Source organism: Narcine bancroftii, chromosome 7 (assembly GCF_036971445.1).
Source record: "Narcine bancroftii isolate sNarBan1 chromosome 7, sNarBan1.hap1, whole genome shotgun sequence".
NCBI classification, from domain to species: Eukaryota; Metazoa; Chordata; class Chondrichthyes; order Torpediniformes; family Narcinidae; genus Narcine; species Narcine bancroftii.
This window is the reverse complement of record NC_091475.1, coordinates 23,689,573-23,761,661: the sequence shown is the minus strand read 5'-3', so window position 1 is coordinate 23,761,661 and position 72,089 is coordinate 23,689,573. Positions and strand designations below refer to the sequence as shown.

The 72,089-nt window shown below is 44.8% G+C and overlaps 2 protein-coding genes across 2 annotated transcripts in view; both read left to right on the top strand.

Annotated features, from left to right (window-relative positions):
* LOC138738591 (stomatin-like) overlaps positions 1–24,073 on the top strand; it is a 24,207-nt gene extending 134 nt beyond the window's left edge. The window contains exons 1-7 of the mRNA XM_069889114.1: positions 1–67; positions 1,408–1,496; positions 12,593–12,665; positions 13,673–13,755; positions 15,214–15,417; positions 17,819–17,953; positions 20,831–24,073. The exon at positions 1–67 is cut by the window's left edge and continues 134 nt beyond it. Coding sequence (XP_069745215.1) covers positions 1–67; positions 1,408–1,496; positions 12,593–12,665; positions 13,673–13,755; positions 15,214–15,417; positions 17,819–17,953; positions 20,831–21,010 — 831 coding nt within the window. The 3' untranslated portion in view covers positions 21,011–24,073. The remainder of the gene's footprint in view (positions 68–1,407; positions 1,497–12,592; positions 12,666–13,672; positions 13,756–15,213; positions 15,418–17,818; positions 17,954–20,830) is intronic.
* Positions 24,074–35,903: 11,830 nt separating this feature from the next.
* lipia (lipase, member Ia) lies at positions 35,904–65,755 on the top strand. Its single transcript, XM_069889105.1, has 10 exons — positions 35,904–36,042; positions 39,478–39,842; positions 43,082–43,190; positions 44,857–44,958; positions 47,520–47,609; positions 51,821–51,976; positions 53,408–53,500; positions 53,730–53,841; positions 60,298–60,471; positions 64,967–65,755. Exons 1-10 carry the CDS (start codon positions 35,994–35,996, stop codon positions 65,055–65,057), a joined length of 1,341 nt encoding a protein of 446 aa, XP_069745206.1. The 5' UTR covers positions 35,904–35,993; the 3' UTR covers positions 65,058–65,755.
* The last annotated feature ends 6,334 nt before the right edge of the window (positions 65,756–72,089 follow it).

The following is a 72,089-nucleotide window of genomic DNA, read 5'->3' as shown; positions in this document are numbered from 1 at the left end:
TGGTCCACAGGGCCACTGAATACGTGTGGCTCACAGAAGACTGCAAGAGGAGGACAGAAGCCTGAAGGTATTGGGTGGTGAAAGTGTGGACATGAATGTCTGCACCCCTCCTCCTTGATATAGATGTCTGGTCGGTGTTGGTGATACCGATAGATGTTGGTACCCAGATGCCAGGGAGCTGGGAATCCTCATGCAGGATAGCTTAAAGATAAACTTGCAGGTTGAGTCGGTGGTGAAGAAGGCAAATGCAATGCTGGCATTCATTTCAGGAGGAATGGAATATAAGAGCAGCGATGTGATTTTGAGGCTTTATAAGACACTAGTGAGACTTCACTTGGAGTATTGTGAACAGTTTTGGGCTTCTCATTTAAGAAAGAATGTGATGTTGTTGGAGAGGGTTCAGAGGAGGTACACAAGGATGATTCTGGGAATGAAAGGGTTATCATATGAGGAGCATTTGACAGCCCTTGGCTGTACTCATTGGAATTGAGAAGAATGAGGTGGGGCGGGGGGGGGGGAAAATCTCATTGAAACATTTTGACAAGCATGGACAGAGAAGATATAGAAAAGTTGTTTCCCCATGGTGGAAGAGTATAGGACAAGAGGGCACAACTTCAGGATTGAAGGGTGTTCTCATAGAACAGAGATGTGGAAGAATTTCTTCAGCCAAAGGATGGTGAATCTGAGGAAATTTTTGCCACAGGTGGTTGTGGAGGCCAGGTCATTAGATGTATTTAAGACAGAGATTGATAGATTCTTGATTAGCCAGAGCATCAAAGGCTATGGGGAGAAGGCTGGGCAGTGGGACTGAGTGGAAAAATGGATCAGCTCATGATTGAATGGCGGGGCAGACTCGATGGGCTGAATAGCCTAGTTCTGCTCCTATGTCTTATGGACTTATGACATTGGTGTCTGCACCCCTCTTCTTGATGCCAGGTCAAATCATATAGATGGTAAACCATACATATGGTTGGTAAAAGCAACCAATCTCAACTTTTATTTGCTTGTGGCCCACTTAGGACTCTGCTCAAGGGTTATGGGCCCCCTTCCCTGTGAAGCAGGCAAGTTAGTTGGTTTCTTCCGTACTTCTCTCCTACCAACTATATAAAATATTTTAAGAATTTTAGTCTATGTCTCTCCCCTTAAATGAGCTGCAGCCCCCAGGGGGTGGTTTGGACCACGTTGAGAATGGCTGAGCTAAATGACAGAAGCATGGACATGGATGTCTTCCCCCCATACCCCCTTGATATTGATGTCAGCTTGATATTGGTGTCTGCACTCCTCCCCTTTTATATTGATGTAAGATTGATACATATAGATGAATCTGTGGGTTAAATGGGCATGGATGTCTGCCCCCCTCCGCTTTACTGCTCATGTTGTCTTCTCAATGTCATGCCTCTCTTGTAGGGTATGGATTGTTGGCATGCCTGCTCATCATCTGCTCCATCATCTTCATCCTTGCAACCTTCCCCATCTCAATCTGGTTCTGCATTAAGGTAATGGATTCTTTGTGCATCTTTGAGGGGTTGTTAAAGATTCATAGTTATTGAGCTGCATGGTTGCCATATGGATGGCACAGTTGGTGTATTGGTTGCGCAATGCTGTTACAGCCCCAGCAATTGGATCCTGTGGAGTCTGTAAGGGGTTTGTGTGTTCTCCCCGTGTCTGCATGGGTTTTCCCCGGGGGCTCCAGTTTCCTCCCACCATTTTAAATGTAGCGGGTGTGTAGGTTAATTGGTGTAATTGGGCAATACGGATTTGTGGGCTGAAAGGGTTGCTACTGTGCTGGATGTCTAAATTTAAATTTTTTTCAGAACTTGGACCTTGTGTCTGACTCGTCCATGACGACCAAGTTTCCAAGCTTAGCTGGTCTCGTTTGCCTGTGTATGGTCCACATCCCTCTGAACCTTTCATATCACAGGCCTGTCTTTAAAACATTTTGATTGTAGCTGCCTCCACCAACACCTCCTTCAGCTTGTTCCACACACGCACTAGCCCCCAGTGTGAAAGGTTGCCCCTCAGGTCCTCTTTAAATCTTTCTCCTCTCATCTTAAACCTATGTTCTTTAGTTTTAGTCTCCTCTACACAAGGAGAAAAGACTGTGGGAATTTAGAAATGCCTCTGAGTATTTTATAAGCCTTCATAAGGTTCCCCTCAGCCTCCTGCGCTCCAGGGAGAAAAGTCCAAGGCTAACCACACTCTGCTGAGAACTTAAGTCCTCCACTCCTAGAAGCATCCTTGTGATCCCTTGTCACTGCCCACTCTATCTCCAGCTTTGCTGACATCCTCACAAGTATAAAACATAGGTGAGGCCAAATGTGGGGTATAGTGTGCAGTTTCAGTTACCTAATTACAGGAAAGATATAAATAAGATAGAAAATTCACGAGGATGTTGCTGGGACTTCAGGAACTGAGTTACAGGGAAAGGTTAAAAAGATTAGGACTTTATTCCCTGGAGTGTAGAAGAATGAGGGCAGATTTGATAGTGGTATTTAAAATTATGAGGGGTATAGACAGAGTAAATGCAAGAAGGCTTTTATCCACTGAGGGTAGGTGAGAAACAAACCAGAGGACATGGTTACTAGACGACAGGCTTTTATTACCAGAAGACTGGACACAGGCTCCTGTTGCAGGCCTGATTCCAGGATTCGTACTGAGGGAGGGACTTGAACGTAATCTCTCTTATTGGGAAATTCCAGGTGGAGGAGTTACAGAGAGGAGGCAGGCCAGCTGTATACAGATATATAGTACCAATGGTATCAAGACATTCACCCCCTCTTTTAAAAGAAGGTCCAGGGGGTGAGTGGGTTCAATGTCCTTTACAAGTTCAGTCAGTCTGGTGGTATTCTGTGTCTCTGATGCTGGCTGTGGCGCAGCTGCCGGTTCCTAGTCGATTTGGAGCATGTCAGCAGTTGGCATACCCGGTGACTGAAGAGGGGCAGGTGGGTCGTGGGGTCAGGGCAGGGTGCTGGGGGTCGGCTATGGTGGTTGGAGCAGCTGGTGCATGGGTCCTGGTAGGGTGCCCAGGGTATGTAGTGGTTAATATTGTTGTTAAGTCTTACTGGGTCGGTGTTGGTCTCAGAATCTCCTGCACATGCCAGGACCCAGAAAGAGATGGTGTCTTTGAGCCCATCGAGGTAGGCCACGTATTGGGGGTTGGCATGAAGGAGGTGGATCTTCTCGACCAGTAGTCGGTCTTATCATAGTGTTGTCCCTGATGCAGACTTCCTGGGGAAGGAAAACATTTGTTCATGTGGCATGGTGTTGGTGGTTGTACACAGGAGGGATCTAATCACATGGAGATTCTCAGGAAGGACCTCCTGCCAATAGGAGATGGGTAGGCCTCATGATTTCAAGGCTAGGAGGACTGTCTCCAAAACGGTGGCATTCTCCTGTTCCACTTGGCCGTTCCTCCAGTGGTTCTACTGGTGGCAATGCCCCGCGCCAAAAGGTACTGACGCAACTCACTCGTTGCTCATGAACAAGGACCCCTTATCACTGTAGATGTAGCTCGGGTACCCGAATAGGGTCAAAATGTTGCACACTGCCTTTATGACTGTAGCCATAGTCATGTCCAGGCAAGGGATGGCAAAAGGGAATTGTGAGTACTCATTAATGATATTGAGGAAGTACAGGTTTTGGTTGGAGGAGGGCAGGAGGCCCTTGAAATCCAAACTTAGGCATTCAAAGGGGCGGGCGGCCTTGATCAGGTGTGACTTGCACTCAGCACAGACCCGGCAGTTTCTTGTCAGTGTCCTGACCGTCAGTGGAATAGGGAAGATTTCTGGCTTTGTCGAAGTGAAAAAGCCTGGTGGCCTCGGGGTGACAGAGGTTGTCATGGAATGCTTGGAGTCAGTCAGACTGCAAACTGGCGCAAGTTCTCTGAGACAAGACATTTGAAGGCTCGTTAAGCTTCCCAGACCGGTACAAGATGGCATGGTTATAGGTGGAGAGTTCTGTTCTCCACCTCAGAATCTTATTATTTTTGATTTTATCCCACTGTTTATTGTTAAACATAAAAGCAACTGCATGTTGGTCAGTCAACAGGGTAAATCGTTTACCGGCCAGGTAGAAACTCCAGTGTTGCATCGCCTCAATGATTGCCAGGGCCTCCTTCTCGATAGAGGAGTGCCAGACTTCAGGGCCATGGAGGGTGTGGGAGAAAAACACCACAGGTCCGCCTGCTTGGTTAAGGGTGGTGGCTAGGGCAAAGATGAAGGCATCACTCTCCACCTGGAATGGGATGGATCGTCCACAGCATGCATTGTGGCCTTGGTGATGTCTCCTTTGATGCTGGTGAAACCCCCCCACAAGCTTCCACCCACAGGGGAGAGGAGGTGGCTTTCTCCAGGGGCCAGGCCTTGTCCACATAAATGGGGACTCTCTGGGCGTAGTATAAGAAGAAACCCAGACATCTCTTCTGGCTGTTTGGCTGTGAGGGAGCTCCATCAGGGGGTCCATGTTCCACAATCCAACTGAGGATGGCCAGGCTCGATGTGCGGAACACACATTTGTTTTTATTATAAGTGATGTTGAGTGCCTTGGCTGTTTGGAGGAATTTTTCTAAGTTTGCTTCGTGGTCCTGCAGGCCATGGCCGCATTTGGTAACATTGTCCAAGTCGGAGAATGTGGTCTTGAATCCATGCTTGTCTACCATCTTGTCCATTTCTCTCTGACAGACAGAGACACTGTTGATAACTCTGAAGGGGACCCATAGAAAGTGGTAGAGGTGGCCATCCGCTTTGAATGCGGTGTACTGGCGGTCCTCCAGGCAGATGGGAAGTTGGTGGTATGCCGATTTTAAATCTATAATGGAGATAATCCAGTATTGGGCGATCTGGTTCACCATGTCAGCAATATGGGGAAGGGGGTTTGGCTGTAGTCGATCACCATGCAGAGCTTTTCCCCGTTTTTGACCACCATGACCTGGGGTCTCCAGGGGCTAGTGCTTGGTTCAATGACCACCTTGGCCAGAAGCCACTGCACCTCTGACCTAATGAATGCTGTGACCCCAGTGCTGTATATTCCTCTTGGTAGTGACCAGATTATAGTTGGGGGTGAGATTGGCGAACAGGGGCAGGGAGGTATCTGGAGGATGGACAGCTCAGGTCAGACATGATGGGCGGATTGTGGTTTGCCATTTGGTCACGTGCGGCGGGGGAGGGTGGGCAGTTTAAAAACTGGTGGTTGTAGACCGTGAGAGGGGGATGGGGCCCCTCAAACTCCATGGTGATGCACTTGAGGTGGTACTGGAAGTCCAACGCCAGTATCACAGGCATTACTAACAGTTTAGAGTTTTCATAGGTTGAGCTGTGTACGGTCAGCGTCACCATGCAGTAGCCACAAATCTCTGCTGACTGGGACCTGGAGGCCATGGAGATCTTGCAACTTGCTGGGCTCATTGCGAGAGAATGGTCCCACGCGGTATCGGGATGTACAAATCTCTCTCAGTTAGTTGATGTCCATTTACCTTGACCTCCATCATTGAACAGGTGAGCTGCTGAGTGTTGTCCAGTATTGGGTGATCTGAGTACAATTGATGCCAGTACCTGGTCATTGTCGGAGTTGCTGTCAGATTTGGACTGAAAAGATGGATCCTGTGGCCTGGGCTGGTAAGATGGTGGCCTTCATGGTGCGCACAGGGTTATGTTGCTTGGGGGCAGAAGTGGCACCAGAAGTGACACTGACCAAGATAGCGGCCCCCTTGGCATGCACATGGTGTTGTCACTTGGAGGCGTAAGTGATGCTGGCCAAGATGGCGACTGCCCCCACTGCCTGAACATGGCACTGCTTTGAAGAGGAGAAGGTCTGGACTTACAGACCTTGGCTTAGTGTCCTTCTTACCACATCCTGAGCACACCACTTCCTTGGCTGGGCAGTGGTTCTGAGGGTGCTTCTGTTGACTATAGAAGTAGCACTTTGGGTTCTCGGCGGCGGTAGAGGTGAAATCTGGATGCCCCTGCATGGAGGTGGCCTGGAGCCTTGCATCCCAAGATGGCGGCACCCACGTTCCCCACGAGGCAGTCATGTCGAAGGAGAACAAGTCCACGTTCCGGAGAGCAACATCCAATATTTTGGATACCTTGAAGGCCTTTTCCAAGGTCAGGTTATCTAGTTCCCAGCCACTGCCAGATATAGTCTGGTTGGATGCCTGCTGCACAGGCATACTGAACGAGCTCATCTGTACAGACCTCAGCAGTAACGTCCCGCAACGATAGGCTCGCCTGGGTTCATGCAGGACCAGAAAGTATTCGTCGAGGGGCTCACCGGGATGTTGCTTGAGAGTGGCCAAGTAATGTCTGGCATAGACCCCGTTCATCCTGAGCCTGTACTGGGTTTGGAGCTTGGTCTGCCCATATGTTTTGCAGCCGCTAATGATCGAGTAGGCATGGTGACCAACCTGTGATTGTAGAAGGAGTAGCTTTTTGTCATCAGATCCCGTGACTTGAGCAGAGGTGTGCAGAAAGTTGTTACAGAGCTCTAATCAGTCTGGGGCTTCAGGCGATTGCGGGTCACAAGCTCCATCTTACCGGTCCAAATCTAACAGCAACTTTGTAAAAACTTTATGGTAATAAAATTGATACGATATCAATAATACCAAAAGACTGGAGTTACTAGATGACAGGCATTTATGACCATAAGACTGGGCACAGACTCCTGTTGCTGGTCCGATTCCAGGATTTGTAATGAGGGAGGGACTTCGATGTAATTGCCTTTTTTGGGGGAATTCCAGGGGAAGGCGTTACAGAGAGGAGATGGGCTAGCCATACACAGAGATACAGTATCAATGACCTAACAGCATCACAATGTTATTACCACAATGGGTTAAGAGTGTGTAGAGCTCGTCGAAAGAACCAAAGACTTGTTGATCCAAACCAAGGCTTTTATTAGCAAAAGACCGGAGCTCTTCACAGGTGGCCGACCAGTCCGGAATGATCCGACCTGGCTAGGGACACAGCCCTTTAAGGCCCAGGTAATGGGTGTGGCTTAGCTCTCAGCCAATCGCTATAAGCACAGTCTAGATACAGTAACTATATACACTACCATATACACTATGTACATTGGTGATAGATATGTACTATCACATTCACCCCTTCTTGGAGAACTGACCCTGGGAAAAACAAAACGAGGGAGAGAATGAAAGGAAGGGGTAGGTCAAGGACTGTAGCGGTCAGGGGGTCTGACCATCCGGTGTGACCGCCGTGGTGCCGGGATCGGGGTCGCTGGAGTGGTGTCGCCAGCGGGCTTGTCGGGTGCGACTGCTCCGTCGCTCAATTCCCCAGTCGTGTTGTCGGCAGGGTGGCCCGGGTGCGGTTGGACCTTCTGCTGCGGCACGGGGCCTGGAGAATAAAGAGTTGGGGAAGGTTGGGTTGGGGGGTTTGCTGGTTCTCCCGCGTCCTGAGCTAGGTCCCGCACCGAAACAGTGTCCTCCCGCCCGTCTGGGAACCCAACGTAGGCGTAATGTGGGTTCGCGTGGAGTAGAGTCACCCGGTCGACCAAGGGGTCGTTCTTTGAGTGCCGGACGTGGCGTCGCAAAAGGACGGGGCCAGGGACGGTGAGCCATGCCGGTACAGTGGTTCCTGATTCGGATTTCCTCGGGAAAAGGAACATCCTTTCGTGGGGGGTGGCATTTGTTGCAGTACATAGGAGGGAGCGGATGGAGTGTAAGGCACTACTGAGAACCTCCTGCCAGTGAGAGGTGGGGAGACCTTTAGACCGGAGAGCCAGTGTAACCGCTCTCCATATAGTGGCATTCTCCCTCTCGATCTGGCCATTACCGCGTGGGTTATAGCTCGTGGTCCTGCTTGAAGCAATACCACACTCCAGAAGGTACTGTCGCAGCTCTGCACTCATGAATGAGGAACCCCTATCACTGGGGATGGAATTGGGGTACCCGAAGATGGTGAAAATAGTGTGAAGGGCCTGTATCACTGAGGTGGCAGTGGTGTCTGGGCAGGCCACAGCGAATGGGAAGCGGGAGTACTCGTCGATGGCTGTAAGGATGTAGGTATTACGGTTGGTCGACGGTAGGGGGCCCTTAAAGTCTACGCTAAGACGCTCGAAGGGGCGGGTGGCTTTGATAACGTGGGAGTTATCCGGACGGAAGAAGTGGGGCTTGCATTCAGCGCACACCGCACAGGCTCGGGTCATGGAGCGGATCTCCTCGACTGTGTAGGGTAAGTTGCGCGCCTTGACAAAGTGAGCAAACCTAGTGACCCCTGGATGACAGAGCGCCTCATGGAGTTTCCGTAGTCTGTCCATCTGTATGCTGGCGCACGTCCCCCTGGAGAGCGCGTCAGGCGGGTCGTTGAGTTTACCAGGCCGGTACAGGATGTCGTAGTTAAAGGTGGAGAGTTCGATTCTCCATCTGGCGATTTTGTCGTTTTTTATCTTACCACGCTGGGTGTTGCTGAACATGAAGGAGACTGCACGTTGATCAGTCAACAGTGTAAAGCGCCTCCCAGCGAGGTAATGTCTCCAACGACGCACTGCTTCAACTATGGCCTGCGCTTCCTTCTCGATCGAGGAGTGTCTACTCTCAGGACCCTGGAGGGTTCTGGAGAAGAAGGCTACAGGCCGACCGGCCTGGTTCAAGGTGGCTGCCAGGGCGAAGTCGGATGCATCGCTCTCGACTTGAAACGGGACAGACTCATCGATCGCGTGCAGCGTCGCAGCAGCAATGTCAGATTTGATTCGATCGAAAGCCGCTGTGGCTTCGGTCGAGAGGGGAAAGGAGGTGGTCTTGATAAGAGGACGCGCCTTGTCGGCATAGTGTGGAACCCATTGGGCGTAATACGAGAAAAGGCCCAGGCAACGTTTGAGAGCTTTCTGGGTATGTGGGGGGGGTAAGTCCATTAGGGGACGCATGCGGTCAGGATCTGGCATGACTATCCCGTTCTCCACCACACAACCTAGAATGGCGAGTCGAGTGGTCCGGAAGACACACTTGTCCAAATTGTAAGTCAGGTTCAGCCGACGGGCAGTTTGGAGAAATTTGTCTAGGTTAGCGTCGTGGTCCTGCATGTCGTGGCCGCAGATGGTGATATTGTCCAGATACGGGAAGGTAGCGGTTAGCCCGTTCTGGTCCACCATCCTGTCCATTTCCCGCTGGAAGACCGCGACACCATTAGTGACCCCGAATGGTACCCTGAGAAATTGATATAGCCGCCCATTCGCCTCAAATGCCGTGAATGGTCGGTCCTCACAGCGGATCGGGAGCTGGTGGTAGGCCGAACGTAGGTCAATAGTGGAGAAAATGCGGTATTGGGCGATCTGGTTCACCACATCCGTGATGCGTGGCAGGGGGTACGCATCCAGGAGTGTGAAGCGGTTAATGGTCTGGCTATAGTCGACCACCATCCGTAGTTTTTCCCCATTCTTGACAACCACCACCTGGGCTCTCCAGGGGCTTGAACTGGGTTCGATGATGCCCTCATCCAGCAATCTACGCACCTCACTCCTAATGAATTGCCTGTTTTCGTAACTATATTGCCGACTTTTGGTGGCCACAGGCTTCCAGCCAGGGGTGAGGTTTGCGAAGAGTGCCGGCGGGGCAATCCGGAGTGTGGAAAGGCCGCAGGACTGGCCCCGGGGCACAGGGGCGGGTTGCTCGGGTGCTTCGGGGGTGGGGCGATGGCAGACCGAGAGGGGGGCATGGGGTCCCCCAAAGTGTAGGGACACCGTTCGGAACTGACACTGAAAGTCTAATCCCAGCAACACTGGGGCGCACAATTGGGGAAGGACGAATAATTTGAAGTGGGTGACCGTTACGCCCTGTACTTCCAGCGTGGCAATGCAATACCCCTTTATCCCAGTCGAGTGCGACCTCGTCGCTAATGAGATCCTCTGGGTAGTGGGAATAATGTCAAGTCCCCAACGGAGGGCCAGATCTGGCTGAATAAAGCATCATTTGTGATCTCGGCAGCAGTTTTGTCCACACAGTTACAGTCCTTGCCCAATGCCTTCAATACTTGTAAATATGCTCTACTGGACTCACCGGGCTGTTGCTTCCTCGACGCAAGCACGAGCCGGGCATGAACTCTGTTCACCGGTTGGTTATACATTTCTTTCAGTACCTTTATGGCTGCGGTGTAAGTGGTCTCATCCTGGATGTTCTCGTAGACTCTCAAGGACACCATAGACAGCAATGCTGTTAGACGCAGGTTATCCTCCTCCACCTCAATGAGCCTTAGGAAGTTTTCAAAGTTCAGCAGCCAGAAGTTAAAGGCTTTGAAGGCTGTAGCTGACCGTGGGTCGATATCAAGTTTTTCTGGCCTAATTAGACGCTCCATCCCTTTCAAAAAAATTTTTCTTTTGCTAATAAAATTGTAGAGCTCGTCGAAAGAACCAAAGACTTGTTGATCCAAACCAAGGCTTTTATTAGCAAAAGACCGGAGCTCTTCACAGGTGGCCGACCAGTCCGGAATGATCCGACCTGGCTAGGGACACAGCCCTTTAAGGCCCAGGTAATGGGTGTGGCTTAGCTCTCAGCCAATCGCTATAAGCACAGTCTAGATACAGTAACTATATACACTACTATATACACTATGTACATTGGTGATAGATATGTACTATCACAGAGTGAAAGGGGAAAAGTTTAGGGGGAACTTCTTTACACAGAGAGTGATGGGAGAGTGGAACAAACTGCCAAATGAAGTGGTGAATGAGGGCTCATTTTTAACATTTAAGAAGAATTTGGGCAGGTATATGAATGGGAGAGGTGTGGAAGGCTAAGGACTGGGGGAAGGAAAGTGGGACTAGGCAGAATAATAGTTCGGCAAAGACTAGAAGGGCTGAAGTGGCCTGTTTTCTGTGCTGTCATGTTCTATGGTTCTACTAACCTTTCCGCTGACACTCTCATCTAAATCATTGATGTGGATGACAAACAGCATGAACCCAGCACTGATCCCTGTTGCACACTCCTGCTAACAGACCTCTCTTTGGACAACAACCCTCCACCATCATCCTCTGTCTGCTACCACCAAGCTGATCTTGAAACCAATTAGCCAGCTTACCCTGGATCATGTGATCTGACTTTTCCGATCAGCCTACCAGACAAGACCTTGTCAAAGTCCATGGAGACAACACCTCCCATCCCACTCTCATCAGGTCTTTTCACCAAAACACCACCAAGTTTGTGAGACATGTGCTGATTACTCCAATCCAGCCTTTGCCTTTCCAAACCTCCCCTTCACTGATGCTGTCTACACTCCATAAAACATAGGAACAGAAATAGGCTATTCAGTCTCGGAACAATCCCCCTCCTCTTGAACAGACCACATCTCCCCCAGAAGACCCCAATGATGCAAGACCCTGAACCCCTGCCACCTGCAGCAGCTCCTCAGCCACCTGCTCAACCAGTCTACTTTTCTTTCCCTACCCTCACCAGCACTTGGCACCAGGAGTCATTCAGAGATCACTGCCTTCAAAGTCCTTCAGCCCAACTTCCAATATTTTATTAACTTAGATGTTAACAGGCACTTCCGGCCCTCGAACCCATGCTGCCCAAGTACACCCATGTGACCAATAACTCACTAACCCCGTACGACTTTGGAGGTTTGGAGGAAACCTGTGGAGGTGGGGACAATCACAATGTTTAAAGACAAGCGCATGCATGTGAAAGGTTGAGAGGGATGGGTCCAAGCGCAGGCAAATGGGACCAGCTGAGCTTGGAAATTTGGTCGTCATGGATGAGTTGGACCCAAGGTCTTAGTTCAATCTTTTTAAAATTTAAATTTAGATATAAAGCACAGTAACAGGCCTTTTTGGTCCACAAGCCTGTCCTCTCCAATTAAACTCAATTCACCTACAACCCCCCAGTACATTTTGAACAGTGAGAGGAAATCGGAGCCCCAGAGGAAACCCAGACAGACATGGGGAGAATGTACAAACTCCTTACAATTAGCCTCAGATTAGAACCCGGGTCATTGGCACTGTAATAACATTCTGCTAACTGCTACATGCCGCCCACAAAAGGTCATTCCACTAATGCCAGCGGATACTGACCTCCTGTCGAACAGTTAGTTGCCCTATGCATGGTCCAGCTTTGTTGTAATGGGTTATAACCTGCTGCCCCCACCCGAGGATTTCTACTCCAACAGTTTACCACATAGGTAAGGCTCCTCAACTCTTCCTCTGCTACATCAATGACTGCATCCGGTGCTGCCTCCCGCAACTGTGATGAGCTCGTCAACTCTATCCACTTCGCTGTTAACCTTCAATCTGACCAAATTCTTTTTAAAATACCTGAAAACAGGCCCAGCCCCAAAACATTGGTCACCCTTGACCTCCTGTGGATGCTGCATGACCTGCCGAGCTTCTCCAGCACGTTTGTGTTTTGCGTTCCACCCCAATGTCTGCAGACTTTCTCATTTAAGTTTACCTCTCAACATCTACATAAGTTACAGTAGGATTATTCTGTCCTGCGCAGCACCTGAAAACCACAGAGCTGGTCTCTGATTGGTGGGTTATGGCGGTAGCCACTAAAACTGTTCAGAAGAAATAAGTCAGTCCCCTTGCAGAATGTTCACCTTGGCAGGAGAGGCTGTCAGCCAGTGGTGAGGTCTTGGTGATGACTGACCATTTCTTGTAGGTTGTCCGGGTCTATGAAAGAGCTGTGTTGTTCCGGTTTGGACGCCTCGTTTGTGGTAGAGCCAAAGGACCAGGTAGGCTTGGTTTCCAAATCATATGGCTCGGTAATGGGTGATCTAATCCATGCAGCACACAAACTTGCCACATGTACCCATCTCTCTCTCTCATCCTCTCCAAACACTAAATGGCCAATCTTCATGAACATGTAGATGTATCCAAGATTTGGAGGTGAAATTGATCCAAGCACAACCCTGGCCATTAAATACATTTACATTCTCTTTGATCAACTTTTATTTACAAGCTAAAAGCAATATTGCAGTTGTTGCGGGGAGGAGTGGGAAAAGTTATAAATGTGGAGATCCCCTGTTTGCCACAACTACCCCCAACTGCAGAGAACTCTGTTTATTATTTTTAAATTTAAATTTAAACATCCCCTCTGGCCCATGAACCAATTAACCAACTAACTTTGGAGGGTGGGAGGAAACCGGAGCACCCAGATGAAACCCACGCAGACACAGGGAGAATGTAGAGGCTGCTTACAGACAGCGGAGGATTCGAACCTGGATTGCTGGCACTGCAATAGCATTGCACTAATTGCTAAACTAATCATGTTGCCCAAAATCATAAAAATGAATGCTCAAGGCCTTTTTCCCAGGAACAAGAGGGCGGAGGTTTGAGGTGAGAGGGGAGAGATGAAGAAGATCTGAGGGGCAACTTTGCACTCAGAGGGTGGTCTGCGCCTTGAATCTGTGGCCAGATGAAACCACAGAAATGGATATGATTACAAGGTTCAACAGACATGAGGACAGATTGATATTCAGGAAGGGCTTAGTCAGATATGAGCCAAATGCAGGCTGAGGGGACTAGCCCAGAATGCTGACATGATTAGCATGGGTGAGTTGGGCTGAAGGGTCTGTTCCATGTGGTGTGACTCTATAATTCCACAGCATGCATGGTCTGGGTTGAATCTGTGTCTCTGCCACTGAGAGGAAGTGTCTCTATAAACTGCACCAGTGTGCCACACATAAATCAACATTACTGCTTGTTCAAAAGGCTCATGATATTTTTTGCCCACCTCTAGGTATTTTCTTGTTTATGCCTTGCACGGATTTCTTTCATCTTGTTGATTTGAGGACCATATCATTCTCTGTACCCCCTCAAGCGGTAAGTGGGGCGTCTGCCTCTTGTGTTGGTGGAACTGAGTGATGGAGGGTAGGGTGCAGCTCACAATCAAGGGCTTTGTTAATTGTTTGAGGAAATGCAACAATGCCAATGGTATTTAAAAAAAAAATTTAAATGAAAAAATTTAGACATATGACATAGTTACAGGCCCTTCTGGCCCAGAAACCCATGGTCCCCCAATTAACCTACAAATCCCACATGTTTTGAAGGGTGGCAGAAAACCAGAGTGTCAGGAGGAAACCCACTCAGATACAGGAAGAACATACAAACTCCTTATAGACAACGCAGGGTTCAAACCATTGCTGGTTTTGTTCCTGTAATATCCAACCTTCATGATAATATAGATGTATCCGGGATTTGGAGGTTAAAAAGGATACAAGCAAAACCCTGGAGAAAGGTTAATGGGCATTAAGTTCATTTACATCCTTTGAACACCTTTTATTTACAATCTAAAAATGATATGTTGAGGGGAGGTGTGGGAAAACATTTGATTGACAGCCAATCATTGTCCTCCCTGAAAAACTGGAAGATGACGAGATGGATCTACCTATTTAGTGGGGACCCCACCAGTTTGAGTTGAAAATCAATGACTCCTGTGTTTTAAAGTTGGACTGACTGAGCTCGATGGAGGATTCTCTCCTCCACCAGCCCAAGCTTTGATTCCATTTCCCTTCATGAACTCCTGTTCCCCATGGAGTGTGGACCTCCTGTTGATCAGCAGTGTTGGATGTTTGAGGCACTGCTCTGCTGTAGGTTCCAGAATTCTCAATTCCTCACAAGAACTGATCTTGCACAAGTTCTGCATTTGTTGATGGGACCTTCTTTTGTTCCTTTAAGACAGCGACAGGAAGTCCCTTCTTGAACCGGTAGTTGCTTGAGATTCTTTGAACTCCTAAAGAAACCTAGGCTTTAGAAGTGAAGGGAGCTGATGTGGATCAAACTAGATTATGAGTTTCCATTTGCCTTCAGAAAAAGAAGCATTTCTCATATCTGTGTAGGTCGGTTTAGAACAGGGCAATCAAACATTCTCCAGGGAAACCAAAGTGACAATCACAATTCAGAGAGAGGCTCACAAGGATAATTCAAGGAATGAAAGGGTTATCTTATGAGGAATGTTTGACAGCACTCAATTAGTTGCCACAGGCGGTTGTGGAGGCCGGGCCGTGGGGCTGAGTGGGGAAATGGATCAGCTCATGTTTAAGTGGCAGGTCAGACTGGATGGGCTCTTATGTCTTATGGTCTTAGAAAGTCTTTGACTGATGTTATGTGTGCATTATTCTCTGACATGGTCTCCTTGGATTGTCCTTCTCCCAGTGTGTTTCTCTCATATTTGCCACCCATTAATAGGCATCCTGTTGAGTGTGATTTGATATCTGTGACACTAGACACCATTATCAGCAATTGATCAACCTATTGACCAGTTAATGAGCTTTATTTCAGGTCTTGTCGAAGGACTCTGTGGCAGTTATGGTGGATGCCGTAGTCTATTATCGAATCTTTGACCCGGTGAAGTCAGTCATTAGGGTGAATAATGTGTTGAATGTTACCCACCTGCTGGCTCAGACCACGCTGCGCAACGTCCTGGGCAGAAGGAACCTGTCTGACATTATATCTGAGCGGGAGGACATGGCACAAGAGATGGAGGTATGTGACAAGGGGTTCCCTTCTTCTCACTTGAGCTCAGGTAAATCCACACTTGGGCTGCGTTCCTCCTCAACATGCATCATACCATTTCAAAGATAATGCCCACCCAGCTCCCAGATGTAACACACCTCTGCTGCACTCCTCCAGTATGTCTCTCTGGTATTGGCCCTCAGTAAAAAGCTCGGGGTTACATAAAGTACAGAACATTCCAGCACACAAAAAGGTCCTTCATGTCTGGCTCCCTATGCCCCATCCGCAGATCCTTGCCTCAGCTGCCTGCCCACTGGGGCTCCCGACACCCTGAATGAATTGAATAGAATATTTATTTATATAGCATATTTTAAACACAATGGAATGTTACTCCGAACTGCTGTGCACCAATTAATAAATGAATACACAAACACAAAATCAACCAACACAAAAGACTAGACACTGGACAAGAGAGTAATCTCAGAATAGTAATGGGTTGGAGAAACACGTGGGTGGCGATAAGCTGGCATGGCCGGCTCAGCCCCATGCCCTACAAGCCCAAACTCTCTGGGCGGGCATTGCAGTTCCCTAGACAACTATGAGAAAAGTGAGGCCAAAACTTTTATCTGAAGTCAAGGGAATCAATACAAATTCGAGGCTTATCACCTTTTTTTTAAAAAGCTGTGCAGTTATAATGAGCAGCAGTAAAAAATATGAGATAACACTCTTTTAGACTGGTGAATCATTAGGGTAAAACACAAGACACTTTAGACTAAACATAATTTAGACTTTAGACTCAAAAAATTACATAAATTACCTAAATTACAAGCTAAACTCAATGTATTATACATAAAACACTCAGTTGCAATTATATAAAATAAAAACAAAAAATCTGTGCCACACCCCGACTAAACACTTCGGCTAGAAACCAACACTAGCACCATAGGGTTGAAAGACTGAAGCAGTCCTCGGTAGCTTAAGTAAGGGGTCTCCCTGTTCATGTTGTCTGGTGCCTGGGGTTTTAATATAGGCACCTCTGTGCCCCACAGGCCCCCACATTGCGGCCCCTCAGGAGCGCCCCACCAGCGTGGAAAAGTCCTGGCCCCACAAACAATCCACATTTCAGCGCCATAACCTCGGTGAGCACGTCTGCTAACTTTACCCAGCGACAAACCCTGTGCTCTGCCTTGGTCACTGCAGCTACATGCCTGTCGTCCTGACCCCAGGCTGGGCTACTCTGGCCTCCACATTGGTCGCTTAGGCCAGGGCCCTCCAAGCCTCCACACCAACATTCCAGGAACCCACCTCAGCCGCAGGACCTCTGGAATGGATGCTCCTTAGATGGAGCCATAGTTGCCACCAGGAAATTTTTCAGCAGTAGATCCCTCAAACATTCCGTGGTGCTCGTCTGCTGGTTCAAGTGCCTCAAACATTGGCACGACTACATACTTAGGTAATATGTACTGTAGTCCAGGGAGCTGCATTGAACTGCAGTCATGTCACCACCATCTTGACTCTGAAGTGTAGACTCTCGCCCTGGCCGCCCACCCACTGGAGCTCCTGACACCCCAACTGCAGGTCCTGGCTTGGGCCGCCTGTCCACTGGAGCTCCTGATGCCTAACTGTAGATCCTCACCCCGACCGCCCACCCATTTGAGCTCCTGCCGCACTGACCACAGACTTAAAACTAGGTCCCAGTCATCCGAGTTCCCAAAACCTTGAATGATGCAGGTACTTACCACGGTCAAAAGTGCGACCCATGTAATAGTTGACCTCCTACTTTTTTGGCTCAAAAATCTGTCCAAAGAATTTGATGATTACACAAGTATATACAGTTCTATTGTTCCTGCTTCCTGGCAGCTTGTCCAGACTCCCACCACTCTAGGTAAAAAATTTCCTCACATATCTCCCTCAAACCTTTTCTCCAATCCCCCCCCCCCCCCAATTTAAAGATGTTATAATTTTGCCCCAGAGAGGAGTTTTCTGCCCTGTTGCACAGATGTCCTGTGGTCTTTTCTGTTTCTTCCCTGGGAAACAGGTGTTGGCTACAAAGAGAAAAGTCCCAGCTCGCCAGAACTGTAACAGCATCACACAAACCACTATGCCATCCATGCCACCCTTCCAAAATGCTTCATATAAACTTCCCCAACCTCATCTTAAATCCTTGCCTTTCAGTATGTGACATTTTTACGATGGGGAAAGAATTCTGACCATGCCTGTCATAATTTTATAAACTACCTCAGCCTCCAATGCTCCAGAGAAAACAGTACTTACCACTATCCTTGTGGTAAATCTTCATCTGATCCACATTAGTCATTTTTGTTTTATCCTCGGTGTAAGGTGTACTGTTGCGTTTCTCACTGGGACACTTTACCATTGCTGTATCCCCATCAAGGGCCTTCCCAATCTGAATGTCTTGTCTTCACCTCAGAAAACCCTGCTTGAGGCCTCAAAGGAATGGGGGATAAAGGTTGAGCGAGTCGAATTCAAGGATGTGGTACTGCCAGTGGGTCTGCAGAGGATGATGGCCGCGGAGGCAGAGGCTGTGAGAGAAGCCAAGGCGAAGGTAAGGGATCACGAGGTGCTCGGTGACCAGCCCGGAGGTTTGCAGGTGCCGGCTAGATTTCCCAGTGCTCTCTCTGGCCACAGACTCCAGCTGCATGTAACATTGGAATTTCAATACAAGGCAGACTCTGTCACATCCCTCTCATACCCCATCATTAATGCTGTGATTGAAAACTGCTCAGGAATACCAATCAAGTCTCATCAGTCAAAGCTAATCCTTTTCCTGTCTGTGGTCTTCTGTTCATACAAGGATTTTGTGGTAAGGATTTCCATATTCCTCCCATTCATGCACCTGTCTACATTTTTCTTAAATATTAAATTAGAGCCCGCATTCGCCACTTCACCTGGCAGTTTGTTCCATACTCCCACCACTCTTTGTGTGAAGAGTTTTCCCCCTCATGCTCCCCCTAAATATTTCCCCTTTTACTCTTAACCTATGTCCTCACTTAGCCTCAGTGACAAAAGCCGACTCTGTCTTTACCCCTCGTAATTATTACCTTAAATAACCTCAGTTATTGGTCTTCCAAATACCGATCATAGAGTTTTCCTGTTCAATATGTCCAGGTTTATATACCCAAACAAATCTAATCCTTGGAAGAAAATGCCCCAACCTATTCCATGTGCAATGTTATATCTCTAGTAACAATCTTCTCAGTTTTCATTACGCCCTGTGGTGTCATCACTTCTTTCCAGTAATGTGACCAAGGTGCTCAGGGGTGCTACATAGAACATAGAACACAATAGCACAGTACAGACCATTCGACCCTCAATGTTGAGCCGACCTATATATTTCTTAAAATTAAAAACGTACTAATCCCTCCCTACCTCATAACCCTCTATTTTTCTTCTATCCATGTACCTGCCTAAGAGTCTCTTAAATACCTTTAATGTTTCAGCCTCCATCACCAAGGCATTCCAGGCACCCACAACTCTCTGTGTCAAAAACTTACCTCTGATGTCTTCCCTAAACACTCCCTCCCTTCACTTTGCACAGATGCCCTCTGGTGTTTGCTATTCCTGTTCTGGGAAAAAGGCTCTGGCAGTCCACCCTAACTATGCCTCTCATAATCTCGTAGACCTCTATTAAGTTACCTCTCATCCTTCTCTGCTCCAAAAATAAAAGTCCCAGATCTGCTAACCTTGCCTCATAAGACATCTTCAATCCAGGTAACATCCTAGAAAATCTCTGCATCCTCTCCATAGCTTCCACATCCTTCCTAATAATGAGGTGACCAGAAATGAACACAATACACTAAGTGTGGTCTCACCCTAGATATGTAGAGTTGCAACATGACCTCCTGACTCTTGAACTCAATCCCCCTTATTAATGAATCCCAGCATCCCACAGGCCTTAACTATTCTATCAAATCAATAGGTGGATACAGGTAGGAGGGTAAAAGAGAAAGAAGCTGAGAAGTGTTGGGGGGAGAGGGCAGAGGGGCTAAGAAGGGTAGCTCAAATTTATTGTCATGAACAAGTCACAAAATTTGTTGTTTAGCAGCAGCGTCACAGGGCAAACATTTACAGTATATCAACCACCTTACAAAATTATTTTTTTAAAATAATAAAGTCAAAGAAGGACAATGTCTGCAGTCATTGTTTTTTCAAGAAGCTGATGACAGAGGGGAAGGATGATCTCTGATAGGAGAATGAAGGGAAGGGGTGGAGAGCTGGAGGAAGGGAGACAGAGGGGTTAGGAAAGAGAGAGACCTGGAGGTTGGGTAACAGAAACTGGAGAAGTCGACATATTTATGCCATTTGGTTGGAGAGTGCACAGATGGAATATAAGGTGTCGTTCCTCCAGTTTTCAGATGGCACTTCCTCCTGATTGGCTGTGGATATTGATGTCACGATTGAGATTGCCTGAAGTCACTAAGATTGACACTAAAATTGGCGGTGATGTGGAGACAGTGAGGAAGGATTTCAAAGCTTGCAGAGGGATCTGGACCAACTGGAAAAATTGGCTGCAAAATGGCAGATGGAATTTAATGCAGACAAGTGTGAGGTGTTGCATTTTGGAAGAACAAACCGAGAAAGGATATACACAGAAAATGATAGGGTACTGAGGAGTGTAGTAGAACAGAGGGATCTGGGAATACAGATACATAATTCCCTGAAAGTGGCATCGCAGGTGGATAGGGTTATAAAGAAAGCTTTTGGCATATTGGCCTTCATAAATCAAAGTATTGAGTGTAGGATTTGGTATGTTACGTTAAAGTTGTATAAGACCAATGAGGCCATATTTGAAGTATTATGTGCAGTTTTGGTCACCCAACTACAGGAAAGATAGCAATAAGATGGAAAGAGTACAGAGAAGATTTACTAGGATGTTGCCTGGACTTCAGGAACTGGGTTACAGGCAAAGGTTAAACAGGTTAGGACTTTTTTCTCTGGAGCATAGAAAAATGAGGGGAAATTTGACAGAGGTATTTAAAATTATGAGAGGGATAGACAGGATAAATGTAGATTATCTCTTTCCACTGAAATATGGGTTAAGGGTAAAAGTGAAAAAGTTTAAGGGGATCTAAGGGGGAACCTCTTCACACAGAGAGTGGTGAGAGTGTGGAACAAGCTGCCAGCTGAAGTGGTGAATTCAAGTTCAATTTTAACATATAAGAAGAATTTGGGCAGGTACATGGATAGGAGGTGTATGGAGAGCTAAGGACTGGTGCAGGTCAGTGGGACTAGGGAGAATAATAGTTCAGCACAGACTAGAAGGACTGAAGTGGGCTGTTTCTGTGCAGTAATGTTCTGTTCCTAAATAAGGGTTTCAAGGCTTGTGGGTCGACGGCATTGGGTGAAGGGAGATCAGATCAATGGGGGCACGTGAAACGTTCTTTTCTCAATGCCTACGTGGGATTCCTCTCTGTCACCTCAGGTGATCGCTGCAGAGGGTGAGAGGAAGGCATCTTACACACTGAAGGAGGCAGCCACCGTCATAATGATGAACCCCATCGCTTTGCAGCTCCGCTACCTCCAGTCACTGGCTGAGGTGGCAACGGAGCACGAATCCACCATCTTCTTTCCAATTCCCATTGACCTGATGGCATCCTGCTGAAGGAGTGAGCGGAGACCCACGCAGTGGAGGGGAAGGCTGTGAGAACCTGCCTTCAGTGTTGACTAGTGTGGTGGAAAACTTGGCATTGGGAAGATGTGTAGCACTCGGTTTGAAGTGTCTAATGGGATCAGGAATGCTCCTACCCACTTAGATGTGTTCCTTGTCCAGGAAAATGTTGCATAAATTAGTTCAAGTTTCTTATCATCTGACTGTACATGTTCAACCAGACAAAATAGCATTGCTCTGGATTATGACGAACGCTGATACACAATACATAGCAAATACTAATCTCATAAATATATAATATTAAATAAATAAAGAATATCTGTGTGTGTGAGTGAGAGAGAGAGTTTATATGTACACATCCAGTCTTTTACTGATTTAACTGGACAACAATTTTTTCAAGTGGTTTGTGTCCTAAAATAAAATTGGGGATTATGATAGACAACATTAAGATGAACTCAAAGATAATTTCAGATTTTCTGTATCACATTGGAAGTTGGAGAAGCATTAAATGAACTTTTATTGAATTATATATAATACAATTATACATAATTGTATAATGATGCTGACACATTGTGTTAGTTTAACTGACCTAAAAATGTTTTTCCAATGATTTTTGTTTGTACTCAGCATCCGATGCCTCTCATGTCAGTGTTCAAGAATAGTTGTCCAGGATTGATGGAATCTAGCTGCCCTGAAACCAATTTTCCATGGCCACAATGTCTTGGTGAAACCTTTCATCACGTTCGTCACTGACTGCAGGGACAACAGATAATTTTTAAATTATTTTAACATTAAAATTAAAATTTCAGTTTCTAAATACATCATGGAAATAGGCCTTTTTGGTCCACGCACCTGTACCGCCCAATTACCCTAAATGATCTACAACACCCGGTATGTTTTGAATGGTGAGAATTGTGTTGTGTGTAAATAAAAACTATATTTCCCAGCATGCAATGTGTGCGGTTGGCGGAAACTGAAAGTGGTATATGACAGGAGTCGCGGGCATTGTTGCTGGAAGTTGGTTGAAGCAGCTCAAGGAAAATAAAGTAGGTTAAGTGTTAAACCCACAAAAAGTCATTCTTCTTGAAAGAAGAACATTGTCTCTGAAGTGTCTGAGTGAGTAAGAGAAGACAATAGTTCATAAGGATGGATAAGCTAAGTCCTCCCACTGTGATGCAGTTTACTGGCAATCTAGCTGATAATTGGAAATGCTTCAAACAGCAATTCAACATTTATTTTGAAGCTGGTGGAATGGGAGAGACTGATGGAAAAGAGAAGGCGCTTATGTTTCTGCACGTGATGGGTGAAGATGCCTTGGCCATCTATAACAGTTTTCAAATTGATGAGACAGCTTTCACATTGGACACTCTGATTTCAAAATTGGAGGAGTATTTTGTTCCAAGTAAAAATGTCATGTTTGAGAGATTCAAGTTTTTCTCCTGTGACCAGAAACAAGGCATGATCTTTGACCAATATGTAGCTGAGCTTTCTTTCTTTGGCTTGGCTTCACGGACGAAGATTTATGGAGGGGTAATGTCCATGTCAGCTGCAGGCTCGTTTGTGGCTGACAAGTCCGATGTGGGACAGGCAGACACAGTTGCAGCGGTTGCAAGGGAAAATTGGTTGGTTGGGGTTGGGTGTTGGGTTTTTCCTCCTTTGTCTTTTGACAGTGAGGTGAGCTCTGTGGTCTTCTTCAAAGGAGGTTGCTGCCCGCCGAACTGTGAGGCACCAAGATGCACGGTTTGAGGCGATATCAGCCCACTGGCGATGGTCAATGTGGCAGGCACCAAGAGATTTCTTTAGGCAGTCCTTGTACCTCTTCTTTGGTGCACTTCTGTCTCAGTGGCCAGTGGAGAGCTCGACATATAACACGATCTTGGGAAGGCGATGGTCCTCCATTCTGGAGACGTGACCTACCCAGCGCAGTTGGATCTTCAGCAGCGTGGATTCAATGCTTTCGGCCTCTGCCATCTCGAGTACTTCGATGTTGGAGATGAAGTCGCTCGCACCACCTACGGCTCCTAGAACGCTTCCACCATCGTTGTATCCGCTCCATCCTCAACATTCATAGCTGAGCTTTACACACGAAGTAAATCCTGTGAATTTGGAGATTTGAAAAAGTCACTGACTAAAGACAGAATAGTTTGAGGAATCCCAGATAATTGAATCCCAGATAATTTTTCATTGTATGAAAAAGATTTGATTCTGGAAAAGGCTGTGAATATGTGTAGGGCAGCAGAGACCACACGAGCACAAGCTAAAGAGCTGCACAAGATCGATACAACAGTTAAGGAGCTGCACAGGATAGATACAACAGTGCATGTGATGAAAACAGATAAGCAGAGTACCAGGAGTTTCCCAAAGCAACAACAAAGCAAAGTGGTAAGTTCAAACAGCAAATGCAGCAGGCGTGGTCGTGTCCAGCCTATGGAAGTTCTTGCTATAAATCTGGGAAGAATGATCATTTTGCAAAGTGCTGCAAAGCAGGGGATACCAAAAGAAAGGTATACACAGTGGACTAAGAAATGGAGGAATTCTTCATGGATTCACTACAGACTGAATGAGACACTAATTCCATTTAAGATCAACACCAGAGCCCAGGTGAATCTGCTATCTATGGACAATTACAAGACTTCACCTCAAAGAGCAAGATTTATGGTGTGAAATTAGAAGAGACAGGCTACACTGGAGAAAAGGGGGCTGTATGGTGACCTTCAAACACAAAGGGTGGCATCTAAAGTCACAGCTACTGATGTTAGGTCTGAGTGCATATGAAGAGCTTGACCAGGTAAAAAGAGTTTTCATAGTGGCTTCACAGACTGAAGATAAGTACACAACACTCATGGAAGAGTATGCAGATATCTTTGAGGAGCTTGGATGTTTACCTGGTGTACACAAGATCCACGTAAATGCGACAGTGGCTCCTGTTGTCCATGAATGCAGATAAGTTCCATTTCCACTTAGAGACAAACTTAAACAAGAACTAACAGACATGGAACAGATGAAAATCATCCAGAAAATTGAAGAATCCCTTGATGGGAGTGGGGTTTATTCGAGGTGAAGCCAATCTTTTATTTTTCTTATTCTTTCTCTTTTCTTACTTTTTCTTCTTATTTCTTCTTATTTCTTGGGGTGGGTGGGAGGGTTCTTTTTATTTTCTTCTTTCTCTCTATTATCTTTCTATTCTCTTTTTATCTCTTTGGTTCAACATGGACAATGAATTTGCATTTTTGTAGTGTTATTATAATTTTCCTTCCTTGATAATAATTGAACCACACGTTTACTCTTTTCTTTATTCTCACTTTATTATTGACATGGATCGATATTTTCATTATTTTGTTACTATCAATGATATTGATTTCTTTTTGATTATTCTTCATTTTGACTGCATTTTGATTGAAAATACTCAAAGTAAAATATTTAAACAGAAAATTGAAGAACCTACAGATTGGGTTAGCTCACTGGTCATCGTGCAAAAGGAAAATGGAGCATTGCGTATATTATATATCTGGACCCAAGAGATCTCAATAAAGCCATCAAAAGGTAACATTTTCATTTGCTGATACAGAAGGAAATCATGTCCCAATTTTCAGGTGCCAAGTGGTTTAGCAAGCTCGACAGTCATCAGAGTTTTGGCAGATGAACTTTGATAAGGCAAGTTTGATGCTCCACAAGTAAGATACCACTTTCTTCAGCTACCATATGGGATCTTGGCTGCACCAGAAGTCTACCAAAAACATTCCACATGATCTTTGAAAGTATAGCTAGAGTTGAGACCATGATAGATGACATCATTGTACAGGGGTCCACCAAGGATGAACATGATACGCGACTAAGGCAAGTGATTGACATGTCACAGAAAGTCAAATTGAAATTAAAGAGAAATGTGAGTTTGGCGTAAAGACACTGACCTTCATAGGAGACGTTATATCTGAACAGGGAGTGAAGCCCGATCCAAGAAAGGCATCAGCCATTGAGAATTTTGTGAGGGCCCAAAGCAAAGAGGAGGTGAGACATTTTTTGGAGATGGTGACTTACCTGGCTAAGTTCATCTGTCATCAGTTGTCTGCCACAGCACCACTTAGGTAACTCCTTAAGCAGAAATATGAGTGGATATTGTCACACGAGCAAGAGATGTGCTTCCAGGCTCTCAAAAAAGTCATAACAGAAGAGCCTGAACTAAAATTTTATGATCTGGATAGGTGCCCCAGGCTGATGTCCCCCGACATGGCCTTGGAGCAGTACCTCTGCAGCAGCATGAGGACACATGGCAACCTGTGGCCCAAGAATCAAGGGCTTTAACGAGTGCAGAAGCCAACTATGCACAAATAGAGAAAGAGCTTCTTGCCAGCACATTTATGTGAAAGGTTCCATTGATATATTTATGGACAAGCTCTTGAAGTGGAGACAAACCATAAACCACTGGTCTCAATTATGTCCAAACCACTGAATGACTGTACAGCACATGTTGATAAGACTGCAGAAATTCTGCAAATGCGAAAATGATCTACACACCAGGAAAATATGTTTGCAGCTGATGCACTGTCTCAAGCAGTTGACAAGAAAGGAAAGAGCAATCAAGAGGTTAATGCACAGATACAGGCCTATGTTGACATGATTATCACTTCACTTCCAGTATCCCGGGATAGAACAGAGCAGATCAGGAAAGCAACAGAGACAGATGAAACAGAATCAGAATTTATTGTCGTGAACAAGTCATGAAATTCGGTGTTTTGTGGCAGCATCATGGTGTAAATATTCATATTATAACCATCTTACAATATTACTATAAATTAAAACAATAAAAATAATAGTGCATGAAAAGTAAGGCAGTCCCTTTGGTTCATTGATTATTCAGGAATCTGATGGCAGTGGGGAAGAAGCTCTCCTTGTACCATTGAGTGCTCATCTTTAGGCTCCTGTACCTTTTCCCTGATTGTAGTAGAGTGAAGAGGGCATGAGGGCATGGCTTGGGTAATGGGGGTCTTTGAAGGCAGAGGCTGCTTTTTTAAGACATTGAGTTAACAACCCTCTGGAGTTTATTCTTGTCCTGAGAGTTGGCACTTCCATAGCAGGCAGTGATGCAACCAGCCAGAATGCTCTCCTCAGTACACCTGTCGAAGATTTCAAGAGTCTTCGGTGGCATACTGAATCTCATCAGACACCTCACGAAATGTAGCTGCTGGAGAGCCTTCTTTGTGATTGCATCAACATGGAGGCTCCAGAACAGATCCTCGGAGATGATGACATCCAGGAATTTGAAGTTCTTACCCTCTCCACTACTGAGCCCTCAATGAGGTCTGGGTCGTGTTCCCCTGATTCCTTCTGAATACAATGAAGGAGCTCAAGGATACAATACAGAAAGGATGGCCAGCAGTTAAGAATGACTGTCCACTTGGTATTTAGGATTACTAGGCATGCAGGGATGAACTGTCAGTTGTGAAAGAAAACAGGTTTATGATTCCAGAGTTGCTAAGAAAGGAAATACTCCAGAAGATACATGAAGGGCATCTTGATGAGGAAAAATGCAAACATAGAGCTCGAGAGGTGATGTACTGGCCAAGAATGAACAAAGGCATAAGCCAGACCACTGCTTCATGCGAAATATGCCTTACTTAAAGACCAAAGCAACGAGCAGAACCGCTTACACCACACTCTGCACCAGACAGGCCGTACTTCAAAGTTGGAGTCGAATTGTTTGGCTGAAATGGGAAGAGTCACATAGTAGTAACAGACTATTTTCCAATTACCCAGAGGTAACAGCACTGCAGTTAACATCTAACAAAGCAGTTATCGCTTTCAAGAAAAATGTGTTTGCAAGGTATGGAGTTCCTTATGAAGTATGTCGTTTCAGACAATGGTCCACAATTTTTGAGCAGTGAATTTGAGTCCTTTGCCAATACTTGAGAAGGTTTTGGCATGTAACTTCAGGTCCATATCAACCAAAGTCTAATGGCCTAGCAGAGAGTTCTGTGAAGGTGGTGAAGAGCTTTATGAAGAAAGTTTAAAAAAAGTTAATGATGGATGAGAGGATTTCCACTGAAGTCTAATGATTCATAGAAGTGCACCACTGCAGATTGGCCTTTGTTCAGCCCAAATGCTGATGGGTTGATGCATATGGACCAACCTTCCAAAGCATGAAAATCTGTTGATGCCCAAAGGAGCACACAAGGTCAAACAGGTTAAAGTGGAAGAAAAAGTAAACCAGAAACTGTATCATGATAAGACTGTGAAAAGCCGACCAGACCTGAAGCCTGTGATTGCAATGCGAATCCAAGATCACAATTCTGGCCTATGGTCCATGCAAGGAAATGTGCAAGAGGAAATAGATCCACATTCCAACCAGATTCAGACAGAGGGAGGGGCACCTCTGAGAAGGAACCATGTGGATCTATGACCATCATAGTTGTGATCGTCACCTGTCAGTACACAAAAGGCTCCAGCATAGGAAGAAAAGGAACATGTGTTTCCGAATCCACAGAAAGACACTAAGTCTAGCACAGCAAATGGAAGCAGTACACCAGTGGAAACACATCGAAGACTGTTAAACCACCTCAGAGACTGATTGAAAGCTGCTGAGTGGAAAGCAATTGGCCATGGAATGTACATACTTTTGTTATATAGTATTTGTCACATTTGTGGCCCGAAATGTGAAATTAATAACACCATCATCACATGCTTTACCAGTTGAACATCTCCGTGTCTTTATTTTCCTGCTTCCCTTATTTCATCATCCTGCACCCTCCCACCTCCAGTGCATACCATCTGACTTCCGGTCAGGTATATACATATCATGCATATTCATTATCATGACATCATTGTGCTTGTGTTTTTTTAATGGGGAAAGATGTGTTCTTATGATTGTAAAAAAGAACCACATTTCCCAGAATGCAATGCGCACGGATGGGCAGAAACTGGAAGTGGTATATGATGGGTGTCATGGGCTTTGTTGCTGGAAGTTGGTTGAAGCAGCTCAAAGAAAATAAAGTCAGTTAAGTGTTAAACCCACATAAAATTGTGCTTCTTGAAAGAACAAGTATAACAAGAGTAAACCGGAACCTCCAGAGGAAACCCACGGAGAGAACACATGAACTCCTTACAGACAGTGCCAGATTCAAACCCCATTCCCAATCGCTGGCGCTGTAACAGCGTTGCGCTAACCATGCCGCTGGGTGGGGCATTGAGTAGAAAAGTAGGGAGGTCACATTGAAGCGATATAAACTTTGGCAAGGCTGCACTTGGAATACAGTGTGCAGTTCTGGTCACCGCCACCCTCCCCCCTTTACAGGAAAGATGTGGAGGCTTTGGAAAGGGGACAGCTTTATCAGGATTTTGGCTGGGTTTGAGGGTGTGAGTTATGAGGAGAAATTTGAGAAACGTGGATTGTTTTCTCTGGAGGCTGACGGGAGAGCTGATCGAATTTTATAATATTATGAGCAGGATTGTTAGGGTGGACTGTCAATGTTTTTGCAAGAGTAAAAATGTGACACAAGAGTGGACTTACATTTAAGGTGAGGGGGTGGAAATAGAGATGAGTGGAGCATTTTTTTTCAGAGTGGTGGGTGCCTGGGATGGGGTTCCACGCAATGTTCCCTCTAATTTTTAGCAGTCAGTTTGCGCAAAAATCTTATGTTGTGCAATTTTTTTTTCCTGTGACAAAAGATATGTGAGCACTGAATGCTTCTGCAAATGTAAACATGAAATTATTTCAAGATCATTTTGGCACAGCCTATCTTTCATGGCTAATAAAACTGTATCGGCATGTTTTAATAAATACAAGTATGATTCCATTCTAAGTTCTAAAATGAGATTATTTTCAATAAGTATAATTATTAATTAGTACATTATTTTAGGTAACTAACCTTTGGTGCACACATTAATTTCCTTTGTGCACTGGTGGTAAAACGCGGGTAATTGCGCACATGCACACAGCTTAGAGGGACTAGTGCTGTTCGGAGTGGTGGTGAAAGCAGATGCAATGGGCATGTTGAAGAGGCTTCTAGATAAACACAGGGATATGAAGGGGATGGAGGGTCATGTACAGAGTTAGTTTAACTCAGGCATCCTACTCTGTTCAGACCATAAGTCCTTTTCCTGATTTGAACTGTTCAATGGAGTTGCTGACAACTGTAATGATCCAGCAGAAAGAACAGCGGGTTTAATGTCATGCCCCTGGTTGGTGGCAGGGTGTATTTTGTGTGATCATTCCATCTCGTTGTCCTCTGTCTTTCAACTGAGTTTCATTGAATGCACGTCGAAAGAACCAAAGACTTGTTGATCCAAACCAAGGCTTTTATTAACTAAAAGACTGGAGCATATCACAAGTAGGTCGACCAGTCCAGAATGACTTGGTCTGGCTAGGAGCAATCCTTTAAGACCTGCCTTAGGTGTGGCTATGCTCTCAGCCAATCACAGTCATCCTACACTACCATCTATACATATGTATATATACACATTGGTGATAGAATCTGTACTATCACATTACCCCTTCTTTGAGAACTGACCCCAGGGTGGATGGAGGTTAGGAGCTTGACCGCCGGGGTAGGGGTCGCTGGAGTCATGTCACTGGGTGCGGCCACTGCTTCGCTCAGTTCCCCAATGGCATTGTCGACAGTCTGGCCTGAGGTGGTGGGGTGGTGCTGGTCCCTCTGTTCAAGCACATGACCTGGGGGAGAAGGAATAGGGGGAGGTTGGGTTAAAGGCACTGCTGTGCCTGATCTGGCTTGGGCTACGTCCCTTACCGCTAGGTCCGGGTACTCAACGTAAGCATAATGCAGGTTCACATGGAGCAGAGTCACTTGGTCATGCAAGTTCTTAGAGTACCGGACGTGGCGTCGTAAAAGGACTGGACCGGGAAACATGAGCCATGCTGGTATGATCGTACCCGACTCGGATTTCCTCGGGAAAGAGAACATCCTTTCATGGGGGGTGGCATTGGTCGCGGTGCATAGGAGGGAGCGGATGGAGTGTAGGGCACTAGTGAGCACATCCTGCCAGCGAGAGGTGTGGAGTCCTTTTGACCGGATGGCAAGCGTAACCGCTTTCCAGATGGTGGCATTCTCTCTTTTGACTTGCCCGTTACTGCGTGGGTTATTGCTGGTGGTCCTGCTTGAAGCAATACCACGCTCCAGAAGGTACTGCCACAGCTCTGCACTCATAAACGAGGACCCCCTGTCACTGTGGATGTAATTAGGGTACCCGAAGATGGTGAAGATGCTGTGCAGGGCCGAGCAGGGCACAGCAAACGGGAAGCGGAAGTACTCGTCAATGGCTGAAAGGATGTAGGTGTTACGGTTGGTCGATGGTAGGGGTCCCTTGAAGTCTACGCTGAGATGCTCAAAGGGCCGGATGGCTTTGAAGACATGGGTGTTCTCCGGACGGAAGAAGTGGGACTTGCACTCAGCGCACACTGGGCAGGCTCGGGTCATGGAGCAAATCTTGACCGTGTAGGGCAGGTTGTGTGATTTGACAAAATGCGCAAACCTAGTGACCCCTGGATGACAGAGCTCCTCGTGGAGTTTCTGCAGCCTGTCCAATTGCATGTTGGCACAAGTCCCCCTGGAGAGCACATTTGGCAGGTCTTTGAGTTTACCTGGCCAATACAGTATGTCATAATTAAAGGTGGAGAGCTCGATTCTCCACCTGGTGATTTTGTCATTCTTGATCTTACCTCACTGGGTATTGCTAAGCATGAAGGAGACCGCGCGCTGGTCAGTCAGCAGCATAAAGTGCCTGCCAGTGAGGTAGTGTCTCCAGCGACGTACTGCCTCGACTATGGCCTGGGTCTCCTTCTCGACAGAGGAGTGTCGGCTCTCAGGACCCTGGAGGGTTCTGGAGAAGAAGGCTACCAGCCAGCTGGCCTGGTTCAAAGTGGCTGCCAGTGCAAAGTCAGATGCATCGCTTTCAACTTGGAACGGAATGGACTTGTCGATGGCATGCAGCGTTGCAGCAGCGATGTCCGATTTGATGCGGTTGAAGGTCGCTCTGGCTTCGGTTGACAGGGGGAAGGAGGTGGTCTTAATGAATGGCCGTGCCTTGTCGGCATAGTGTGGAACCCATTGGGCATAGTAAGAGAAAAAACCCAGGCAGCGTTTGAGTGCCTTCTGGGTGTGGGGGGGGGGGGCAAGTCCATGAGGGGACACATGCGGTCAGAGTCCGGCATGACCACCCCGTTCTCCACCACACAACCCAGAATTGCCAAGTGGTCCGGAAGACACACTTGTCGAAATTGTAGGTCAAGTGCAGCCGAGTTACAGTCTGAAAAAATTTCTCAAGGTTGGGATCATGATCCTTCGTGTCATGGCCGCAGATGGTGACATTGTCCAGATATGGGAAAGTAGCAGCACCCCGTTCTGGTCCACCATCGGTCCATTTCCTGCTGGAAGACTGCGACACCATTTGTGACCCAAAAGGGCACCCTGAGGAATTGATACAGCCGCCCATTCGCTTCAAAGGCCATGAAAGGTCGGTCTTCTCGGCAGATCGGGAGCTGATGATAGGCCGAACATAAGTCAATGGTGGAAAATACACGGTATTGGGCAATCTGAGTCACCACATCCGTGATCCGTGGAAGGGGGTACGCATCCAGGAGCGTGAAGTAGTTGATAGTCTGGCTATAGTCAACCACCATCCGCGGCTTCTCCCCGTTTTTAACAACCACTACCTGGGCCCTCCATGGACTCAAGCTAAGTTCGATAATGCCCTCATCCAGCAGTCTGCGCACCTCATTTGTGATAAATTTCCTGTGTTCAGAACTATATTGCCGGCTTTTGGTGGCCACAGGCTTCCAGCCAGGGGTGAGATTTGCGAAAAATGCTGGCGGAGCAACTCGGAGGGTGGAGAGACTACAGGTGAAGCCCCAGGGTGTGGGGTGGGTGGCTTGGGCTGCCAGGAGGTTCCCAGGGTGGAGTGGTTACAGACAAAGAGCGGAGCATGAGGCCCCCCAAAGTGCAGGGAAATGGTTTGAAACTGGCACTGAAAATCCAGTCCCAGCAGAGCAAGGGCACACAACTGGGGAAGGACTAATAGTTTGAAGTCTGTGAACATGATGCCCTGGACTTTCAGGGTCGCCACGCTGTACCCCTTTACCCCAGTCAAGAGCGATCTGGTTGCTAATGAAATTCTCTGTGTAGTGGGGAGAATAGTTAGTCCGCAACGGTGGGCCAGGTCCGGGCGGATAAAACTGCCAGTTGATCCCGAGTCAAATAAGCAAGTGGTATAGTGTCCATGCACTTTAATCAGTTCCATTGCTTTTGTGAGAGGTTGGGGGAAGTCCTGGACAAGGGTTATTGATGCAGAGACTTGGAATGTAGACAGTGGAGTCCTGCGTGATGACGTCACACAAACAGTGGGGCCTGAAAAAAAAAGTGTCGGGAAGGTAGTGTTGCTGCCTGCAGCCAAAGGTAAGTGATGGAGGTTGCTGCTTGCTGTCGGCGGTGGGGCGGTCAGCGGGGAAGCGGTCAGCGGTGGCAGGTCCCCGGACGGCAGCGTCGGTGTGTCCCCGGTCGGCAGCAGCAGCGGGTCCCTGGTTGGCAGAGGCGGTGGCAGGCGTTGAGGTTGGGGCTGAGGCCTGGTCGGATGTTAGGGTGAACGTCATTGCAGCGAGGGTGGGTTGTACCTTACGCACTCGACGCCTGCCCCGTGACGTCAGGCGCTGCCAGGCGGTGGAGTCCTCGTTCTCATTGGACGAAAGTTCTGAGGAAGAAGTGTTTGAAATGGAAAGTGGCGATTTGGCTTCACACTGTTAGGTCTGCTTTGTTCATGAATGAGTGAGTCAGACACCAGACTGAGTCGAAATCAAGGTTCTTTGTTCTTTATTACCAGATTGTAACACTTGCAACTAACAGTGTTAGTTGGAGAAGGCGCATTCTGCCGTTATCAGCAAGTGGTGTTTTTTTTATACCTCAGGATACATACTTAGTAAATTATCATACCATTACATTGTCCAATGAATAAACTGTTGCTATCCTTCTCTGTTAGTCTGCTGCACATCATTCTTGTTAGTGCAAAGCTTATCTTGAGTGTACAAGGTCACATCTGCATTCTGTTACTCCTTAGTACTGGGTGACTCCTTCTCCGGTCCCATCTCATGATGTTTTTACCTTACAATACGAGACACTGTGTTTGACGGCGGCCATTTTTGAGTGACAGACTGCAGCAAAGTGGCCGTTTTTAAGGCACTTCTGGCACCTGATTTTTCTCGCTGGGCACTGGGACCTGCTGTGCTTGTTCTTCCTGCAGAAATTACACTTTGGGGTTGCATCGGGCAGTGTAGCAGCAGTAGTAGGGTAGAGGGAGGGCATCCTACTCACATCAGAGTGTGGGGTCCAACCCCGAGAGTACATGTCCATATTTAAGACCGCAGCCTCCATCGTCTCTGTGATCCGGATCGCATCCTCTAGGTTTCCTTCCCTGTGCTTTAGCAGGCGCTGCCTCACCTCATTCGATCGAACCCCAACCACATAGGCATCCCGAATGAGATCGTCTGTGGTCTCCACAGCAGTTCTGTCTGTGCAGGCACAGTCCCTGCCCAATGCCCTTAGTGCCTGAATATAAGCTTTACAGGACTCACCGGGCTGTAGCCTCCTTGTAGAAAGTTTGTACCGAGCATAGACCCTGTTAACTGGTCGTTCGTAGAGCCTTCCAGCACCTTCATGGCTGCGGCGCAAGTGGTTGCGTCCTGGACACTCTGGTAGACTCTCGGGGACACCATAGTCATCAATATTAGTAGTTGACGGCTGTCCTCTATCACGGCAGGATCAGAGAGCTGTAGGCATGTTTTGAAGCATCTCTCCCAGTGCTTAAAGTAATTTGAGGCTGTAGATGACTGTGGGTCGATGTCGAGGTGTTCCAGCCGTAGCATATGCTCCATCCCTTCAAAATTTTTTTTAGTTAATAAAATTGTAGTTAGTGTCGAAAGAACCAAAGACTTGTTGATCCAAACCAAGGCTTTTATTAACTAAAAGACTGGAGCATATCACAAGTAGGTCGACCAATCTAGAATGTCTTGGTCTGGCTAGGAGCAATCTTTTAAGACCTGCCAGTAGGTGTGGCTACACTCTCAGCCAATCACAGTCATCCTACACTACCATCTGTGCATATACACATATACACATTGGTGATAGAATCTGTACTATCACAGCAATTTTTAAAATTTAAACATACAGCACAGTAACAGGCCCTTCTGGCCCATGAGCCCGTGCTGCCTAGTTACATCCAATTAACCTACAACCCTGGTACATTTTGAACGGTGGGAGGAAACTGGAGCCCCCGGGGAAAACCCACTCAGACATGGGGAGAATGTACATACTCCTCACAGACAGTACGGGGTTTGAAACCCAGTCACTGCCACTGTAACAGTGTTGCACTGACCGCTACATAAACCGTGTCACCCACTGCATGGAAATGCATGGAATTTCCCAGGACAGTATTGATACACTATCAATTATACCAAAAGGCTGGAGTTGCGGGACGAAAGGCTTTTAATACCATAAGATTTGGACAATGCTCCTGTTCTGGCCCAATCCCAGGCATCGTACTGAGGGAGGGACTTGGCTTAACTGCATTTATTAAGGGATTCCAGGGTGTGGAGTCACCAAAGGAAGATGGGCCAGCCTCACATATGAACCTGTTATGAGCCCAGAGGACCCCAAAACCCAGCAGCAACAGAAATTCACCAAGACATATAGTTTCTTAAACAGAAGTTGCTTTTAATTATCTTTAAAGATGAAAACAGGATGAAACTTTAACTTTTTATTATTAACAACTTAACACCCTTCTAATTCTAAGCGTATGTGAATGTAATATATATCTAAGTTCAGAAAAGTTCTTCAATTCACAGTCCCATCTCACTTCTCTCTCCTCCAAGTTCATTGGTTGCAGGCAATTCTTATACTGTGCACAGAATTTAACATTTATGAATTTCACCAGGCTTTGGTGCTTGGAAGGTAAATGGTTACCACTCAGGAAGGTTCTTGTCAATTTTCAGAAAGAGAGAGAGAGATTTGTTGCTCATTGGACACAATCTGATTACTTCCGATCAGCCATGTCAGTGTCTTGTTGAAGAAACTTGCCCCATCAGGGTTTTCCAGATGATAACCTCTTTCTTTCAGGTCATCACAGAGTTCCTTTTCTGTTTCTCTTATTTCAAGTGACATTATTCAGCCATCCATCTCCTCTTGTATGGACCACAAGGGGTTTGACTAGGCTGAACTAAGAACTCACAACCCATCTTCAAAATGCCAGCTTGTCATGTTCCAGTCCCAACTGCTTCTGCTGAGCTGTAGAAATGAATTCTCTCTCTCTCTCCCTCCCTCCCTCCCTCCCCCCCCCCCCCTCTCTCTCTCTCTCTCTCTCTCTCTCTCTCTTACTCTCAGAGAAAACCATATGACCCTCTTAGAACTGAACTGCACTCAAACAGACTGAGACTCTGGACCTAATCTTCAGACTTCATTCACCTGTTGCTTTCCCAAACAATAATCCATTACTCCACATCATGTCCAATTAACACCTACTTGTGAAGTCCTTATAGGCATTCTTCAAAGTTTTTGCAAAGGCACACAGAACCTGGACTGTGTGGCTTGAGCAGAGCTCTAGCATTTTAAATGAGATCTGTTTTGAAGTGTTTGTATGTGACCTTCACTAAAAAAACCTGAAACAACTTATCTCACTTAAAATATATCTATGTACAATATGAAATATGACATAATCTGTCACAAACCAAACATATACAGTGCCAGTAACCAAGTAACAGTGACCATTAGTGTTTCATGTGACTGGCCAGGAGTATGTTTGTCAATCAGCTGAATTCACAGTCTTTTTTCATTTCTATCTCTATGGTAACCCTGGTTGATGTTTGACTGTCTGTTGACCCTGTTTTAAGTTTGTTAGTTCAGCGACATTGTATTGCAAGTAGCTGAATGTTCCTGGTCTCCTGACTTCTCACTTGTTTTTTTTAATTTATGTCCATTCAAGAGCTATGATTCATTGGATAGCTCTGATCCTAAGTGCCAGCATTATCACATCAGGTAATTATTTTTACAGAAGGCCATTTGAGGTTGGTTTGGAGGGCTCCTGGCTTTAGAATAAACTACCGTTTGTTGTGTAAGAGATTGAAAGTAAGGAGGGAGGATCTTTGCTTGGTCTCATGCCGACTATGTGCACCAGCACTCCTGAGCTTTGATGCCTAATCTGGCCAGTCGGTGCTGCATGGCTTCATGTAACTTTTGAGGCAAGGATTCCATCCTCTGTCCAGCTGAGCTGCCTTCTCTAAGCTTCAGGGTTGTTGGGGTAAATCGGGGCCAGAAGCGGCAGATGGGAATGGGAGAAGTAAGTGGGGGAGAGGGCAGTGGAGGTTAGGGATCAGAGAATGGATCAAGGAGAAGGGAGTTTAAGGGAGAGAAAGGGAGAAAGAGAGAGAGAGAGAGTGGGAAGAGAGAAAGGGAGGGAGAGAGAGATCTATGGATAAGAGAGAGAGATAGATAGTGAGAGAGAAAAGGGAAAGATTTGATGAGGGCAGTGGGGAATGTTAGCATCTGGAGTTTTCCACATAAAGTCATCTAATGCTTGGGAAATGGAGGTGAGAGTCATCCTGAAGAGGGAGGGAAACAATGAGAGAGAATTACATTGAAATTAGATCATGATTGTGGAGATAATCAGAGATCAGAACCATCAATTGTTTGTATTTTCTAAATTTAAATTTGTAAATTCAAAATTTGAAAGTTAGACATACAGCATAGTAACAGGCTCTTTTGGTCCAATGACACCTAAGTGACCTGCAACCCTTGTACGCTTTGAAGGATGGGAGGAAACAGGAGCCCCCCATGGGGTGTATGTACAAACTCCTTACAGACAGTACGGGATTCGAACCCCTATCCCGTTTGCTGGCACTGTAATGGTGTTACGTTAACCACTACGCTAATCATGCCACTTTCAAAAACATTTGCTTAGTGGGCTCAAAGCTGCCTGAGTGCACTGCAACATGGTTTGTTTGCCTCCTGAGCGGATTTTAAATTATGGAGATTTTTTGGCTGGCTGCACATTTAAACTGGAACTAGCACACCGGGGCTGCAGGGTATGAGCACTCATGGTAATTGGGGACAACACCCTTTTGATATCCTTTGTGGCATGCTTTACCATAGAACTCTCAAACTCCATGCCAGGTGTTCTCAACCTTTTTTTGGCCATGACCCCCTTAGGGCCCTGTTCAAAGATAATGGGTCCATTCCCTGTGAAGCAGTCAAGATTTGGTTTCTTCTGTACATCTACCGACTACATATAACAATTATTTAAATTATGTGAGGTGAAAAGAAAACAAGGCTTTTACTTAAATGTGCTGTGGCCTCTCTCAGAGGGGATATCGTGCTCTTGTTGAGAATGAGTGCTCTAAATCAAATGTCAAGTGAAGGACAGAAGGCAATTTTGGTCAGTTCAAGTCCCAAGCCTCAGAAGATGTTCACCACGCTCAACACAGGGTTCTTGTTTCATTGAATTGGCCAGTTGCTAATCTGCAGTGACTGGGAACTAGGGAAGGAATGGCCTTTGTGAGGGAATGCCCTGTAATGTTGGATCTCAGACATTGCCTTTTGTAGATATTGGAAACCTTTGGGCCACAGCCAGGGCACCAGAACAAGGGAGAACACATACCATTGAGAAGGAGAGGCAAAAGAGATGACCCTAAAGGATGGGGCCACAGTGACAGATCAGCAAGGGGCTCAGCAGCTGAAGGACCTACACAGGCTGCAGGCGATCTGTGATTTGCGGTCGATGGACTCATGGAACTGGGATTCGAGAGGGTGCTGATGGTGAGAACTGCTTCTGAAGGGCCTTGGGCTCTGAAGGCTTCCTGATCATATCGGAGGTTTGGATCTGGAGCTCAGGTTGCTGATGGATCGAACAGGAGTCTGTGCAGCTGCAGGGGCTGAGGGAGCGATGGAGGTGAATCCATGGACACACAGTGTTTCTGAAGGGACTCTCGTTTGCTTTTCTTTCTTACTGCAAGGAGTGGTGGGCAACACTAATGGTGACTCTTTGCCTTGTGGCAGGCAGAAGGCAATTTCTTGTAATATTACATGTTCTGTAGTATAACGGATTGGTTAGCCTAGCGGTTAGTGTGACACTTACAGTGCCAATGACTGGAGTTCAAATATTGTGCTGTCTGTAAGGAGTTTGTACATTCTCCCTGTGTCTGTGTGGGTTTTCCTCAGGGGCTCCAGTTTCCTCCCATCCTTCAAAAACCTACAGGGTTGTAAGTTGATTGGGTGTAATTGGGTTACATGGGTTCATGGGCCAAAAGGACCTGTTACCATGCTGTATGTTTAAATTAAAGGAATATTGAATTTTGAATGAACCACCTCTTGGGTAGGTAGGGATGGGATCACAGAGAGAGTGGTCCTGTGGTAAGCAGGAAGGGCAGGGAAGGGGGAGACATGACTGGTGATGGCAGAACAGATGAAGGGTGATGGAGTAGATGGTGGGTGCAAGATGGTCAATGATCAGCACCCCTTCTTACACACAACTAAATGTCCTCTTCCAGTGTATGCCATGGCTGCTTTGCTGTTCTCCATCTTTGATGGACTTCATACCCAACAAGTCTTCAGGTAGTCTGAAGATGATGAAAGTTTATTGTCACATTTCAGTACAATTTACAGATGCACGAATAATCTTACCTGCTGCTGCCACACAAGTACCTTAGATGATATTAAATCTCCACAATATGCCAAGACAGAAAAACAGACAATAAATATTGAAGGATAGATAAATACAGCATATTCTCGTGTAATCATGGATACTTTGTAATAGTTGACAACCCCCATCCCTCTTTTTTGCCCCATAGAAGTGGTCCAAAAAAATTCAGCGATTACATGAGCATAGAAGAAATTAGTGAAAGAAGAGTAATGTATCAGTAGGACTGACAGATCTTTTGGTGGTCCATGAGTAGTTTATTTCTGGGTTAAGATATAATGGGGAAGTTCAAGAGCCTGATAACTGTTGGGAAATAAACTGTTCTTGAACCTAGAGGTGCTGGTCTTCAGGCTTCTGTACCTTCTGCCCAAAGGGAGTAGTGAGATGGGGTTGTGACCAGGGTAGTGGGGGTCCTTTATGATATTGGCTGCCTTCTTGAGACAGTGCCTCCTGTAGATGTCTCCGATCAATGGGAGATTGATAGCATGATGGATGTGGCTGGGTTTACTATTTTCTGCAGCCTCCTGTCTTCCTGGGAATCAACCTTTCAAGCCAAGTAACGGTGCAACTTGTCAGTATACATTCCACGGTGCACCTGTAGAAGCTTGATGGATGTATGTGCCACATGTGGTGCTCCAAACGTTTTGCACATCAAAAGGAGAGTGGTAAAATGTGAGGGAGGTGGCCTATGTGTCCAATATGTGTCCATGGGCAGGGTGGGTTACAGGACCTTTCTCACTTTACTTGTATCTGCTCACACACTTCTGATTTCCACTCAGAGGCGCTGGAATGCCACAACTTTACCAAGCTTCCCATCACTGACTCCATCACTGGAACAGAGCTGGTAGTGAGGTTGCTCCTGTACACGGACAAGAATTCCAGGTGTGCCAGCTTGATCAATGCCACCCACACCAGTCCGCTCGATGTCAAGAAAAAGACGGTCTTCATTATCCATGGCTACCGGCCGTTTGGCTCACCTCCCAACTGGCTGATGAAGGTGATTGAGACACTGCAGATGGTGGACAATATAAACCTTATCATTGTCGACTGGAATCGGGGAGCAACAACCATTAATTATCCAGTTGCTGTTGCCAACACCAAGAAGGTTGCTGCCATTTTGGAACCTGTGATTGACAATATACAAGTAAGAATCTCAGTTTATTGTACGTCTGTCTTGTTGCTGTCAAGAGAGTCAAGACAATTTAATTAAAAAAAAATTAAATTTAGACATGCAGCACGGTAGCAGACCCTTTTAGCCCACAAGCCCGTGCTGGCCCATTTATACTTAATTGACCTACACCTCCAATACGTTTTGAATGGTGGGAGGAAACCAGAGCTCCCAGAGGAAATCCACGCAGACATAGGAGAATGTACAAACTCTTTACAGACAGTGTGGGATTTGAACCCCAGTCACCAGCATTGTAACTGCGTTGTGCTAACTGCTACACTAACCAGGCTGCCTTGGATGTGCTTTGCCTAGTGTTCAGAAGAATGAGGGGGTGGCCTAAATTCAAACATGTAAGATCCTGAGGGTGAATGACAAGGGTAGATGTTGAGATATTTATCACCAGCAGGAGAGTTTCAAATGAGGGGACTGTTACGAGCCCAGAGGACCCCAAAACCCAGCAGCAATAGATAATCACCAAGACAAATGGTTACTTAAACAAAAGTTGCTTTTAATTATCCTTAAACATGAAAACAGAATCACACTTTAACTTAATTCTATTGACTTACTTAACCCCCTTCTAATTCTAAGTGCACGTGTATGTAATGTGTGTGTAAGTTCAGAAAAGTTCTTTGGTTCATAGTCCAATCTCACTTCACATTCCTCCAAGATCACAGGTTGCAGGCAATTCTTATACTGTGCACAGTGGCTGTAACACTGTCAAGTGATCTCTGTATCTCTCTCTCTCTGAGAGAAAACTTGTTTGACTCTTTCTGCTTGAAAAACCACATGACCCTCTTAGAATAGCAAGTTCTCTTCCAGACAGCAGCAGCTCTGACATGTTCTCTCATCTGTTGCCTTTTGTAAACAAAAATTCATTAGTGAAGTATGTTGAGCACTTTTCAAAGCTCTTGCAAAAAGTCTGAGGCCCCAATATGTCTAGCATGGGGCAGAGCTCCGGTATTTCAAATAGGATCTGTTTTAAAGTGTTTACATGTGACCTACTCTCACAAACCTTTCCCAATTTATCTCCCAAAAACATATCTATATACTCCGTATACTCTGTCATAGGACATATAAGGGGATGGTAATTTAAAACTATGCTGTACAGACATTTCTTCCATCAGAAGGAGGGGAAATCTCTGGACCTCTCTACCCCTGAGTTTGGTGGAGATTGGTGGGAGTGTGCAAGGAGCTGTCAACAGAAGTGATAAATGGGCTAAATTTTAACCTTCAAGAAAAAATTTGGATGAAACATGGGAAAAGCTACGCTCCAGAACTATGAGAAATACTATAAACACGAGGTTACGCATGATACAATATAATTGGTTACACGGGCCATACATCACACCCCAAAAGTTAAATAAATGGGACCCAACAGTATCAGACAGATGTTTTCGCTGTAAGAAGGAAACGGGAACAACAGTACATGCAATTTGGGCATGTGAGAAAGTGAAAAAATTTTGGGAAGATCTAAACCAGATATTAAATAAAATCACAAAAAGCAACATACCAAAAAAACCAGAGATCTTCCTTCTAAGTAATATAAGAAATAGAGAATTTGGACTCGATTTGGATGAAGCACAAAGAAGATTTGTTATGATAGCCCTAACTGTAGCAAAAAAATGTATTATGTCAACCTGGAAATTAGAAGACAACTTGAGAATACAACAATGGTACATAGAAATAAATAAATGTATTCCATTGGAAAAAAATAACATATAATTTAAGAAATAACATCACAATATTCAAACAAATATGGGAACCGTACATGGAGCACAACAGAGAAGTCCTACCACGGACCTCCGCCACCTAAAATGACAGAAGGAGAAGACAACGAAATGAATTGACCCAGTATGTAAAAATAAAAGACTCAAATTTCTTGTTTATTTTTATTAAGTGACGACATTGTTTAACGGGTTTAACGTATCATATAGATTGAACTTTGAATAAATGGGGGGGGGTGAGGGAGGGAGGGAAGGGGGGAAAAAGGGGAGAAAATGACACTATATATTCAAGAGAAAAATGTCTATATGTATTTTGGTCAGTATGGTTCATCGTGTGAAAAATAAAAAAATTTAAAAAAAGAAAAATTTGGACAGGTACATGGATGGGAGGCGTATGGAGGGATGGAATGATATGGACTGGGTCTAGGTCAGTGAGATAATGCAGAATAATAGTTAGGCACAGACTAGAAGGACTGAAGGGCCTTCTTTGGTGCAGTAATGTTCTATGGTTCTATGATGGAAGGGAAATCAGTTTGTGGAATGGCCTTTTCTCTGACAGGATATTTTCCCAAGTGCACCTGTAAATAATTAGTAAGGGATACAAGGGCTGGCCATATTTCCTTAAGTTACTGTTTAGTTTGCAACTTTCTAAGATCTTAGTTAGACCCTACTTAGAATATTGTAGAAAACATGATGTGTTCAGTTCTGCTCACCTTATTACATGACAGATGTTGGTGCAGATGAGATTTAAAAGGATTGGAGTGCATGTCTTATAAGGACAGGTTGGGCAACAGAAGATGAGGGGTGACCTGATAGAGGTATACAGGATAATGAGAGGCATTATCATGCAGATGGCCAGAGGCTTTTTCCCCACGGCTGAACTAGCTAACAGGTGGGGTATTGATTTGAGGTGCTTGGGGGTAAGTTCAGGGGGATGTAAGAGGTAAGTTTTTCATGCAGATAGTGGCGGGTGCATGGGGCAAGAAAGGGGGGTGAATGGGAGGGGAGAAGTCCAGACCAACAGACAAAATGTGTTAATTTGTGAAAGAAGGAAAAGGGGTATGAGAGAGAGAGAGAGAGAGAGAGAGAGATGGAGCTTGGAGACAAGGTGAGTGATTGGTGTTCAGAGAAAAAGAGAGAGAACTGGAAGAAAGGAGACAGGGGACAAAGAGAGGGTGGGGGTGGGGTGTTTAACAGAAACTGGAGAAGTGAATGTTAATGTCATCCAGTTGGAGGGTGCCCAGACGGAAGATGAGGTGTTGTTCCTCCTTTGGGTGGTCTCAGTGACGCAGTGCATATATCATTGGATGATTGTTTCTCCCCACAGACGCAGTCTGACCTGCTGAGTCCCTCCAGCCTCTCACGGTTCTCTCAGATTTCCAACACCTGCCATCTTTGTGTCTCTCTCCACCTTACTCAAGTAACCTTCCTTTTGTCTCTTGTTTGACGATATCACTTCATTGTCTGTCATTCTTTGCTCTGTTCCCTCAGAAGAATGGCGGCTCCCTCAAACTGATTCACATGATTGGTGTGAGTCTCGGTGCTCATGTATCCGGATTCGTCGGAAGCATGTTTGGTGGAAAGATTGGCCGGATAACCGGTGAGGAATGTGGAGCCATTTCTTTGGGAAAATTCTGCAGATCTCTGAAATCAAAATAAAAACAGAACATGTGCGGTCAAGCAATGTCTGTGAAGAGGAAACAGCAATGACATATCATTAAAAAATAGGAAAATTCAAAGGTTGAACAGATCTTTAACAAATATAGACCACTATCTCATCCTTTCCCACCATTCTGATCCCAAGCCATTATTGACCTCTTTTTCTTGGTGTCCACAACCCAATATCATCTTCCCTGTGTGAAGAGTAGGCCTTGAACTGTGTGAAAGATGATGGTACCACAGATTGAGATTTAGTGAAAAATCAAATTCCTTTTCTCTTGAACTTCCTTGTACGTACTTCCCTAACTGGAACATTACTCCAGGACCCCCTGGATCTCTCTGCACTATTGTAATATCACACTAGCACTGCCTAAACTGCAGCAGTGAATATTTATCTCTCCTTTTTTATTTCTCTCTTGTGGTAATATAATTTATACTTAAAACCGCAGAACACTACATCTTAGAAACAGGCCATTCAGCCCATCTAGTCTGTGCTGAAGTATTTATTCTGCTTTGTCCCATCGACATGCACCTGGACCATAGCCCTCCACTCCCCTCCCATCCATGTACCTGTTCAATCTGCTTCTCCTAGAGAGCAGTTAATCTATGGAATTCTCTGCTGAATGAAGCAGTAGAGGTCGTCTCATTAAATGTATTTCACTCATTGATAGATTTTTGCCTAACCAGTAAATTAAGGGCTCTGGGGGAAAAGGTAGGTTGATGGAGCTGAGTCTACAGCCAGAGCCAATGTCATGTTCTTACATGACATTGAGCCCAAGGGTCCACCATATCTGTGCTGAAGTCTTGTCCGGGAACTCTGAATGTGGAACAGTGGTTGGAGGAAATCAGGGCAGATTTAAAGGGATATAGGCCATTAGCAGGCAGATGGGACAGCTGAAATAGATAACTTGAATGGTTTGCATAAACCTCCTATGATTCTTTGAAAAGTGAACTGGAAAGTCTTTTGGAGAAATTGGACTGAATTTGGAGCAAAAAACTAAAAAGCTGGAGGAACTCAGAAGATTGAGCAGCATCTGTGGAGGGAAAGGAACGGTTGCTGTCCTGAGTAGAGACTCTATAACCTGTATAAATTTAAATTTAAATTTAGACATACAGCACGGTAACAGGCCCTTTTGGCTGCCCAATTACACCTAATTGACCAATAACCCACGGTTTTTTTTAAAGAGTGGGAGAAAACTGAAGCCCCTGGAGGAATCCACGCAGACACAGGGAGGAAGTACAAACTCCTTACAGGTAGTGCAGGATTCGAACCCCAGTCACTGGTGCTGTAACAGAATTGTGCTAACCGTTGCGCTAACCATGCCGAGGTGAGGGGGAGAGTCAAGCAGATGATGCAGGTGAGGAGGGGTTAATGATTAGGCAGAACCAACTGTTGAAATTTGAGAACTTCTTCACATCAGCTCTTATCCCTCCACTCTCTCAGCCTGGATGTGGGGTCTCAACACAAAATGTGGACAGTTGTTTTCCCCTCAACGAATGCTGCCCGACTGGCTAGTTTGTGCTGCTCTAGGGTTCCAGTGTCTGCAGTGTCTGATGTATGTGCTTTGCTGTCATTTATGTTTGCTGGCTACACTTGTTTTGGACAGGATTAGATCCGGCAGGACCTCTGTTCCGAGGGAAGGGTAAAGCTGACAGATTGGATGCTTCGGATGCACAGTTTGTCGATGTCCTGCACACAGATATTGATGGTATTTTAAATTTTAATTAACATTTTTAATATAGACATACAGCATGGTAACAGGCCCTTCTGGCCCATGAGCCTGTGTCGCTCAATCCCTGTACATTTTGAACAGTGGGAGGAAACCAGAGCACCCAGAGGAAACACATGCAGATGCGGGAAGAACATACAAATTCCTTGCAGACAGTACCAGATTCAAACCCCAGTCGCTGGCACTGTAACCGTGTTGTGTTACCCGTTACGCTCACTGTGGCACCCGGTTACTTTACTGTCTCCATGTTTTTACATAAAGATGGGGGAGGTGGGGGTTATTTGGGGCCTTAAAACTTTGGGAGATTTAGCCACACTGTAAGTTCCCAATTTCAGTTTGTTTTTAACCCATCCCATTGAAATTCCAACAAGATCACAACAAATTGGAGGATCAAAACCTTATATTCCACTAGCAGTCTCCAACCAGATGGCATCAATACCTCCCAGCTCTTTCTCTTTCCCTATCCCTCTGTCTCTCCCCTTCATCTCCTCATCCCCCTTCCCTTCCTTCTCCTATCTTTCTTACCTCAGCCCTGTCCCTCATCACTTTTGTGATGGTACACCACCCAGCCTGAAAATGCCCGATCTCGTCTGATCTCGGAAGCTAAGCAGGCTCAGGCCTGGTCAGTACTTGGATGGATCAAGCCCCACCCAGTTGGGTGTCAACCACTCTCCGGAATATAAGCCTACTGCAGCCACAGCCAGCCTGGCTCTGTGGAGTCTTTGTGGATTAAATTGTGGTGCACTGTTAGCCTGTTGTAGAGTCTTTATCTTTGTGTGTGTCTGATTCTGGCTAACAGTGCACCATAACTTCACAACTTCCTTCTCTTCTGCCATCCCACCAACTGTATATCCTCTTGCCTGTGAGCCTGTGCTCCTGACCTTTCCCCTTACATCCCCCCCCTTTCCCCACCTTTTTATTCAGGCGTCTACAAGTTTTTTAAGATTCCTAACGAAGGCCTCTGGCCTGAAAAGTTGACTGCCCTTTACTTCCTACGGATGCTGTGTGACCTGCTGAGTTACTCCAGCACATTTGTTTTCCTGCACTCAACCCCAGCATCTGCATATTTTTTGGAATAGGGAGCATTCTAGCACAGTCCAGGCCCTTTAGCCCATGATGTTGTGCTGAACTATATACATCTACTCCACAACAATCTAACCCTTCCCTACCTCACACCCACAACCCTCTATATTTCTTTCATCCATGTGCTGTTTAAGAATACTTGTTTAATTCCACTGAAATAACACAACCCAACAGAGTAATCGAGAAATTCCACACAGAAACAGGCCCTTCGGCTCATCGCGTCGACACTGATCCATTTACATTGTTGGAATTCAGACACCAATTAAATGTAGCACATTATAAAATGTACCATTGACTTATCTTTTAACCATTTTTCTTTATGGGTACAAGACCATAATTCAGAAACTCATGAACTCTTTAATTACCGAATTCTTTTAGCCCACTTCACAGTTCCCAAAACCCATGAATTGTAGTCAGACATTCTGTGATTTGGATGTCCTTGGTTAGGGTAGTTGTTGTTCTCTGGACCAATCACTGGAGAAAGTACCTTATTACACAGTTCCTTTAAACTTTCTGGATATTGCTTTGATTTGTCCAGCCCACCACATCTCACAAATTGACTCCTTTGCCTGACACGAACATGTTTCTCTCCTTTTAGGAAATGTGTGAGGGGTCTCAAAATGCTTTTGCCACATGCATAAAAGCAGTAGGAAACTAAGATTTTTGCTTCCTGAACACTTTGGGGTATATTTTATGGATTTTGGTCTGCTGATCATGAACATCACCTTAAATTTTTCCTATCGTGTACTTTTTTTTGATACAACCTATTTTGTGATTTCCTGTCATATTTTAAGTCTACTAGTACATTGCCCACAAATCAAGCTGTTTTGGTCAGTCCATGCATACCTGGGCATGCCCTCAGAGCAGGTGCTATGCAAATGTTGTCTTAGGCCTGGGCATGCTTAGTCAGGATAAATGTAGACAGGCTATAAAAGCAGCTCACATATACAGTTGCTGTGCATTACATTGATTGTAGATTGAATGCATGTTGATGCACATGTTCTTCAGGCAATAGCATTTATGTCTCCAGGAAGATTCAATACAGCAGAACTGTCTCATCAATACTGTAACAGCTATGATACATCCTGTTACATTCGTAGCGAGTATATGTTTAATGCTAAGTTCAATTGAAGTTAATTTAATGTTTCTCCAACTTCCTATGTGATACAGTAAATCTGAAATTATCTTTGTGTTCAGCTTGAAGTTGTCTATAGATAATCCACAATTTTTTATCATGAAGCAAGGGGAGAGGGGTTAAGGTGGACATAAAATGCTGCCCTTGGCAGTGATGCCCAGATCTCAGAAAGAATAAATAAATATAAAAGGTCTCACCCCTGTGGCAGCCTGGGAAGTCCGACTGAAGCCCTCCATCTTGGCCCTGCATTCCACCTTTGAAGTTTGACATTTTTTCTCATCGATATAAAATGTATTAATATAAAACTGGTTTTCACCTGCAGCACTTGGCTACCGAGACATTTTGGGGCACATCGATTACTACGCCAATGGAGGAACTGACCAACCAGGGTGCCCTGCTACCATACTGAGTGGTTTGTATTGACTCCAGCTTTATTTGTGGGTTTCTTTCAGAAGTGGGGAAAGCTTGTCGCTCATTGTGAGCATTCACTCTATTTATTCCCTGACCTTTGTAAAATTGACAGGGACTTTAGCCCTTCCTGTCTGCAGACATTTGCAGAGAAACATTGCACTGCTGACAACTGCCCTCCGTGTAAACAAGAAGAAGGGTGGACGCTGGTACAAGAGGTGCATTTAAGAGACTCTTAGACATATGGATGGAAAAAAAATAGAGAGTTATGAAGAAGGGAGGTTTCACCACAACATCGTGGGCTGAAGGGTCTGTACTGTGCTGTAATGTTCTATGAGAGAGGAGATTAAGTTATTGAGTCTTGTAGGTCTTTGGCCCAACTTGTCCATGCCATCCAGGGTGCCTTCCTGTATTGGACCCATTTTTGACCCACATCCCTTGACAGCTTTCCTATCCATGTACCTGTCTAAATGTCTTTAGACGTGGTAATTGTCCTTTCCATTACTCCTTCATCTTGTTCCATATCCCCACCATCCTGTGTGAATAGACCTGCTCAAACATCTTTTCAATGCCATAATGTACCCACTACCACAGTTTACCCAGGCAGTTTGTTCCAGATAGAGACAACCCTCTGAGTGACAAGATTATCCCTCCCGTTTAATTTAATTTAATTTAGACATACAGCATTGTTAAAGGTCCTTCTGCTCCATGAGCTCATGCCGCCAAAATACCCCAATTAACCTACCACCCATGTACATTTTGAAGAGTGAGAGAAAACCAGAACACCCAGACAAAACCTATGCAGACATGGGGAGATCATACAAACTCCACATAGACAGCTCCAGCTTCAAACCTGTGTCACTGGCACTGTGATAGCATGGCACCAACTGCTATACTAACCATGCCATCTTTTTCCATTCTTTCCTTCTCTCCTTAACCTATACCCTTTACCTTCAGACTCTCCTCTGCTTGGATGAAGACTGTAACTATTTTATAAACCTCTGTAAGGTGCCCCCTTCAGCCGACACTCCAGGGAAAATGTCCAGACTTATCCAGTCTCTGCTTGTAACTCAAGCCCTTCAATCCTGATAACATTCTTCTGAATCTTTTCTACACCTTTTTCAATTTAATGAAATCCTTCCTACAGCTGGGTGACCAGAACTGCACACAGTGCTCCAAGAACAGTCTCACCAATGTCTCGCACAATCGTAACATGACTTCCTTGCCCCTGCATTCAGTGCCATGACCAATGAAGGGAAGCATGGCCCTTCTCCACCCTGTGTGAGGGTGTTTAATCATTGGGCAATACTTCACTGCAACCAGCAACATCAATTTTCAGCACAGGGAAATCTGTCCAAGGTTCAAGGTTCCTTTTATTGTCAAGTAATAACACATTAAAAATGTAATGGATATGATATGCTTTAACTTCTGCCTGCCATAAGGCAGACAAAGAGTTGCCATTAGTATTGCCTGGTGCCCCTTGCAGTACAAGAGAAAGGGAAGCAAAATAGAATCACTTCAGAGTCACTGGAGGTCCGTAGATTCGCCTACAGTGCTCCCACAACCTCTGCAGCCACACAGACTCCTGTTTGATGCATCAGCAAGCCAAGCTCCAATAAGAAGCTGTTCTATAACTCTTGCCTTCTGTGGGTCATTCATTAACAGTGTTTGAATCATGAACAATGCTGGTCATTGCCGAAAAGGAGCTGTAGGAAGCAATTTCTCACTCAGGAGCTTATATTTTAAACAGAGGACTACTTATGTTGCTCTGCGATAAGATAAACATTGACCATATGGGTCATTCCCTTGCCTTGCGTTGGAAGGAGGTCTAATCTACATGTTTGAGCAGTGAGTTTACATTCTGATGCTGACACAGCAAATGAGGGAAGACCTTGGTCAGTGGTTGTCTGGTATGGTCAGGGGTGGACTACTACTGAAGTTACATTTAGCATTTATGAAAGGATGTGCTGACATTGTGAGATGATTCAGAGGAGGAGGTTCTCAAGGATGATCCAAGAAAGAAAGGGTTATCATATGAGGAGTGTTTGACAGCTCTTGGCCTGTACTTGTTGGAATTTAGGAGAATGAGGGGGATGGGGGGAATATAATTGAAACATTTTGAATGTTGAAAGGCATGGATAAGGTAGATGTAGAAAGGTTGCTTCCCATCATAGGAGAGTTTAGGACAAGAGGGCCCAACTTTAAGATCAAAGCATGTTCACTTAGATCAGGGATGTGGAGGAATTTCTTCAGCCAGGGTATGGTGAATCTGTGGAACTTGTTGCCACAGGCAGTTGTGGAGGCCAGGTCATCGGGTGCATTTAAGGCAAAGGTTATGGGGAGAAGGCCAGGCAGTGGGGCTGAGTGGGAAAATGGATCAGCTCACAGTTAAATTGCAGGACAGACTTGATGGGCTGAATGCCCTATTTCTGCCCCTATGTCTTCTGGTGTTATTCGGTTTTGTTCAGCCTCCATAGATAATGTTCCCACGGGATTTCCACTCCCACCTCTCCCCTCCCACCCCCCCCAGAACATTGAGGGACTGCCCTGGGTCTCCACAAGTGCAATGCTTGCCTGATTAGCGATCTTCCCAAACTCACCCAGTGTCCAGTGTCTGCCCACTAGCCATTGGGAGTGGGTCCCAGGGCACTATGACACAGGCTCCCAGCTGGTGGGTGAGGTTCAGCACACTGTGGCGTCTGACAATTTGATGGAGCATGCTCCATGTCCAGAGATCTCTGGCCTTGGTTGAACTATGCCTCTCAGCTTACTAGATGCCACAGTACATGACATCCACACGACCATCAAAATGTAAATATATTATCGATGCAATTTAAAATGAAGAGAAAAACATAATGAAAAACCAAAAACAATGAAATACATATAAATTAATTAAATTGATAATTGGCAGGTGTTCTCTTGCATCTAAAGGAACAGACACTGAATTAGATCAGGTTAAAACACATATGTCTGCAGACATCGTGGTTGAAATGAAAACACAATACTGGAGAAACTCAGCAGGACAAATAGTGTACTTAATTTAGCAGTATCATTTCAATTCCATGCCCCACTCCCACGCTGATATGTCTGTCCCACGGACTCATGTACTGTCAAACCCAATCACCCGTAAATTGGAGGAACAGCACTTAATTTTCCATCTGCGTACGCTCCAACTGGGATGGCATTAACATTCGACTTCTTTGGTTTCTGCTGGCCCGCCCCCCTTTCTCCGTCTTCCCCATCCCTTTGTCTTCTTTCTTCCAGCTCTCCTCCCCTTTCCCTCTCCATTCACCGAGCCATCCCTCCTCCCCCATTTGCTGCTGTGCCTTCCTTCCCTTATCCAACTATTACTTCCTGCCTGTGGGTCTGTGTTCCTCCTCCTGCCCCCCACCCCAACCTTTTATTCGGGTGCCTGCTGACATTTTGTCCATACCTTGAAGAAGGGCTCAAGCCCAAAATGTTGGTTATGTATCTTCATCTATGCTTATATAAAGTGCACTCCTTCACCTGCTGAGTTTCTCCAGCATTCTCCAACATCAAATTTCATGACTTGTTTATGACAATAAATTCTGATTCTGATTCATTGTGTTTTTACTTCAACCATGGTGCAGACTTCCGTGTTTTGCTCGTTGTTCTCCAACATATCCAATGTTTTGCTCTTCAGTCCTTCATCAAGGTATGAGCAAAATGTAAGCAGACATGAAAATTGATGATTGGTTATATATCTTTATCTTTGCTATATAAAGTACATTGTTTGACCTGCTGAGTTTCTCCAGCATTGGATTAGAACAGGACTAACCTGTACACATTCAAGCAGGGATCTTCCTAGTGCAGGGGCTGGATAGAGGAAGAGATTCACGTTGGTTCTCCAACTTCAGGGAAATTCTAACTCTGTGATCTGTTGGGGTGAAAGGTGGGGACTTCTGCCATTCCATAGGATTCTTGAATCTCCCTTTGGTTATGGAAGTAAAAAATGTGAGGTTCCGTCTGGAAGGTGTTTTGGTAGAAGATGCAGGCGAGACCTGGCTCCATAATCGGCAGTGCTGGGTCACACCAACTCATCCAGAGAGGAGCCCCAGTTTTCCTGCCTTTTGCATTCTAGATTTCCTTCGGTCTCGGCATCTTTGTGTAAAGTGGAGCTCAGAGCTGAGTCCACACTCTGTTGTGGAGGCAAGATGTGGACTGAACTTTCCTTAACTCTTGCATTACTTCCAGGGAAAAAGTATATGGTGTGTGACCATCAGAGGTCTGTCTATCTGTACATAAATTCCATGGTCGCCCCTTGCAACATCACCGTGTATCCGTGTGAATCGTACACAGAATTCCTGGATGCCCGTTGCACGCAGTGTGACCCCACTCTTCCGATATTTGGTAAGGAATTACTTGCTTGAGACTTTTGGCCAGTTTCCTTTTCACATCTGATTATGTTTAGATGTGTCTTCGCTGTGTCACCATTTTATCTCTCTCTCTTTCTTTCTCTCTTCTCATTCTCTTTATCATTTATCAATCCTCTCTTGGTCTTCTCTCTTGCTCCCCTTCTTTCTGTTGTTTCTTTCCCTTCTTTCCCTCCCTGCTCTCTCTTTTTAATCCCTCTCTTTCTTTCTTCCTCTCCCTTTCCCTACCTACCCCCTCTTCTCTCTCCTGCTTTCCCTCTCTTGCTTCGCTGGTGAATGGGAGCAGGAGGTAACCCCCTCATGCATAACACTATGAAACATACATGGTTATTGCTGTTTGTGGGATCCCGCTGTGCATTACCAAGCATGCACACATTCCTCCATTGCCACAGCAGCCACACCTCCTAATGTTGATGAGTTTGAGATATCTTGCAGTCAAGGAAATTTGGATACAGTGTCATAGAGTCTCACGACATGGAACAAACCCATCTTGTCCATATTGACCAACTTGGCATTTTGGGAAGTCATGCTTGCTGCATCTGGTCCCTATCCTTCTAAGCCTTTACTATCTGTCCAAATGTCAGGATTGTACCCCCTTCTGCTGTTACCTCTGGCAGATCATTCCAGGTCTCTCTGAGTGAAAAAAAGTTGCCCCTCAGGTCCCTCCTGAATCTCTGCCCCTATCGCCTTAAACGTCTGCCCTCCAATTCTTGAACCATCTAAGTTTAGACAAACAGCACGGTAAAAGGCCATTTTTTCCCTTTAGCCTATGCTGTCCAATTAAACCCAATTAACTTACACCCCTGCTACATATTGAAGGGTGGCAGGAAACCAGAGCCCCTGGAGAAAACCCATGGAGACTCAGGGAGAACGTACAAACTCCTTACAGTCAGGGCTGGGTTCAAATCCCGGTCCTGATCACTGGCACTGTAACAGCATTGCACTAACTGCAACACTACCCATGCCGCCACAATCCCCTGGGAATGTGACCATTCAGAGTTCAAATTTATTGTCATACATCCATGACATCATATACAACCCTGAGAATATTTTTCTTGCGGGAAAGGCAGAATTACCACTTAATGTTAATGCAAAAAGATCTATACAACGTACACATGTAAACAAATAAAGAAATGTAAACAAACTGACTGCAATACAGAGAGGAAAAATCAATTTAATGCAAAAGTGACAGCCCTTTAATGAGTCCCCGACTTAGTTTGTTGTTGAAGAATCTGATGGTGAAGGCATTTTCACTTTCCTGAATTCACTTTGGCCTTGGTACACTCACTTAGTAATTCTGGTGTGTTGCCCAGGAGGAAATCGGATCTGTATTGTTGCTTGTGAGCACTGTTGTGCCATGGACCCTGTTACTCACCTGACCCTCTTTATGGTCTGATTTTGGATGCAGGCTATCACCTTAACAAGTGGATCAATAGCAGCAGTGTCATGAAATATCCAAACAAAGTGTTCTTTCAAACCTCCCCTGAGGAGCCATTCTGTAGTAAGTTGTTATCTGCCATAACCCCAGTCACTTTGTTCCATTTCTACATCTCCAGCTGTATTGCTTCCTCCCCATTTCCCTCACTCCTCAACTCATCTCTCCTGTGACCCCTTCAACCAGAGCGACCTGCCTTCTCCTTGCCTCATGCCCTCACCTTTCTTCCCGTCTCCCTCATCCCTGGGAATCCAGCTCGATCTTGAACCATGTTCTCTGCATTTATGTTGTGCAGTGTATTATTACCTTTTGGACATCATACCCTGGAACAAAAATGCCCGTAGAGGCTACATTACGATTAAGCTCACAGGAGACAATGGAATGGTGGTCAAGTCTAAAGACAATCAGTGAGTATGCCATGTTTCTAATTGTGCATGGACCCTGCATTTGGGGATGTACCACAGAATATCTCTCGGGGTGACTTCTCTGTGTCAGGACCTTCTCCCTCCCCACCTGTCTGTTCCTCTTGACCTTTTGCAATTATCTGATGTGCCCTCAAATCCACCTGTGATGTTTTGCTCTCTCATTCCCTGCAGGAGTGAATTCCGCATCCTCACTGCTCTCTGTTAGAACCATGGACCCATAGAACACTAGAGCACAGAAACAGGGCCCTTTGGCCCTTCTGGTCTGTGCCAAACTATTATTCTGCCTAGTCCCACTGACCTGCACCCAGTCCATAGCCCTCCATTCCCCTCCCAACCATATACTTGTCCAAATTCTTCTTAAATGTCAAAATTGAGCCTGCACTCACCACATCAGCTGGCAGCTCGTTCCACACTCCCACCACTCTCTGTGTAAAGAAGATTCCCCTCATGTTCCCCTAAACTTTTGCCCTTTCAATCTTAACCCACAGCCTCTGGTTTGTATCTCACCTACCCTCAGTGGAAAAAGTCTATCTACAGTTATTCTGTCTCTCCTCTTCATAATTTTAAATACCTTTATCAAATCTCCCCTCATTCTTCTACGTTCCATGGAATAAAGTCCTAATCTGTTTAACCTTTCCCTGTAACTCAGTTCCTGAAGTCCGGGCATCATCCCAGTAAACCTTCTCTGCACTCTTTCTATCTTATTGATATCTTTCCTGTAATTAAATGACCAAACTAGTACTGCACACAATACAGTACTCCAAATTTGGCCTCACATTTTTCGTGCATTTCCATCTGGATTTCCACCTTATGATGAAGGACACCCAGTCATGAGTGCAGAAGCCTACCCTTTCTGTACTAACTATCAGCCACCTGTTCACATCAATCCCACGCTCCTCCCATTTTATTCTCCTCACATTCCCATCAAACTCCACCCCTCCAAATTCTACCCCTCACATACATTCTGGGAGTAATTTCTGGCAGCCAATTAACCAATCAATTCGCACGTCACATGGATATGGGAGGAATCTAGAGCTCCTGAGGGAAACCCTGCATGGTCACGTGCAAACTCCACACAGGCAGCACCGCAGGTGGGGATTGAACCAGGGCTCTGGAGCTGTAAGCAGGGGGTTGACCTACTGTGCCACTGTGTCATGTTTAGGACATCAATTTTTAAAATTCCAATGGGGCCCACCTTGAAAATTGTGCTTTAAATTCTTTTCTCCAAAGAAAATCAGTATTGGTATTATACGTCGACCATTCAGAATTTATAGATTCATCCATTTTGCTTTAAGAGCCCCAGTACTAAATTTTAAATGTTCTGATTGCACGCTGACTAGTTCTGTTTGTCTGTGGGATGGGTTTGAGCAGGGGGGGAAACAAACAAACAAACGTGACGTAAAAACATGGTGCTAACCTAAGGAAACAATATGGTACTTTTTTGAAGGTCTGGCAGCCTTATTTGAACTACATAGGGGTGCAGTTGTAGTGTGAACCACTGTGCTTTCTCGCCCTGCTCTGCCCTCCCATTTCGCTCCTCCATTGGTGAGGGAGTGGAAGGGTTCCATCCTATTCTAGCCAGGGAAAGCTACAGAAAAAGGAAGGCAGCCTATGTGCTGGCTACCGTGATACTTAATCCCATAAATCCCCAAATATAAGTTTCATACCTTTGTTGTGAGTGTCTTGGTCATTGTGTGTAAGTATAATTAGTTTGGTGTTAAATGTTTAATGTCAGGGGGAAGGAGGGGGGAAGGGAGAAGGGAATAAAAAAAAATACCTCAAACTCCATAAAAGGACTGTAACGAATTAACAAATATAAAATTGAATTAATGTGGATATCGTTGATAATGATATTGACAATTTTTGGAGTTTGTGTGGAAAAACTATAAAGAAAATATTTTAAAAAACACGATGCTGGAGAAACTCAGGAGGTCAAACAGCTTAAAGATGAAGGTACATAACTAATGTTTCAGGCTTGAACCCTTCATCAAAGTAAAATGTTGGCAGGTGTACGAACAAAATGGTGAAGGGGGGAAGAGGGGCAGAAGGAGGAGCACAGGCAGAAGATAATAGGTGGATAAGGGAGGGAGGGCACACCAGCAAATGGGGAGGGGGGATGGGTCTGTGAATGGAGAGGGAAAGGGGTGGAGAGCTGGAGGAAAGGGATGGGGAAGAGAGGGAGAATGAGGAGTGGGTCCAGCAGAAACTGAAGAAGACAATGTTAAAGCCATCCAGTTGGAGAGTGCCCAGACAGAAAATTGGGTGTTGCTCCTCCAATTTGCAGGCGGTCTAGGTTTGACAGTGCACAAGACATGTCAGTGCAGGAGTGGGGTGCAGAATTGAAATGGTGTTGCTACATAAAGTACACTGTTTGACCAGCTGAGTCTCCCCAGGATTGTGTTTTTACTTCAACCATGGTGTCTGCAGACTTTCGTGTTTTACTTCTCTGACAAAAGTGACAATTTTGTCAAAGAAATTATAAAAGTAAATCCTGCTTTTGAAGCAAAAACATAGCAGTCACTGGATATTTGGAAAAAAATGGAACATATGTAAAACCCCCAAACGGCCAGGCAGCATCTGCAGAGAAAGAAACAATGAGATCCAGTTCAGCGACTGTAAGCGAACTCATTGTGAGGCTGGTTGTAAGTTTCTTCCCAGACTCCATCTGCTGGGGAAGAGAGATACAGCCATCTCCTCTTCCCTGGGTTACAACAAGCCCTGGGATTCCTCTCTAGTAGTACCAGCTACCTTCTAGAACTCTGCAACCTCTTCTTGGTCAGTTGTACACTGGAAAATGGCACACATTGGGACTAAAACTCGGTTTGGGTCCAAATTAATATTTTATTTTTGCACTTATCTTTGTTCCAAGATTCAAGATTCAAGATTCATTTTCTTGTCATTGTAATAAAACAGTGTCATATTACATGAATTGATTTTGTCTACTGTAAGCCAGACAGATTTGCCATCGGCAGAAATTGCCTGATGTGCCTCTTACAGTCAGAAAAAGAGAAGCAAAGGAGAGTCCCCCCAGAGTCACAGAGCATCTATAGATTCACCTCCAGTGCTTCCACATCCTCTGCAGCCACACAGTGTCCAGCCCAAATTATTGGCAACACAAGCTCCAGATCCGAACCTCAGACAGGGTCAGGAACTCATCAGTGCCTTTGTCACCCCTCGCATCCCGGTTCCGATACCTGGTATCTCTTCAGCCAGTTTTGAGCCAATCTCCAGCAGTCCGCAGTCCAATGCTAGTCTCCTGACAGCAATCTCCACTGAGATGATATGAGAGTTTATTGTCATAGCCATGAGTACAATGTACAGATGCAATGACATTCTTACCTGCTGTAGCCACACAGGGACATCGACTACAACAGTATACATAAAATTACCACAATATGCCAAGATGGAAAAAAAAATAATAAAAATGATAAATGTCCTAAAATCTGGACTGCTCTGGGATTGGGTGGGTCCGCAGTTTTGGATATTCCAGATTCTCAGGCAGTATTTTAAAGTTCATATTTAAAGAGAATAAAGAAAAGTCAATCAGGAATATTTTGATGGTTTATTAATGGAATATTTTTTCATGTAAAATACAAAGAACAAAAAAAAAATACTCTCTCAGCCACGTCAATACGCACTTGGTTTCCTGCACCAATGAGGTGTGGCTCAATGCTAAATATTCCCACACAATATCTCAGTCCCACTGTAAGTGTAGGACACACCTTACCGATAACTCCTCCAGCAATGTCCACATTTCGCGACCTGGCATAGAGCAGCGATTGATGTTAGGACCAAGGAGCAGAGACCATGCTGCTGCATGTGGTGGGCTTTTAAAGTGCTGTAAAATGAGGAGACCCGCCCAGGAAATTACTAATTGATTTAAAGGGAATAGTGGTTAGGTGTGCACTAATGGATGGGCAGAGCCCAACCTTGATTGGCAGGTGATGCGACTTCTGACTAGGTTCTAGACAGAGAGGTCACATGACCCTCCACAATCTACACTATAGGGAGAAACGACATGGTGCTTCAGTGGTGGCAATGGTGCTACGTAGCAAATTAGAAGATTAACATTACAGTATATGATTCCGGCATCAAGGATGTGAAAAGACTACACACAGTTTTCCATTGTTTCTAGTTTAATGTTATTGTGAATAAGTTGAACAATTTCAAAAGCATCCAAATCAAGTGCATAGGCGTACATAAAAGCCTGCCAAATTTTAAAAGTTTTAGAGTTTTTGAGAAGTCTGAATTCTCGGGTGGTCCAGATTTCTGGCATCTGGGTTTTCGGACTTTTGATGTATTCAAGGATAGATAATTATTACAGGTATTCACAGTTACGTGAATTTATTGTCAGGGTGAGGGTTGTACAGGAACCTGATAGCTGTTGGAATAAAACTGCTCTTGAACCTAGAGATGCTGGTCTTCAGACTTCTGTACCTTCTGGCTGAAGGGAGCAGTGAAAAGAGGTTGTGACCAGAGTGTTGGGGGTGCATGATGATGTTGGCTGCCTTCTTGAGGCAGCGCCTCACACAGATGAATTGATAGTTGTCGACTCACAGAAACATAGAGCACAGGAAGGGGCCCTGCTGACCCAGCCAACTGTGATGCCTGCCCTTGTCCCACTTTGTTGCTCCATGCCTTTCCCATCCCTGTTAAAATGCCTCCCCACCATGGCAGTATATCTGCTCCGTCTTCTCCTCTGGCAGCTCACTCCAAATCTTCACCATCCTCTTATTGCTGCAGCCACACAGGTATGTAAGATGCACCAACTATAATACTATATATGACATGACCACGACATGCCAAGAAAGAAAAATAGGCAATAAATATTCAGTTGCAGTTAGTGCAAGAAAAGAAGTGACACTTTGGTGGAGCTGATGGATCTCTCAATGGTTCTGGTGTAGTTTATGGTGAGTTCCACACAGTATGCTAGAGAATCTCAGCAGGATGAACTCCAGGTTCTGCATTCTCCTTCCTTTCTGTTGTTTGGTCAGGGTTAGGGTAGAATGGGGAGGTTCAAGAGTGCAACAGCAATCTCTCCACTGAAAAATCCTTGCATTTGTAAACGGTAGCTTTAAGTTACCACATCTGCTCAGCTCTGGTAGATTTAGAGCAGCCATTCTCAAAGTAGGCGGTTCTGCCCACCTGGGGATGGTAGAAAGATCCAAAGGGGCAATGAGGAAAAAGGGGGGGAAATCCCAACGTTTCCGACAATCTCAGCCCACAACATTCATCGTGCGCTATCCCTTAGGTGAGGAGGGGATGAGGTTGACTGCCTGGGATGGGGACGGCTGGGGATGGTGACTGCTGGGATGGTGGCTGTCTGGGATGGTGCGAAATAGCAAATAAAATGGTTTACTATGTTTTATTTGTGAAATACATGCACTTGTTTATAGTGTTAGGTTAGTTGTTGTTTTAAATTTGCAGGAGGTGTGTGTTCATTATATGTGTGTGTGGGGTGAGACATAGAGGTCGGACACTATGGGTGTGGCCCGGGAGCCAAGGGGGCAGTAGCCCGAAAAAGTTTGGGAACCACTGATTTCAAGGCTTCTCCCAATACCGAGGCAGGTTTCTCTGGCAAAAGATCTGCTTTACTGGCTGAGTTTACTCAGCTCTTGGGCTGTACTCCTTGGAGTTTAGAAGAATGAGAACATAGAACATAGAAGATTACAGTACAGGTCCTTGATGTTGTACTGACCTATACTCCTACCAAAAAACCACTCCCTACCTCATAACCCTTTATTATTCTTCCATCCATGTGCCAATCTAAGAGTCTCTTAAATGTCCCTTGTACCAATCTCCACTGCCATCCTGACAATGCATTCCAGGTTCCCACAACTCTCTGGGTTAAAAAAAAACTTGCCCCTGATGTCTTCCCTGAACTTTCCTCCCTTCATTTGTACAGATCTCCTCTGGTGTTTGCTACTCCCATCCTGGGAAAAAGATGCTGGCTGTCTACCTTATATTTATTCTTCTCATGGAAGCATTTTGAATGTTGAAAGGTCTAGACAGAGTAGATGTGGCAAAGTTGTTTCCCATGGTAGAGGAGTCATGGACAAGAGGGCGCAACTTCAGGATTGAAGGGCGAGCCCATTTAAAACAGAGATGTGGAGAAATTTCTTTAGCCAGAGAGTGGCGGACCTCTGGAATTTGCTACCATGGGTGGGTGTGGAGGCCAGGTCGTTGGGTATATTTAAGGCAAAGATTGATAGGTACCTGAATAGAAAGGATATGGGTAGAGGGCAGGGGAGTGGATCTGAGTGGGAGAATAGATCAGCTCACGATGGAATTGTGGGACAGACTTGATGGACTGAATAGCCAACCTCTCCTATATTTTATGGTCTATTTCTGCTACAGTTTCAATTTGAAAGCATCCTCATCACAATAGATGGTCTTGGGAAATGTGGCGAAGCTCTGATATCTGTTTTACTTTCACAGCTCTGCAAAATACTTTGAACGGTTCAAGGAGGTCACTCTCCTTGTGAGTGTCGACAAAGACCTGGAGAACATCACCAGCATTTCACTCACATACAGCTCAGCCAAAGTAGTGGAACACAAACTAACACTGGGGATTCTCCGCCTGAGGCTGAGATCGCTCAGCTACCCCACCAGGTCAGACCCAGGGTTCCTTCTGTGTTTGGGATGGCATGTGGAGAGAGAGCAAGAAAGAGAGAAGGAAGGGGAGATGGATAGGGTGAAGGAGGAAGGGGGAGAGATCAAGGGGATAGTAGACAGAGAGGTGAAGGAAAATAAGATGGGAGAGGCAGTCAAGAAGTGGGAGAAAGGCTGAGATTAAAAAGAGGTGGAAGGGGAGAGAGAAAGAAGAAGAACTAGGTGCAGGATGGGAGTGGAACATTAGATGGAATCATGGAGAGTTACAGCAGAGAAACAAGCCCTTCAGCCCAACTTGACCAGACTAACCAACCTGAGCCAGTCCCATTAGCCTGCATTCAGCCTTCATCCCTCTAAACCAGTAGTTTTCAAACTGTAGATTCTAAGATCTTCTCTAAAATTCTAGTGACAAGGCTAGAGAAGATGTTACCATATATTATCTCTGAAGACCAGACTGGATTCATTAAAAATCGTTATTCCTCCTTTAATATTAGAAGATTGATGAATATTATTTACACTCCTTCACATAAGTCTTCAGAATGTGTTATTTCACTAGATCCTGAGAAGGCCTTCGATAGAGTAGAATGGCCTTATTTATTTACAGTTCTTGAAAAATTTAATTTTAGTCCGATATTTATATCTTGGATTAAACTTCTTTATAATTCCCCAGTTGCCTTGGTTTTTACTAATACCCAAAGATCGCCATATTTTCGATTATTTCGGGGCACCAGGCAAGGGTGCCCCCTTAGCCCTTTATTATTTAACTTAGCTTTAGAACCTTTGGCAATTGCTATAAGAGAAGCACCCAATATTACTGGTATTATTCGTTGCAGGGATATTCATAAAGTATCACTATATGCAGATGATTTATTGTTATATATTTCCAATCCTGAAAATTCTATTCCTGCAGTTTTATCTTTATTAGCCCAATTTAGTAATTTTTCGGGATATAAACTGAACTTAAATAAAAGTGAATTATTCCCTTTTAATGAATGGGTTCCTATTTATGATAGTTTGCCTTTTAAAATAGCTAGAGACCATTTTATATATTTAGGGATTAAGATTACTAAAAAACATAAAGATTTGTTTAGGACTAATTTTTTCCCTCTATTGGACCTGATCGGCAGTTTAATTACCAATTGGTCACCATTATCCCTATCCATGATAGGCCAAATTAATGCTATTAAGATGATGATCTTACCTAAATTTTTATATATATTCCAAGCTATACCTATTTTTGTTCCTAAATCTTTTTTTGATAAGGTCGATTCTAAATTGTCCTCGTATATCTGGCAAAACAAGAATCCTAGATTGGGGAAAAAATATTTACAGAAATCTAAACTAGAGGGAGGGTTGGCATTACCCAACTTTAGAATTTATTACTGGGCAATTAATATTAGTTACTTAAGGTATTGGTTGAATTATTCAGAATTATCTCTAAATCCCCATTGGGTAAATTTGGAAATTAAACCGATACAAAATTTTTCAATTAGCTCTATTTTGGGAGCTGCTCTCCCTTTTACTCTTACTAAATTATATAAACAAATTGATAATCCAATGGCTAAACATACACTACGTATATGGTTTCAATTCCGGAGATTTTTTGGCCTAAGTCATTTTATCTTGGAAACTCCTATTGTATTAAATTTCTTTTTTCATCCCTCTCTAATTGATCAAGCTTATTTACTCTGGAAAGTTAAAGGTATAACATGCTTTTCGGATTTATTCTTGGATAACTCTTTCATGTCATTTGAACAATTATCCATGAAATATGATTTACCTCGATCTCATTTCTTTCGATATTTGCAGATTAGGAGTTTCTTAGTTTCGACTTTACCCTCTTTTCCCAATCGGGAGACTACGACTGTTTTAGAGGATATACTATATTCAAAATTACCTCCAAAAGGTGTGATATCTAAATTATATAATATAATTACAAAAATAAATTCTGGGACTTTTGAAAAGTTTAAAAATGATTGGGAAAGAGAACTCAACCTTTATATCTCCAATGAAAATTGGAATAAAATTCTGCGACTGGTAAACTCTTCTTCTCTATGTGCAAAACATTCACTAATACAGTTTAAAGTTGTTCATAGAGCTCATATGTCTAAAGATAAACTCCATCGCTTTTATTCTCATATCGATCCTATATGTGATAAATGTCAATTGGAAATAGCTTCCCTTACACATATGTTTTGGTCCTGTCCCTCTTTACAGAATTATTGGAAGGAAATTTTTTCCATTATATCTACTGTTTTGAATATTGATTTACAACCACATCCCATTACTGCAATTTTTGGATTACCTATGATAGATTTGACTTATTTATCTCTTCCTGCGGATCGTATGATTGCTTTTCTTACACTAATGGCTAGAAGATCTATACTATTGAATTGGAAAGAGGTTAATCCTCCCACTGTTTTCCAATGGTTTACCCAAACTATACTATGTTTAAATTTAGAGAAAATTAGAAACTCTGTCTATGAATCCCCTTCTAAGTTTGAGTTAACCTGGCGACCATTTATTCAATATTTTCATTTGTGGTGAGTTGATCTGGCTCTGTTTTCTTTCTATGATTATGTATGATAATTGGGCTGTAAGATGAGATCGGAGTGATCGGCGTGGTTTAGCTATATCTGTAGGTTTTTTTTTAGTTTTTTTAATTCAGATTTGTTTTTTCTTCTTTTTTGGGGTTTTTTTTTCTCTTTTTTCATATATTGTTATTAATTATATCTTTTTTTTTAGAGATAGTTCACACCCTAAACTGATCTAAAATTTTTTTTTATGATATATTTTTATTCTGTAATATTATTGTTTAATATCTCTGTATTAATTCATTACTTACTATGTATTTTTTATCTCTTTGAACTGTATGTGTTTATAAATTATAATAATAATAAAAAGATTGAAAAAAAGTTTTCAAACTGTCCCCCTAAACTCACAATCCACCCTAAGCAAATCCAATTCCATAAGTGCTCTGTGATTAGTAAGGGGTGGTATGTGAGTGGAAATAAAAAGGTTTGAAAACCACTGTTTTAATTGTACCTAATTGACTTGTTATGCGCAGAGTTTCAAAACTCCAAAGGAAATGGACCAATGACAATTTTCTCATGCAAAATATTTCAGTAACAATTGGGTCTAGAACAGTGGTTCTCAACCTTCCCTTCCCACTCACATCCCACCTTGAGTAATCCCTTACCACTCACAGAGCACTTAAGGCAAAGGGATTGCTTAAGGTGGAATGTGAATTTAGGGGGGCATTTTGAAAACCACTGCTCTAACTGCGCTAAACCTTTCCCATCCATGTACCTGTCTGAATGTCTTTTAAACATTATAATGATCCACACCTCCAACTCTTCCTCTGGCAGCTGTTGTTCCACATACCCACCACCCTCTGTAAGAAAAATGTGCCCTCAGTTCGACAAAATCTTCCCCCTCTCACCCTAAACCTCTGACCTCTAGTTTTAGACTCCTGTACCCTGGAGAAAAGGCTATGACCATTCCCCTTCCCTGTCCTTCATGATTTTATAAACCCTCTTTTAGTCCCTTCATTCCAGGTAGAAAAGTCCCAGCTAATCCAGTCTCTTCTTGAAACACAAGCCCTTCAGTCCCAGTAATGTACTTGTGAATTGTCTCTCACCTTTTCCAGCTCAATGACATCTTTCCATTTCAATTCCCTGCCTCATTCCCTTGTCAACAGGCCTACCCATGGTCCTGTGCATGGCCAGTCTGAGATCACCAGAAAATTGGAGGAACAGTACCTTATCTTCTGACTGGGCATCTTCTAACCGGATGAAATTAACGTCAACTTCTCCAGTTTCTGTTAGTCTGCTCAACCCCCTCACCCCAAGCCATCTTTCCCTATGTCTCTTTTCCTCTAGCTCTATCTCTCTCTCTCTTTTCTCCCCCCGCCCCCCCATTTCAATTTCCTCACTCTGTTTTCACTGAACTCTAAACAACCTCTGGTCCCCCATTCAATTCTCGTAAAAAATGTCAGCCCAAAACCAAGTATAAAATACAAACCCAGAACTGCTGGAAGACCATCGTCTTGTGAAACCCTTTGGTCTGCCTGAAACCTGTTAGTCTTTCAGCATATGGGGATGTCAGTGAGGGAATGCTGCCAACTGGCACAATCCAGGCTGTAGGAGTATGTGCTGAGGGACGCACTGAGGCTTGGCACAGCCAATGCAAGGGCGTTGTGGGGAAGGACCACAGTCTAGAGTCCTCCCATTACTGGGCACTGAAGGGCTGAGACTGAGGAACTTGCTCAACCAACAGAGGGGGAGTAATAACAAGATGCCAATGGTGCTAGTAGCAAATTATAGGATTAAGGCTACAATGTACAACAATAGAATGTTTGATTATGACACCAAGATATAGAATGACTTCATATAGTTTTCCTTTGTATGTAGTTTAATGTTATTGTGAATAAGTTGAACCATTTCAAAAGCATCTAAATCAAGTGTTTGCTCTCCTTGGTTTCTTTTGCTCTCAGGCCTCATGTGTGCAGATATGATGTGGCTCTGGAGAGAGACAAAGAGGTGACGTTCCAGCCTTTCGAATGCCAGGTGCAGGAGATGCCCTAGAGTTTAACAGCATGGGAACAGGCCCTTTGGCCCAACATGCCCTTGCCAACTCTGTGTTCAGTTCATAACCCTATAAATCTTTCCTTTCTGTGTACCTGTCCAAATGCCTTTCGAATATTACAGTTATCCCCGCCTTTACAGCTCATTCTGTCCACCCACCACCCTCAGTTTGAAGAAGACGCCTCTCAGGTTTAATTTAAACTTTTCCTCTCTCAAGTCTCATCTTAAATCTATGCCCTCTAGTTTTTTTGAATTTTAAAAAAATGTGGATTAAAGGCCCTTCCAGTCCATGAGTCCGTGCTGCCCAAATACACCAGCATGACTTATCAACCTTCTAACCCTGTACATCTTTGGATCGAGGGAGAAAACCGGAGTCCCTAGAGGAAACCCACGCAGGTCATGGGGAGAATATACAGACAGCAGTGGGTCGCAGGAATAGTATTGCTCTAACCACTTCACTAGCCCTGACACCCTTTTAGACTCCCCTACATTGGGAAAAAGGAATCGAGGAGCCCCTCAGCCTCTTACTCCAGGGGAAAAGTCTCAACCTGTCCAGATTCTCCCTGGGATTCAAAACAACCAATTCCAGTCACTTTTTCCAGCTTCATGACCTCTTTGGGTTGAGAGCAGAGGATTCCCTGACATTTTCTTTGCTACTGAAAATATACTTGATGCATAAAATGGACAGTTATAAAACAGGACGTTGTATTGTGTTCATTCACTGAGCCCAGCGCATTGGAGTATTCAGTGTAATACAACCATGGGGTCAATGTGGTCTCAATGCATCGGGGAAGCTCCCCCTCTTTCACTGTCCAGGGGGCGCAGGACCAGAGACCTTGGTCTGTCACGTTGGCTCAGAACGATGATCTTCATCTTGGAATGTGCCAGTTGGCAGCATTCCCTCCCCGACACCTCTGTACATTTGAAGTCCAGTCCACAGTCCATATTTCACTGGGTTGGAAATCTTCCTGCCGCAGTTGATGTTTGTTTTAGCGTGTCTGGAGAACGATCACAGAGGACAGCATTACGACTGGTTGGATGTTCAGGTAGCTGTGGTTAACGATAATGTGTTTATTGTCATACACATTGTAAATGTACAGAGGAAATGACATTCCCACTTGCTGCAGTCATACATCATAAAAATCAACCACTGGAATATTGTAATGTGAACAGTTTTGGGCTTCTAATTTAAGAAAGGATGTGCTGATGTTAGAGAGGGTTCAGAGGAGGTTCAGAAAGATGATTCCAGAAATGAAACGATCATCATGTAAGGAATCTTTGACAGTTTTTGGCCTGTACTCGCTGAAATTTAGGAGAATGAGGGGGGGGATCTCATTGAAACATTTTGAATGTTGAAAGGAGTGGACAGAGTAGATGTGGAAAGGTTGTTCCCTATGGTGGGAAAGTCTCTGATAAGAGGACACAACTTCAGGATTGAAGGGCGTTCACTTAAAACAGAGATACAGAGGAACTTCTTTAGCCAAAGGGCGGTGAATCTATGGAATTTGTTGCCACAGGTGGTTGTGGAGACTAGGTCATTGGGTGTATTTAAGGCAGAGATTGATAGGTTCTTGATTAGACAGGGCATCAAAATTTAGGGGGAGAAGGGCAGGCAGTGGGGCTGAGTGGGAAAATGGATCAGCTCATGTTTAAATGGTGGGGCAGACTCGATGGGATAAATAGTCTATGTCTTATTGTCTTAGAATCGTATACATTGTCTATCCTTTGAATTTATTATCTCTTTTTAATTTAGTGTGTACTATTGTATTTGTTTGTTTTAAGGACACTCTCTATTGTGCTCCTGTAGAAGGTTGTTAGGATGGTGGCTGGAAGCTTTGCACTTCTCAATCTGAGATTCCGATGGAGAATTGAGATTCGGAAGTTGACCAAGAGAGTTAGCTGTACTCAGGTCATTAAATGCCCTCCTCGCTGCCTTTGTCCTGAAGCTGAAAAATTTTCCTTTGAACATGGAAGATGTTTGCACACCTGAAGGTGAAGGAAGTGCCAGTTAATGTCTCATCATGTGGACACACCCTTTGACTATGCAGACTTCCCTCCGTGCTGGGGTTTGGATTGTTTCTGGAGGAGGACTGAACCATCTGACCCAGACTGCCTCCCCTGAATTCTCCCATAGATTAGAAGGCAAAATTTATCCCATGATCTCGAGACACTGCAGAGGGTTGTGAATGTGGCTCAGACCAACATGTACACTCCCCTCCCCTCCATCACACAGCCCTCTCTCCTTCCCTCCATCAGATACACTCCCCTCCCCTCCCCCTCCATCACACCCTCTTTCCCTGCAACAAACAGCCCCTCCAATTCATCGACACCATCACACTCCCCCAACCCTCTAATGCATCATACCCCTCCCCTCTAGTACACAACACCCTCTCCTACATTGACTCCATCACACACCCCCTTCCCTCCCTCCTCCATTACACTCCCACCTTCATTGATTTCATCATGCACTCTCCTCCCCTCTATCGACTTCATAATTTGGCCCTCTCCATCACACACATGGCCTCCCTTCCATCTCTTCCATCACATATCCCCTTCCCTCTATTTCCTCCATCACACATATCCCCTCCCCTCCATCAACTCCATCACACACACCAACTCACCTCCATCGACTCCATCATACACATCCCCTCCCCTCCATCAACTCCATCACACACACCAACTCTCCTCCATCGACTCCATCATACACACCCCTCCCCTCCATCTATAACTCCCGCTGCCTTGGAAAAGCAGTCAACATATGAAAACATCCCACCCCGGCCATTGGAAAGTAAAAGGGTGTTGAAGTTTTGGGCCTGAGCCTTCACCAGGAGTGCTGAAAATCAGTCAGATGCCTGAAGAAAAAGGTGGGGGGTAGGAGGAAGGGGAAGGGGGAGGTGTACAGGCTGGCAGGTAAGAGGTCATAGGTGGATGCAGGTGGAAGGGAACTCAGCTGAGAAGTAGTTGGGGCAGTGGGCAGGGACCATCTCTCTGGTAGAAAGAAGGGAAGGGAAGGGAGTGGAGAGCTGGAGGAAGGGAGACAAAGGTATGAGAGAGAGGTAGAGACCAGGAGAGGGGGGTTCATGGAAGTCTTTATTGATGCCGTCTAGTTGGGACTGTCGAGACGGAATATAAAGTGTTCCATGAGGCCATGTGGATTGACTGCTGAGTTTCTCCAGCACTTTTGTGTCCTATAAGTTTATTGTCCCACGTATGGAGGTTCAGTGAACGCATGCTATCCAGCAAGTCTATCAATACATCATACAGTAGAATGAAAATCAGTAAGGTTATTTGTCACATTGCACTGGCACAGTTAGAAGGGTTCTTCTGTGAGCAGACTAACAAGATCATGATTTACAGAGTGTGGGATTACAATGAAAAGGAAGATCAATTAACACCAAGCAAGAGCAGTGTGAGAGCACTGTGGTGGGGTTCATTCAGGAGCCTGATGGCTGTGGGAAAGAAATTGTCTTTAAGATTGTTGGGGTAAGTAGAGTTATGATGAGAGATTAATTCTAATGGAGAAAGGGTAACATTAGTCAACTAGTGTGAGGATCATTCTGGAGTCTGATAACAGTGGGAAAGAAACTGTCCTTGAATCTGGGAGTGCGCAGTATCACACTCGTGAATCTTCTTCCTGATGGGACTGGGGTGGATCGAGTGTAGGTGAGGTGAGATGGGTCTTTATTTTAGTAAAAATTCAGGGTCCTTTATTTTACATGAGCTTTTATTTGAGTGGAAAAACCGTTTGTCTGCTGATTGGTCCAACTCAATGTCACTTATACGGGAGAGTCATCTCTTATTTTCTCTTGTGGCTGATTTAATTGCAGTTACTCTATCTTGCATCCCTGTGTGGCCATGTTAAGTAAGAATTTTGGTGCATCTGTACACTGTACTCCTGTGAATGATAATAAAATCTCCAACTCACATTAACTCGTATGGTACAGTGATACTCGTTGACTGAGTTCATATGGTTGAACATGGAGAAGGTATCTGGACCCACACCACTTGCCTGGACATGGTGCGGGATAGGTCAGTCATGTCAAGAGTGCGAAAATAGAATTTCACATGCTTGGACATGACAGAGTATATTTTTCATTTAGTATTATTTAGGGTTGGCTTTTAAGTGCTGTTAACATTGTTTTCATTTTATTGAGAGCTTAGTACATCTTAGAGAAAAAAAAAATAGAGATGTTTGAGTGAGAGTAAAAGGCTGTAATTTAATGAGAAGGTTCAGATCACATCCATAAACCATTCCAGTTCAGCTCCTGTGGTCCGTGATGTCACTAAAACTTCCCTGATTGAATTATAGGATTTTACTCAAGACCAGACCATGCATAACTCTCTATATATATCTGCTCAAAGGCAATGATCTCAGTAGCTGCACCATCTCAATCCAGAGAGCTGTAAGAGGCTGCAGAGACAGGACACACTTCCTTGCAAGCATTTACGTTCAGAGGCAATGTATTCAATAAATCAACTATAGATCAAAGTCTTCCAAGGTTTGTCCTCCAAGCCTCCCCACTTACTTCTAGAGCATGGTAACTCTCTCAGAACATTGTCTGGGGACAAAGGTTCATCTTTGGCAAACACAGCACCATGTTAACTCCCCTTGACTAGAGCAGAAACTTGAACAGAATTTTTCTTTAGACATACAGCACAGTAACAAGTCCTTTTGGCCCACAAGACCATGCTGCTCAATTACACTCAATTAACCTACAACCCCCAGTTCATTTTTGAAGGGTGAGAGGAAACTGGAGACCCTGGGGAAAACCCATGCAGACATGGGGAGAATGTACAAACTCCTTTCAGACAGTGTTGGATTCAAACCCGGGTTGCTGGCACTTTAATAGTATTGCGTTGACTGCTACACTAACTGTGCCACCCTAATCTCTGGTTCTGCAGTGAGCATCAGCACACTCCTGGCTGCCTTCAACTGGGCCTTCCTCTCACTGATTTAGTGACTGTGGTCAGAGTCTTCTCAACTCCAGGGCTTCCTCTTGCCCCAAACTCTCTGTCCTCCAAACTCAGTCTCGCTTTTCTCAATGTAGGAGGAGTGGCCTCCAAAGCCATCGTTGCATCTCTCCGCTCCACAGGCTCTGTCTATATCTCCTGTTGCCTGGGAAAGGCAGCCAACACACTGAAGGTCCCATTCCATCAGGAAGAAGGCTCAAGTACGTGAAAGCATGCACCAACAGGCTTAAAGCTAGATTCTTCCATCAGGCTCCTGAATGAACCCCACAACAGTGCTCTCACGCTGCCCTTGCTTGGTGCAAATTGACCTTCCTTTTCATTGTAATCCCACACTCTGTAAGCTGTGAGGGTGCATAGGAGATTTATGAGGATGTTGCCTGGATTGGAAAATAAGTCTTATGAGGCAAGGTTAGTGGAGCTGGGACTTTTATCTTTGGAGCAAGGAAGGGTGAGAGGTGACTTAATAGAGGTCAACAAGATTCTGAGAGCTGTTGATAAGGTAGACAGCCAGCCCCTTTTCCCCAGGGCAGGAATAGCTAACACCAGGGGACATCTATACAAAGTGAAGGGAGGAAAGTTTATCCGAGACATCAGATGTTTGTTTTTTACACTGAGAGCTGTGGGTGCCTGAAGGGGTTAGTTTTTTTTTGGTAGCAATATATAGGTTGGCACAACATCGAGGGTCAAAGGGCCTGTACTGTAATATTCTATGTTTTACTTGGCTGTGTGATTGCTTGAGATAACTGGTTAGACTGCTTGCAGAAGAACCTGTCTCAATTTACAAATAAACTTTAATTTATTCTTGGTGAATGTGATAGAGATGTGAGTTTTGTGGTGAAACAGACTAGGCAAATGAAAACATGAAAATAGGTCCTAATACTTTTGATCTTGTTGGAATTCCAGGTAGCTTCCCAAGGACTGGGTCAGGATCAATTGCTTATGTCTTTCTCCAGAATAAGGAAGGCTAAAACTAGAAGGCAAAAGTTAAAGTTGAGAGGAGAGATTTTAAAAGGGGTCAGTTTTCACCAAGGGGGTGGTGAAGATCTGGACTGAGCTGCCAGAGGAGGAGAGGGAGGCATATACACTGGCCTGGTGGGGATGCATGTTGAGAGGTTTGGGAAAGGCATGGAGCAACAAAGTGGGTAACAAAGCAGGTATCACGATTGGCTGGGTCAGCAGGGTCTATGTTTCTGTGAGTCGTTGGCTATCAATTCATCTGTGTGAGGTGCTGGCTCAAGAAGGCAGCCAACATCATCATGGACCCCCAACACCCTGGTCACAACATCTTTTCACTGCTCCCTTCGGCCAGAAGGTACAGAAGCCTGAAGACCAGCACCTCTAGGCTCAAGAACAGTTTTATTCCAACAGCTATCAGATTCCTGTACAACGCTCACCCTGACCATAAACTCATGTAACTGTGAATAATAATTTATTTATCCTGGATACATCAAAAATCCGAAAACCCGGATGCCAGAAATCCAGACCACTCAAGAATTCAGACTTCTTGAAAATTCTCAAACTTTTAAAATTTAGCAGACTTCTGTATGTGTGCATGTATGCATAAGCACCACACAGATTCACAGAAGTCAATGTGAACGAATAAGTTTCAGATTCAGATTTCAGATTTATTGTCAGAGTACATCTATGGCATCACATACAACCCTGAGATTCTTTTTCCTCTGGGCAAGGCAGAATTACCACTTACTGGTAGTGCAAAAAAAAAATCTGTACACAGTGTACACTTGTAAACAAATAAAGAACTGTAAACAGATAATGAATGTAAAGAACTGACTGTGCAATACAGAGAGAATAAAAATAATCAATAGAGTGCACCAGTAAGAGTCCTTAAATGAGTCCCTAATTGAGTTTGTGGTTGAGGAGTCTGATGGTGGAGGGATAGCAGCTGTTCCTGAACCTGGTGGTGTGAGTCTTGTGGCACCTAGACCTCTTTCCTGATGACAGTAGTGAGAACAGAGTGTGTGCTGTGAGATGTGGATCTTTAATTCCAACAGCTATTAGGTTTCTGTATGAGCCTCACCCTAACTATAAACTACCCTAACA

Bases quoted from the DNA above. Each gene is read 5' to 3' on its own strand.
- lipia (XM_069889105.1), top strand. From the start codon at position 35,994: ATGATTCATTGGATAGCTCTGATCCTAAGTGCCAGCATTATCACATCA. The intron at 43,191-44,856 runs GTGAGGAATGTG...TGTTTTGGACAG, and splicing joins AAAGATTGGCCGGATAACCG to GATTAGATCCGGCAGGACCT. The intron at 47,610-51,820 runs GTTTGTATTGAC...CATTACTTCCAG, and splicing joins CCCTGCTACCATACTGAGTG to GGAAAAAGTATATGGTGTGT.